The sequence below is a fragment of the Dromiciops gliroides genome, chromosome 1 (genome assembly GCF_019393635.1).
Source record: "Dromiciops gliroides isolate mDroGli1 chromosome 1, mDroGli1.pri, whole genome shotgun sequence".
Classification (NCBI taxonomy): domain Eukaryota; kingdom Metazoa; phylum Chordata; class Mammalia; order Microbiotheria; family Microbiotheriidae; genus Dromiciops; species Dromiciops gliroides.
In genome coordinates this window covers 69,708,953-69,778,981 of record NC_057861.1, presented here as the reverse complement: position 1 = coordinate 69,778,981, position 70,029 = coordinate 69,708,953, and the positions used below count along the sequence as shown (strand labels likewise).

At 47.2% G+C, this 70,029-nt stretch overlaps 2 protein-coding genes across 4 annotated transcripts; one reads left to right on the top strand and one right to left on the bottom strand.

Annotated features, from left to right (window-relative positions):
• Nucleotides 1-13,224: 13,224 nt before the first annotated feature.
• ADGRE5 (adhesion G protein-coupled receptor E5) lies at nucleotides 13,225-54,912 on the top strand. 3 transcript variants are annotated; one of them, XM_043976154.1, is made up of 20 exons: nucleotides 13,225-13,369; nucleotides 23,477-23,527; nucleotides 24,559-24,687; nucleotides 28,642-28,797; nucleotides 35,300-35,434; nucleotides 40,495-40,650; nucleotides 44,700-44,837; nucleotides 47,133-47,176; nucleotides 47,295-47,363; nucleotides 49,232-49,409; nucleotides 49,489-49,596; nucleotides 50,299-50,522; nucleotides 51,059-51,238; nucleotides 51,446-51,640; nucleotides 51,904-52,130; nucleotides 52,345-52,411; nucleotides 52,638-52,729; nucleotides 52,854-53,022; nucleotides 53,916-54,002; nucleotides 54,115-54,912. In XM_043976154.1, the coding sequence occupies exons 1-20, from the start codon at nucleotides 13,339-13,341 to the stop codon at nucleotides 54,145-54,147; spliced, it is 2,469 nt and encodes an 822-aa protein (XP_043832089.1). In that variant the 5' UTR covers nucleotides 13,225-13,338; the 3' UTR covers nucleotides 54,148-54,912. The 3 variants fall into 3 exon arrangements, with proteins under 3 accessions (XP_043832089.1, XP_043832090.1, XP_043832091.1); XM_043976155.1 differs by lacking the exon at nucleotides 35,300-35,434; XM_043976156.1 differs by lacking the exon at nucleotides 44,700-44,837.
• DDX39A (DExD-box helicase 39A) lies at nucleotides 54,882-66,152 on the bottom strand. The gene is made up of 11 exons (XM_043976157.1): nucleotides 66,018-66,152; nucleotides 62,972-63,185; nucleotides 62,290-62,417; nucleotides 60,400-60,492; nucleotides 59,552-59,735; nucleotides 57,886-58,004; nucleotides 56,899-57,030; nucleotides 56,665-56,774; nucleotides 55,763-55,907; nucleotides 55,258-55,405; nucleotides 54,882-55,050 (listed from the first exon to the last, which is right to left on the bottom strand). Exons 2-11 carry the CDS (start codon nucleotides 63,177-63,179, stop codon nucleotides 55,034-55,036), a joined length of 1,284 nt encoding a protein of 427 aa, XP_043832092.1. The 5' UTR covers nucleotides 63,180-63,185; nucleotides 66,018-66,152; the 3' UTR covers nucleotides 54,882-55,033.
• Nucleotides 66,153-70,029: the final 3,877 nt, after the last annotated feature.

The window sequence follows — 70,029 nt, the reverse complement described above, 5'->3', positions numbered from 1 at the left end:
AAAAAGGAGAAGTGAGTTGCCAAGTACTTGGGTTTGTTTGAGGGAGAGGGGCCCTCGTCTCCGTTTCCTGATTTTGACTTGGTTTCTTAGAACATCCTGAGGGTAACAAGTTATGTTACTCATACCCACAGCCCTATGGGGTGGGGGGGCAGGGCATGACAAGATAGGTGAATGGTGCTGTAATGGAAAAAGTACCATCCCTGGAGCCAGGAGACATCTATTTCAATCCTAACTCCACCTATGAACTAGTGGGCCTTAGGAGGCTTGTTTAAGTTTTCTAAGACTCTGTCAGTTCTACCAAAGACCACTCTGTGTGACCATGGACGCTTCTCTTAGGACCTCTGGGCCTCGGGCAGCCCTAACCCTCCCAGACTATGGGGGGTTCCCTTAAAGATGAAATCATAGGTCCTTGGCTTGTAGCATTTCTAAAAGGGCAAAGTAGACTGTTTTGTAAGGTTCTTGTTTGTTTGTTTGTTTTTTGTTTTTTAGTGAGGCAATTGGGGTTAAGTGACTTGCCCAGGGTCACACAGCTAGTAAGTGTTAAGTGTCTGAGGCCGGATTTGAACTCAGGTCCTCCTGACTCCAGGGCCTGTGCTCTGTCCACTGCGCCACCTAGCTGCCCCCTGTTTTGTAAGGTTCTTACTCACTAAGCAGCGCCAAGGGTGTCCAGGTTGTCGAGGGTGTTGGGGAAAAGTCAGGGAAGGTTTTCTGAAAGAGATGGTCTGGGACTTGGGCTTTAAAGGGGGCAGTAGGAGGATTTCATCAGGTGAAGGGACCAAGGGCACATTCCAGGCACAGAGTACAGCCTAAGCAAAGGCAGGGAGGTGGGAGAACACAAAGGAGTTTGCTAGATACAGAAATAGGCCGGTTCCCCTAGAGTGGAGAGTTTGGGGAGGAGAGCTCTTACTCCAAGTTAAGGCTGGCACATGCACTTACATAAGTGTGCATATACATTCTCATCTATACACACAGATCTTGGGGCATATGAATTTGTGCCCTGGCCAAACAAGAGGCAGCCATGTGCACACCCTCCTCCACCCCGCTTGGAGCCAAAGGGACAGGACAGAAAAATCCACTGTGATGATGGTTGACTCTGCCTGTCTCCTGGTTGCAGGCGAAGGGGATGGGCAGGCGCCAGTACTGGAAGCCTGACCATGTGAGATGTACTGTGGGGGTGTAGGGGGAGGGCGGTCCCACCCCCATACTCCTCATCCCCTGCCTCTGCCCTGGGGCCAGAGGCCTGAAATAGATTGACTTCTATATTTAGGCTGGCTTGCTCAGCATTGTGAGGGAGCTATAAATACCTCGGTGCACAGGGCTCCATGCCCCTCCCCTCTGCTGGGCTGCCTCAGCTTCCCACTTTTCTAACTCCCCCTCCCGCCTTAATTCCCCCCCTCCCCCAGTTTGGACCTGCCTTGAAGGGTTAATTGCCTTAGGAAGGAAGCCAGGTCCCAGCAAGTCCCAGCAGGTCGCGGGTGAGGCTTTTCTAGGGTGACAATGGGCTTTGGAGTCATAATGGGTGACCTCTGGTGGGTGCAAGCCTGGCCAAGGCAGGGGCTTTTCAGCCAACCCTTATGTGTTTCCTGTAGGGAAACCAGTGATTACCACAACTTTAGGCAGAGATTGTGTGTGTGTGTGTGTGTGTGTGTGTGTGTGTACTTATATGTTTGTCTATGTATCTATGTTGGTTACATATATTTCTCATTTTACCCAATATCTACCACCCCCTTTCTGAAGTCATAGGAAATCCAAGAATAATCTATGGCCCAGAAACAGGCTCTGCGATTCATACAGAAAAGTTTCAGTCTTAGGGACTTGTCAACAGCAAAATCTCTTTGGCTTCAGCCCCCAGACAGGGACTCCCCTGGGAACATCAGAATCTGCCTCATGATCAGGCCCCCATTAAAAAAAAAAAAAAAAGGAACCTCAGGTCTTGTGTAGGCCCTCAGGACAACATAACGTGGAATAGAGAAGAGACTTTATTGAGCCTAAACAATCAAGAAAAAACATAAAGACTCACATTCAAGCTTCTGAACAGTCAAGCCTCCCTCCCCTCCTTTTTAGGGGATGGGGGCAGGTCTTCCCCTGACAGAGCCCAGAGAAGGTGAAATAGAGAAGGGAGTGGGATTTCTCCCTGCTGGCAGCTCACTTGATGGGGGTCTCTCAGCACAGCCATTTCTAGGAAGGCTGCAGGATCCACCTTCAACACTTGGGAGTGGGAGTGAGTTCTACCCTTCCAGTTGGGAAGGTCACCCACAACAGGCCTCATCCCCCAGCTGGATTCACACTTTGTTCTCCAGCTACCCCAGATCCTTTCTCCCATTGCTGTGACTCTGATAGTTTTGGACTCCTCTCCTCAGCCTCCCTTGGGCTTAGCCTCCATTCCAAAGCCTGCAGGCCTTAGGCTCTGCTCTCCAACTTCTACTACCCCCAGTCTCCTCTCCCCAGCCTCCTCCAGTCTCAGCCTCTGTTCTCTTGGCTCTCTTCCCATCAGACTCTGTTCCTGAGCCTCTGCTGGCCCAGGTTCTTTCCTCGGTCTTTTTCTACTGCCCCTGAAATAGGTCCCTGAGCCTCAGGTGGCCTCTGATCAGCGAGTTGCTTGTCTGCACCCTGCTGCTCCTGCTGCTTCCTCTCTTGGTGGATGAAGTGATCCTGCTGGACAGGTCTGATGGACTCCAAGAGGACAACAGGTTCATTAGGCTCAGGAGGTGCCTCACCTATAGCCTCATTTCCAAGACCTGGTTCTCCCACTGGCACCCCTGGCTTGGAAGGGAGTCTTTCCAACAATGCCCATTTCTGGACTGGCTCCTGGGCTAGTTGGTCCCTCTCAGCCTCCTCTGGGCCCTCGGCAGCTGCCTTCTCCTAGATGGTAGCTGTTGCTTCCAATCTGGTGCAGCAGCCATGGTCTCAGTGAGGCAAGAGAACTGGAGGAGATGGGGCCATGAGAGTGTTGTCAAAGAGAAGAAAATGGGAGAGTCGGAGGATGCAAGCAATGGTGGGTCACAAGGAAGTGTGGTCCAGGGCTTGTGTGGGAAGCCAAGTAAGAACAGAGAAGAGATAACCCCCTGGGAGGAGGGAAAGATGGGAGACTAGGAAAGGGGAGACAACTGCTACAAGAGAATGAGGAGAAAGGGAGAAACTAGGGGAAAGACTGAGGAACTGAACATGAGAAATGGAGAGGGAGAGAAGAGCCTGAGAGATCTGGGGGAAAGGAAGCAAAGCCAAAATAGAATATGGAGGCAGGGTGGGGGGTGACAGAAGGCTTTAGATGAGAGAAAAGAGATGAGAGAAGATAGTTTGGAGAAGAACTGGGGAAGGTCCTATATGAGATTGCTTTCCTTCTTGGGGAGAGGGGAGGGAAGAGAGGGAGGGAGAAAAATTTAGAACTCAAAATCTTATAAAAATGAATGTTGAAAACTATCTTTACATGTAACTGGGGGGAAAATACTATTAGAACTGAAAAAAAAAGAGCTAGGGGAAGGAACCTTGTAGGGTGGCCAAAGGGAAGAAGAGATGGATGTTAGGAGAAATGGAAGAGAGGTAAGAGTTGTAACAAAGGGGCTCAGAAAGAAGTTCTCCTTACCTTTTCTTTTTTTGGTGAGACAATTGGGGTTAAGTGACTTGCCCGGGGTCACACAGCCAGTAAGTGTTAAGTGTCTAAGGCCTGATTTGAACTCAGGTCCTCCTGACTCCAGGGCTGGTGCTCTATCCACTGCGCCATCTAGCTGCCCCTCTCCTTACATTTTCAATGAGCTGTAGCTTCCCCAAGGGTTTCTGCAGACTTCCAGATGTATAATACTGTCTTCAGGCTGTGTTCTTCCCCTTAAAGAGCAAGACTTTAGGATTGCTAGAGACCAGGACCCCTCTCTGATGGTAGTTGCTGCCCCACCTTTCCTTGGAACTACACACTGCCTATAACTCACAGTGTACCAGTCAAGTGGAAGATCAGGTTTGTTCTCCTCTATCTCCTGTCAGCTCTACCTCTGACTTGATTCAGAAACTCCACCACTGAGCCTTACTTGAGAAACTTCTCCACTGGAGCTTGGTTCTCTTGAGCTGAGCAGGCTTCTCTCCAAGGAGCAAAAGTCCTCATACATATATATATATGACTTTCCTGGTCTCATCTGGCAACTCTTACTTTTTCTCTTGGTCAGTACTTAGCACATTGTCTGGCACATCATAGATACTTAAATGCTTCTTGACTTGAGTGTATCTTCAGCCTCCCTTTGGAATACAAAGACCAAGGGAATAGTCTAGATGTGTTAACTATTTGTGATGAATCAATATCAATGTGGTATCAGTGGATGGTGGGGATGGGTTAAAGGAGTGCCCTTGCTAGTCTGGCCTTGTCTAGTCAAGGAAACAATACTTGGTTAAGAGAGTGAATCTGTGTGTCAAAACAAAGGTGAAGAGTAGGGACCCAATATAATGCCTGGGCATAGCCTCTGGACACAAGTTCTGGGACGTCAGAGCTGGAAGGGATCCATATTTTACACATAGGTAAATTGAGGCTCAGAGAGAAGTGACATCCTCCAGGTCAGTAGGAGATCTGGGACTCCGAACCTCAGAATACAAGGCCACCATACCAAACTTCCTTTTCTCTCTTCCTGGCTTGGGACAGCTGTCAGGACTCACAATAGTGGGCGGCGATTCCTGCTAGAGCCTGTGATGGTGCTGGCCCTCCCAGCCTGGCCCCTTCCTCTTCCATTGTCTGTGGTTTGGGGGGTGGGGGTGTTCCTGTTCCAGGCTTCATGTGATGCTCTGTCTTGTTCAGAATGCCCCTTGGCTTTCCCCAGCTCTGGACAAGAGCATGGTAGTCCCATCTACTCTCCTCCCCCTTCCCATTCATCAGTTTCTATTTCAGTGACAACAGAAGGGGGTAGGTAGTGAATTATTATTATTATTACATTAATAGGTGGTGTATTATTATTATTACATTAATAATAATATTTTATATAGTGATTTAAGGTTTACAAAGTGCTTTACATATATATTATCTCATTTTATCCTGACAACAATCCTGGGAGACAGATGTTATTAGCATCTCTATTTTAAAGATGATGAAAATGAAGCAAAGGTAAAATGACTTGCCCAGGATCACACATCTATTAAGTGTCTGAGGACAGATTTTAACTCAGGGCTTTTTGACTCTGTCCATTTTTCTATCCACTGCAAAGGACAGAAAGGGTTTTAAAAGCTTATTCCTGCCATTCTGACCCACCTAGACAAGAATGTGCTGGTAACTGTTTAATAAGGACTCTTCAGAAAAAGAAAATGTAGATGTAATACACTGCCCCTACACTGGGACAGACAACTTAAGTGACTTAACCAGAGTCACACAGCTATTAAGTACTTAAGACCAGATATGAATGGATAAAGCACTGGCCCTGGAGTCAGGAGGACCTGAGTTCAAATCGGGCCTCAGACACTTGACACTTACTAGCTGTGTGACCCTGGGCAAGTCACTTAACCCTCATTGCCCCACAAAACAAAAACAAAACAAAACAAAACAAAAAGACCAGATATGAACTCAGCTCTTTATGATTCCAAGCCCAGCACTCTACCCACTGCTCCATCCAACTACTAAGCTCATTCTGAGCTCCTTTAGCTCCTTAGCTCTTTTTTGTTACAAAGCCTGTTCTAGCTTTGGCCTCCAACTAGAACTTGGGTGCTCATCCTGTGACCCTGTCCTGTGGTGAGCCTTGGCCTTATCTCACCAGGTCTTTAGCAACCACATAACTGCCTAGCCAGCTATCTCTCCAGTCAGGCCAACCACTGCAGATTCTGAGCTGTCTTCCCTTTCCCAACTCCAACTCTAAGAAAAGTAATCAAATCAACACTTTTGTTGGTGCTGTTTAGTCATGTCCAACTCTTCCATGACCCCATTTCTGTGGCAAAGGTACTGGAGTGATTTGCCATTTCCTTCTCCAGCTCATTTTACCAATGAAGAAACTGAGGGAAACAGGGTTAAGTGACTTTCCCAGAGTCACACAGCTAGAGGCTGAGGCCAGATGTGAACTCAGGTCTTCCTGACTCCAGATCAGGTGTTCTATCCACTGAGCCACTTGCTCTCAAATCAACACCACCATTCCTGGAAACCATGTCAATCATTTTTCCCTGCCTCCAATCACCATTCCCTCTTAGGACACCAGAACACACCTCCCTAATTACCACTCTTATGTCTATTGTCTTTTCCAATTAGAATGTGAGCTGGTTGAGGGAAGGGATTGTCTGCTAGCTTGCAATTGTATCCCCAGCCCAGAGCTCAGTGCCTGGAATAGAAGGGCTAATTATCTTTTCTTTCATCCATCCATCCACCCATCCATCCACCCATCCATGCATCCATCCATGCATCCATGCATCCATCCATCTATCCATCCATGCATGCATCCAGCCATCCAGCCATCCAGCCATCCATCCAGCCATCTATCCAGCCAGCCATCCAGCCATCTATCCACTCAGCCATCCATCCATCCATCCATCCATCCATTCTTCCCATTGGTCTGACCACTCCTCAGTCTCCTTTTTTGAACCTACCTCCTTCCCTCTTGGAGTGAGTGTTAGAGAAATCTCACAGTGCAGTAGAGAGAGCTCCAATCTTGGAGCCCAGAAAGCCCAGCTTGGAAAGTTCTCCTCTATTGCTTAGGAGCTGCAGGACCTGGAAAAGAAACAACCTCTAAGAGCCTCCTTGTCTTCCTTTGTAAAAAGCACATGAAAATAGCCTTTGAGGGAGGGGCTTCCCAGGGCTGCTGGGAAGCTACAATGAGGTAATGGAGGTAACTGGGTTTGTAGACTCTAACAAGAGCTGTTTTCCAGTCCCCCACCCCCTTTGGCTCAAGCCCTCTCTACCTTCTCTCCTCTCATATCCTTTTCCTTTTCTCATGGGTCCACTTATCTCTACCAACTGACTGCTAGAAATGTTTATCTTGATGTCCTCTCGGTATCTCAAACTTCCTGTGTCCAAAATTGAACTCGTAATCTCTCTTAACAAGACCTGCTCCTCCTCCAAACTTCCCAGTTTCTGTTGAGAGGAATTATTATTCTCCCAGTCACCCGAATTCACAAGGTCAGAGTCATCCTGAACACTTCACTTTCTCTCACTCCTCACTTTCATAGTGGTCAAATCTTCTTGATTCTACCTCTGTAACATCTCTGGAATCTGTTCCCTTCTCTCCATTCACCTGACCACTACCCTATTTCAATACCCTTATTGTCTTAACTATTATAAGTAAACATCTTTTTTTTGGGGGGGGGAGGGCAATGAGGGTTAAGTGACTTGCCCAAGGTCACGCGGCTAATAAGTGTCAAGTGCCTGAGGTCGGATTTGAACTCAGGTCCTCCTGAATCCAGGGCTGGTGCTTTATCCACTGCGCCACCTAGCTGCCCCTGTAGCAAACTTCTGATTGGTCTTTCTGCCCCCTGTCAAAACCCTCTCCAATCTCTGCTCTGCACAGTTGCCAAATGTAAAGCACAGGTCACCCTCTTGCTCAAAAATCTTCCAGTGGCTCCCTCTCACTTCTAGGTTACAAGACACTTTGACCTTCCATTTCCCCTACATACCTCTCATTCCCCAAACTACCTTGCCAGCCAGGTTTCACACACTCCGTGTTCCCCAGTTCTGATTGGCTACCCTCCAGATTCAGTATTCCATCTCCCACCTGCAGATGTTTGCACGTCTGTCCCTTGTGCCTAGTAATGTGCTCTTTCCTGCTCTGTCCTGCCTCTCAGGAGTCTACCTTTGGGGCTCAGTTCAGTTACCACCTCTTCCATGAAGCCTTCCCTGATCTCCCCACTCACTAGTCAGGCTCTTTCCATTCTCATAGGGAGACAGTAATTACCTTGTACTTATCTGAGTATGCTTTGTTTTCCCTGAGTAGATAATAAACTCCCTGAGGGAAAGGACTGTTTTTGTTTTCATCCCCAGAACCAAGCATGGCATCTAGTACCTAGTGGGTGCTTATTTAATGTTTATTGAGAGTTGCCTCACTAAGCAAGCCCCTGAAATCCCCTCTTCTTGGTGTGAGAATTCCCTGCAGAACTGAAATTCTTGAAGTGGGGAAATTAAAACTCTGCGGATTGAGAGCTGGGGGTTGGGGTGGGGGTGGAATACTGAACCTGACCTCTTGGCTTCTTTGACCTGATTTAATACCGAGGCAGGAGACCTGGGGACTTCTGATAGTCTTAGAGGTGAGTTCAGAGAAGCCAAGTCATTTGCCCCATCATCATGGAGTCTGGGATTCCCAGCTCTGACACTAGCTGTGTGGCCTTGGGAGAGTTGCTTGATCTCTCTGGGCCTATGTCTTCATCCATAAAATGGAAATTATGATCCTCCCCCTCCATATCCAGTTGGATTGTTGAATGGATAGATACTCCTCTGTAAACCTTGAGGCCCTATAAAAAGGGTAGTGATGATGATTTTAATTCTAGCCAGGGTTGAGTGGACCCTGATTTTGAGCCCCAGGGGGATTTCTGACCACCTTAGAAGCCTGTGAAGGCTTTTCCCATTTCACCACAGCCCTGTGAGGTTGATAAGTAGGGAAAGTTACTTCCATTGTAATTTCAGGTTAAGTGATATGCCCCAGCTCACACAGCTGGTAAATGTCACAGCTGGCACTGGAATCCAAGACTCTCAGCTTCCAGGCCTAGATATCTTCCCACTGCCTCGTGCTGTTGTCTGTACCAACCCTGTCCTTCCCTTCCCTTCCAGAGGGGACAGGGAGCTGAGCAGTGGTATTCTGAGCATCTTAAGAAGGGGGAGAAAAATCCAAACAAATGTTTGAGCCCCCTCATCTCCTCCCTTCCTCCTAATTCCCCTTGTTTTCCTTCTTCCTTTTCATTTTTCACTTTCCCAGGCTTCAAGTGAAGGACAGTGTCATGCTTTGGCAGAAGAACAGGATTTTAATGGTGCCTCATGGTGGATAGATTTGGGGCTGGGGGATCTGGGTTCCAAGACCAGTTCAGCTGCTTCCTATCTTCATGACACTGGGCAAGTCACAACTCTTTTAGGCTTTAATTTTCTCACCTATACAATGAGGGGTTTGAACTATCTGATTTCTGAGGACCTTTCTAGCTCTCAATCTCATGGTCCTATGACACTTTCTTGTCTCTAAACCTTAATCTCCTTGTGTCAAGAGAATAGAGAATAACACTGTCCCTTTTGGACTATGGGCAGGAAGGAGTTAATGTCCAAAGGAAGCTTAGGGATCTCCTGAGTGAGGCTACTAGGAGGTGCCCTTGTCCCTGACCTCTGGATTCCCCTCTTCTTGGTGTCTGGATTCCCTGAAGATCTGGAATTCCTGAAGTAGAGTAGCAGACCTCAAGAGATGAGGGCTGGGTAGGGGAAATATTTCAGCCTGGTCCCTTTGTTTCCAATCCTAGCTCCCTCCCACTCAGCTGCCCTCAGCTTCACAGTCCTATCCCATAAATCACACTGGCTCCTACACACATCGAGATCTCATAAAATTTAGATCCAAAAGGGGCTGTAGAAGTCAAGTCCAGCCCTTTTATTTCACAAACGAAAAAACTGAGACACGCATCAATTGGGGAAGGGCTAAGCAAATTGTGGTGTATGAATATTGTGGACTATCACTGATCCATAAGAAAACATGAGGACAAAGAATCCCAGAGAAAACCAAGAAGACCTGAACTGATGCAAAGTGAAGTAAGCAGAACCAGGAAAACAAGTATACCCATTGATTAGTCTAATGTTAATGGAAACAACAATAACAACAAAAAATGACATTGAACACGGTATAATTATGACCAAGCTTGTATCTGAAAAAGATAGCTACGGGGGTGGCTAGGTGGCGCAGTGGATAAAGCACCAGCCCTGGATTCAGGAGTATCTGAGTTCAAATCCAGCCTCAGACACTTGACACTTACTAGCTGTGTGACCCTGGGCAAGTCACTTAACCCCCATTGCCCCGCCAAAAAAAAAAAAAAGATAGCTATGGGTAGTGGATAGAGCCTCATATATGGAGTCAAAAAGATCAGAGTTTTAATCCTGCCTCAAGATACTTAACTTTGTGACTCTGGGCAAGGCACTTAACTTCTTTCAACCTCAATTTACCCACTTGTAAACTTGGGTTAATAATAGTACCTTTCTTACAGGGTTATTTCCAGGATCAGATGAAATAATGTATGTAAAATTCTGCTCAAATGATAGCAATGAGGATGAAGATGGGGATGAGGATGAAGGAGAAGAAGAAGAAGAAGAAGAAGAAGAAGGAGGAAGAGGAGGAGGAGGAGGAGGAGAAGAAGAAGAAGAAGAAGAAGAAGAAGAAGAAGAAGAAGAAGAAGAAGTGAGTAAATGCACCTCCCTCCCTTCTTTGCAAAGGTGGGAGGGGGGCTGGAATATGGGTATAAAAACATGGGTGTATTGCAAGTACTGCCAATTTATTGATTAATTTTGCTGAATTGCTTTTCTTTTACTTTTTTAATCCTTTGTTTCAAAAGAGTTCACTGAGGAGGAGAGAAATGGAGGGATATATTAGAAATGCGAAGATTAGGTAAAAACAAAGGATGTCAATCAAAATTAAAAAGAAATGGAGGCGGGGCAGCTAGGTGGCACAGTGGATAGAGCACCGGCCCTGGATTCAGGAGGACTTGAATTCAAATCTGGCCTCAGACACTTAACACTTACTAGTTGTGTGACCCTGGGCAAGTCACTTAACCCCAATTGCCCTGAAGGGAAAAAAAAGGAAAGAAATAAAAAGAAAAGAAATGGAGGCATAGAGAGGTTAGATGACCACAGAGGTCATCTAGTCCAACCCTGACATTTTACAGAGGAGGGAACCTTGGCCAAAAGCAATTGAAATTGTTCAAGGTCACACAATTACTAAGTGTCAGAGTCACATTTGGTACCCAAATCCTCTGACTCCAAACCCCAGTGTTCTTTCCTCTTTCCTTTTTTATTATGAATCTAACAAATCCCAACCAACAAAAATATTTCAACGCACAATGTAAAACAGAAAGAAGGATCACCCATGAGACTGGGAACCTTATCATTGGTTTTTTGGGGTTTGTTTGTTTTGCTTTTTGGTGAGGCAGTTGGGGTTAAGTGACTTGCCCAGGGTCACACAACTAGTAAGTGTCAAGTGTCTGAGGCCGGATTTGAACTCAGGTCCTCCTGAATCCAAGACCAGTGCTTTATCCACTGCTCCACCTAGCTGCCCCTATCATTGGTTTTTAAACGTTTTATTCACTTCAACAGACAGCAAGGTTCCTTTGTAGGTAGATGGAGCACTGGGCAGGGAGTCAGGAAGAACTGAGTTCAAATTCAGCCTCAGAAATTTACTAGCTGTGTGACCCTGGGCAAGCCACTTAATCCTGTTTGCCTCAGTTCCTCATCTGTAAAAATGAATTGGAGAAGGAAATGGCAAACACTCCAGTATCTTGGCCAAGAAAACCTCAAATGGGGTCATGCAGGAGTTGGACACAATTGAAAAATGACTCAACAACAAACAACAATTTACTTCAACAAGGTAGCAACAAAATTGCTCTGTTAGCATGTAGCTCCTTTGGAACTTTTTGTTTCCTTCCCTGTATTTTTCCCCCCCGGCAATGTTTTGTTGCTCTTTAAAAAATAGCATTTAGGGGCAGCTAGGTGGTGCAGTGGATAGAGCACTGGCCCTGGAGTCAGGAGAACCTGAATTCAGATCCAACCTCAGACACTTAACACTTACTAGCTGTGTGACCCTGGGCAAGTCACTTAACTCCAATTGCCTCACCCCCGTCCCCCCCCCCCCAAAAGAAAAAAATGGCTTTTATTTTTTGTATCTCTGTCACTGCCTACTAATTCACTGTCATTGTCCCTGCCCCTGCCCCCCAAGGAGCCCTTGGAACAAATTAATCAAGTGCAATAAACCAAGGCATTGATCAGTTCTGAAAATGTATGTCTCATTTCATACCCAGTATTCCATTCCACACCATTGTTGATCATTAATTTCATACATATCAACATACACAGACTCTTTTCTCCTCTCCTGTCCTCTCCTGTCCTCTCCTCTCCTATCTCATTATAAATACCCCTTCCTGGATCTAAGAAACCCTGTCTTTGACTCTCTGCTAATGTCCTTCCTCTCTTTCTGGTTTAAATATTTCTGTAGGGGACTGGAGCTGTGATTTCATTGGAATAGGGGATTCCCATGTAAGGAAACTTCCTGTACCAATATTTTCTCTTGAAAAGAGTTGCCTAGAGTACTTGACCAGTCACAGAGTCAGGAGGTTTCTAGACCTGATTCTCTCCATCATCCTGGCTTCAAGGCCAGCTCTCTAACTACCATACCACACTGCCTCTGATTTATAGATTGTCAGGGGAAAGAATGGTTAGCTGTAAAACAGACACCCATTTATGGACATTCACTAAGGATTCATGTGAAAGTATCAGCCAACACACAAAGTACAGACTCTCTGGAAGCAGCTGGGTGTCTGCGTGTGTGTTTAATTGTTGGAGAAAAACACAAGTCTTCAATGTATATGTTATCTGTGTCTTTGTTTGTGTGTTTTCATGGGCATTCTTCCATGGGTGGGGGCTTGTGCTTGTCTCTGTTTGGGAGCATGTGTCCTGTGTTTATCTCTCTGTCTGTGGCAGTGTCCTGTTTATATGTGTGCTCTGTGCAGCATCTGCAAGTGTGTATCCCTGGGTCTGTGTTCTCATGTGTCTTTCTTTGTGTTACACGTGCCGCTGCTGTGTGTGTGTGTGCTCCTGTGTTGTGAATGTGTGTGTCCTATATTTCTCTCTCTGCTTGGGATTGTGCACACAGCCCCAGGTGTCTCTGGGGGTTGAGTATGTATCCCTGGGTGTGCTAGCCACTTGTAAGTGTAGGCAATCCCCTGAGTCTGTGAGTGTGTGTGTGTGTGTGTGTGTCCCTGAGTGTGTGTACCCCTTTGTATCTTTGTGCTATGTGGGCTGCACATCCTGGGCTTATCTCTCCGGTGGCATGTGATTGTGTTGTTTGTGTGTTCTTTGTATGTGCTATACAGTGTAAATCTGTGTGTGTGTCTACACCCTATTCGGTGCCATGTGGTGTTTCTGTGTCCAAAGGGTTATAAGTGTGTACCCTGGGCTGGGCTGGGCTGGGCTGGCTGAGGAGCTGGGTTCTGGGACTCTCATTCCCTCCTGAGGCTAGCCCCATTGGACGAGTTCAGGGGAGGGCCCTGCCTAGCCGCCGCCCCCACATAAAGGCTCAGCCATCGGGAGCCCTGCCACTCAGATCATTCACTCCGACTTCCAGTTGCTTTTGCTGTTGCTGCCGCTGTTGAGAACATCCAAGTCCTGCCTCTGGGAGCCAGCAAGAGAACACTCCCGCCCTGCCCCTCCCCGGCAGTGGCCCAGTCATGCCAACCCAGCTCCGAGGCCTCTTTCTGGGTGAGACGTCTGCTCCTAGCTGCCCTTGGGCAACACCAGGAGGGGAGGTGGGGGGACCGACAATCCAAGGCACATGCGGTGGTGCCCCCAGCAGTAGAGGCTTCTGGGTGGGGTTCCCTCATGTTCTGTCCTCTGTCCCATGGCTTACAGCCTTCTACCTTCTGACCTCTAGAACCCATTCTCTGCCCCCTACCCCCATCTGCCACTCCAGCCTCATTCCCAGTCTGCTACCTTCTCTCCTGCCTCTATCCCCCTAGATACCACTCTCTGTCCCCTCCTCCCTGTCTGCTGTCCTCCCTGTCTGCCTCTGTGTACCTGTCCCCCTCTCCCTCCATCTGCCACCCTCTGTTCTCCAACCTCTTTTAGTCTCTCCCAGCCTCCACCCGTTATCCTATAACCAGCCCTTGACCCCTTTGGCCTTTGCCCTCCCAAGCCCTATAGTACTGAAGGCAAGCAGGACCTGCTGACAGTCAGGTCAGAGGGAGAAACCAGGAGGAACAGGTGCTGGTAGGGCCACACCCTAGGGTGGGACCAGCCTGTGAGGTTCTTTTGGCCAGGCTGGTGAGGTGAGAATGTAGAGACTGGCAGTGCCTAGGACCTGCATCCAAGGGGATCGCCTCTGGCTTCTTCCCCTCTTGCACTGGGGGATTCTTGGGGGCAGGGGGGGGAGGAGGAGGAGGAAGAGGACAAGAGGTTTGTTCTTCTGATCCAAACAGCCCTGTGGCTGGAGGTATGTGATGAAAGCAAAAGAATAGTGGATTTGTGCTTAGAGATCCTAGATTCCAATCCTGACACTACTTACTAGTCATATGACTATAGGAAAGTTCTTTCCCTCTGTGGCCTCAGTTTCTTCCTCTATAAAATGAGGAAGACTGTGCCTAGAGGGTCTCTTTATGGCCCCTTTCAGTTCTAAGTCCCATCCATGGTCAGACTCCATCCCTGGAGGTAATGTGATAGAGGGAGCAGAGCTCTTGACAAAGTGAGAGAAAACGTGTCGAATTCTGGTTCTTCCATGTAGTCTCTGTGACTCTTGGCAAGTTATCACCTCTCTGAGCTTTGCTTTCCTAGTGTGTAAAATGAGAACAAGAATGCCAGTCCCGGGGCAGCTAGATGGCGAAGTGGATAGAGCACCAGCCCTGGATTCAGGAGTACCTGAGTTCAAATCCCACCTCAGACACTTAATACTTAACTAGCTGTGTGACCCTGGGCAAGTCACTTAACCCCAATTGCCTCACTAAAAAAAAAAAAAAAAGAATGCCAGTCCCGCTTATTTTGTGAAACTTGTGTTGAAGAAAATGCTTTGTCAAACACCATAGAAACAAGAGAGTTTAGACTGTTATTTGTGCAGCTCTCCCTGCCCGGGTCATTGGCCTTCACCACATTGTGGCTTCTTGACTTCCTCCTTCTCTCTATCTCCTGAACTCCACCCCACGAGAACTGTGATGTGGGTCAGGCCTGGTTCCCTAGGAACAGAGAAAACAAAGTGAGTGAAAGAACAGTAGTTTGGGTACAGATAGAGGTGGGTCCAACCACAGAGAACCACCTCCTCTCCCTCCCCACTGTCCTACCCCCCCCACCCGACACACACACACCTGTGGCACTTACATTCTGTTCTTAGTTTTGTATGTTAGATGAGAATTTGAGGAATTTGAGTCAGAGCCTCCAGGTTCAAATCCCTCTCTGGGTCTTGGTTTTTCAATCTTTATTTTGGGGGACTATGTGATCTCTAATAACCCTTCCACATCACACATTCTGTGAGGTAAGTAGGTAGGTAGTTCAGTGGATTGAGTGCTTGACCCAGGTTCAAGATAAGACCTGAGTACAGATCCAGAATAAGGTGCTTACTAGCTGTGTGACCCTGGGTAAGTCACTAAACCTCTATTTGCCTCCATTTCTCCATCTATAAAGTGGGAATAATGATAACACCTACCTCCCAGGGTTGTGGTTGTGAGGATCAAATGAAATAATATTTGTAAAGCCATTTGCAAACCTCAGAGTGCCACAGAAATGCTGACCATTGTGATCATTATGATCTTTCTGGGTCTGGGCCAGGAGGAAGAGCCAATGTGGTTGGCACACGTGACTGGAAGCTCAGGATGCTTTGTCCCTTAAATTCATAGACTACTAGAGTTTGAAGGGACCATCCAATAGGACCCAACTTCAACATTTTACAAATGGGGAAAGTGCTTTATGTGCATCATTGCTTTTATCCTCTTAACAGCCACATGAAGTAGATAGAACAGGTAGCATTAGCCCCACTTTACAGAGATGGAAACTGAAGCCTAGAGAGGATAAGTGATTTGCTGCTGGCATCAACTGGATCAGCTTCCTTCCTTCCACCCTCCCCCCTTTCTTCCTTCCTTTCTCCTTTCTTCCTTCTCCCTTCCTTCTCTCTCTCCCTTCCTTCCTCTTTCCTCTCTTCTCCCTCCTTCCCTTCTTCCTTCCTTCTTTCCTCCCTCCCTCCCCTTCCTTTCTTCTTCCCTCTGTCTTCTGTTCTTCCTTCCTTCTCTTTCCCTTTCCTCCTTCTTCCTTCCCTCCATTTTCCCTCCCTCCTTCCTCCTTCCTTCCTTCTCTCTCTCCTTTCTTCCTTTCTTACCTTCTTCCTTTTCTCCTTCCTTCATTCCTTCCCTCCCTCCCTTCTTTCTTTCTTTTATTCTTTCTTTCTTTTTTTTATTTTTAATTTTTTTTAGTAAGGCAATTGGGGTTAAGTGACTTGCCCAGGGTCACACAGCTAGTAAGTGTCAAGTGTCTGAGGCCGGATTTGAACTCAGGTACTCCTGACTCCAGGGCTGGTGTTCTATCCACTGTGCCACCTAGCTGCCCCCTTTCTTTCTTTCAGAGCCCAGAGAAAGTAAATGATTTGCTTTTAGCATTAACTGGAATAAATAGTTTCCTTCCTTCCTCCCATACTTCCATATTTCCTTCCTTCTTTCTTTCCTTCCTCCCTCCTCTTTCTTTCTCTTTCTTTCTTTCCTGTCTTTCTTTTCTTTCTTTCTTATCTCTATCTTGCCCAAGCTAGAAATACAGTACCTACTCACAGCTCAATCTCACTACTGATTGTCACAAATGCTTTAATTTTTCCTTTGTCTGACCTGGGGAGGTTCACCCCACCTTAGGCAGCCTGAGGGTCTGCCATATTTGTGCCAGACTTAGTGTGGATACCTAATCAACTTTGGGCCGACTATAGCTCACAACTTCTGAACTCAAGTTTCATACCAGCCTTAACCTCCTTCAGTAGCAGGGATTACAGGTATGCAGAAGAGATGAGTTCTGCAGTTCCTTCCAGCTCACAACTTCTGTGATGCTGGGATCAGAATCAGGTCACGCAGGTAGATAGGAACAGAGTTGGGGCTAGAATTCAGATCTCCCAACTCCTAGTTGTCTCTATCACACCATGCTGATTCCCTTTTAGAAGGTCTGAATTTGTAAAGTGCTTTGAGATCCTCAGAAGAAAAGATGTGTGTGAGAAAGAAAACAGAGAAGAAGGAGAGATAATGTGAGAAAGAGAGAGAGAGAGAGAGAGGAAGAGGGAGAGAGAGAGAGAATTAATATGAAGTGACATTTTTCTCTAATTTTTCCCATACATGGTACCCTGGCCCTGGAGGTTGAGGTGGGGATGGGGGCAGAACATTCAATGAGGCTTTCGTGGACCCAGACAGCCAGAGGTGGGGGTGGGGGAGGGAAGCAATAAGTTTCCCGCCTGCCAGAAGTAAAACTCTACCAGATGGGGTGGGTGGGGAGACTGGGAGCCAGGGATCGGCTCCTGTCCCAGCTTCTGTTTGTGGAGTTTCCAGCTTCTTTTCCAGATGGAGATGAGAGGGTCATTCAGATCTGAAGTGGGGATTAAGGGCATGGAATCTGGCACACATTAGCTTCTCTCCTTCCTTTCCCATCCACCCCCAAAATGGCCTCTGCAGTATCACTCCTCCTTCCTCCCCTCTCCCTCCCCCAAGTTCCCCCCCTGCCTCCTCTCTCACCCTCCCCACCAGACAGAGAAAGGGAGGGGCCCAGGTTGGGGCCCCCACCAGATGTGCCGGAACTGCAAAGTCTTGGGGGTGAGGACAGCGGACAACAGAAGGAGGGCTGGATGATTTCAACCATTTGGCCATCCCCAGGAGCCAGTCTAGAGAGAGGGAGCCCTGGGACTTGTCAGTACTGTATTGTGGGGGACGTCTGAGTGGGCTGGTAGTGTTGGGGGAGGAATCTAAAGACCCAAGCCCATCCCAAGCTCTTCTCCCCAGCTCCTCGCCTTTAGACAGATGGCTAGGAGACAGGGTCAGTCTTACCATGAAAGCCCAGTGGTCATAGAATAGCTTTAGTGTAGGAAGAGCCCACAGTGATCATTGAGGCCTATGGTCTCACCGTACAAAGAAGAAAACTGAAGCTCAGAGAAGGGAACCAATTCGCCCAAGGTCACACAGCTACTAAGTAGCAGGGCTGACATTCCAGCTCAGGTCCCCTGATTTTAAAGCCAGTGTTTTTCCCACCATGTCATAATGCCCTAGGTCTCTGCCTACCACCGACCCTGGAGACATCCAGCTCTGTTGTAGCCCTCCTGGCTCTGAAGATCCAGCCACAGAATTCCCCTTCGAGCCCTGAAACCCATTGGGGCTCAAGCTGAGAGCATCCAAGGATGACTCAGCTGTTCCATTCTGTCCAGGAAATGACTCAGTGCCCGCCCTCCCCTCTGCCATTTCTCCATGACCCCCTTCCCCCAATCCAGTCCCTCAGGCTGTCTCTCTCCCTACCCCCGTCTGACAGTTGGGGGCCCTTTCCAGACTATGGATTCATTCTGATCTTCACATCAGCCCTCTCTTGGCAGACTCACAGAACCTCAGAGCTCCAAGAGACCTCAGAGGGCCCCGGGTTCAGCCCCGCCTGGATTAGAATATCCCCTCTATAGAATCCACAGCTAGGGGTCATCTGAACCTTGCTAAAACATTGTCCCCAGTGGTGGGGAGCCCACAATCCCTACAGGAAGTCCCTTTGACTTTTGGGTGGGATATTTTCCCTAGAACAAAAGGTTTCATCTGTCTATTCACCCTATCCTCCTCTTCAGCTTCTAGCTAGTCATTGATGGAACTCAGGAACAAAATAACAGGAGATGGGCAACTAGGTGGTACAGTGGATAAAGGACTGGCCCTGGATTCAGGAGGACCTGAGTTCAAATCCAGCCTCAGACACTTGACACTTACTAGCTGTGTGACCCTGGGCAAGTCACTTAACCCTCATTCCCTTGCAAAAAAACAAACAAAACAAAATAACAGGAGACTCAAGAGTATAATAAAAGTCCATCATCTGGTCCAAATTCCCCATTTTACAAATGAGGAAACTGAAGCCCTTCTAACTTAAGTTAGATGATTTCCCCCAAGGTTACAAAGGTGAGGTTGTTCAGTCATGTCCCACTCTCCTTGACCCCATTTGGGGTTTTCTTGGCAGATATTGAAATGGTTTGACATTTACATCTTCTTACTTTTTGGGGGTGGGGCAATGAGGGTTAAGTGACTTGCCCAGGGCCACACAGCTAGTAAGTGTCAAGTGTCTGAGGTCAGATTTGAATTCAGGTCCTCCTGAATCCAGGGCCAGTGCTTTATCCACTGTGCCACATAGCTGTCCCACCATTTACTTCTCCAGCTCATTTTACAGATGAAAAAAACGAGGCAAACAGTGTTAAGTGACTTGCCCAGGGTCACAAAGCTAGTAAGTGTCTGAGTCTGAATTTGAATTCGGGTCCTCCTGACTCCAGAAAGGAGCCCTGTCCTCTGGGCCACTTAGCTGCCCCAGTGCAGGTACATAAGTAAGAAGCAGCAAAGTCAAGATTCAAACTCAGGTCCTTCTGCTCTAGGGATCTTTGACATGTACTTTTCTACTTCTTTCTTTCTCTATTTGTTTGCTTTTTTCCCCACTTAATAGTACTATTATAATAGAGGGGGTTTTTGTTTTTTGGGGTTTTTTGCAGGCAATGGGGGTTAAGTGACTTGCCCAGGGTCACACAGCTAGTAAGTGTCAAGTGTCTGAGGCTGGATTTGAACTCAGGTACTCCTGAATCCAGGGCCGGTGCTTTAACCACTGTGCCATCTAGCTGCCCCTACTTAATAGTATTATTAAAGATAGTTGCCAACATTCATTTTTGCATGATTTTGAGTTCCAAATTTTTCTCCCTCCCCTCCTCCCCAAGACGGCAAGCAATCTGATATAGGTTACATAGCATAAGCATGTTAAATACATTTCCACATTAGTCATGTTGTGAAAGAAAAACAGAACAAAAGGGAAAAACCATGAGAAAGAAAAAAACAAAACAAAAGTTGAAAATAGTATGCTTCAATCTTCATTTAGACTCCATAGTTCTTTCTTGAGATGTGGAGAGCATTTTCTATCATGAGTTCTTTGGAATTGTCTTGTATCATTGTATCGCTGAGAAAAGATAAGTCTATCACAATTAATCATCACACAATGTTGCTATAACTGTATATAATGTTTTCCTGGTTCTGCTCACTTCACTCAGCTTCAGTTCATATAAATCTTTCCAGGTTTTTCTGAAATCTGCCTGCTCATCCTTTCTTATATTTATAGCACAATAGTATTCCATTACATTTCTATAGTACAACTTGTTCAACCATTCCCCAACTGATGAGCATCCCCTCAATGTCCAATTCTTTGCCACCACAAAAAGAGCAGCTATAAATATTATTGTACATGTGGATCCTTTCCCCTTTTTACGATCTCTTTGGGATATAGTCATAGTAGCGGTATTGCTGGGTCAAAGGGTATGCACAGTTTTATATCCCTTTGGGCATAGTTGCAAATTGTTCTCCAGAATGGTTGGATAAGTTCACAATTCCACCAACAATTCGCAACACAATTAGTGTTCCAATTTCTTCACATATTCTCCAACATTTATCATTTTCCTTTTTTTGTCATATTAGTCAATCTGATAGGTGTGACATGATACGTTAGAGTAGTTTTAATTAGCATTTCTCTCATCAATAGTGATTGAGAACATTTTTTCATATGACTATAGATAGCTTTAATTTCTTTATCTGAAAACTGCCTATTCATATTCCTTGACAATGTCTCAATTGGGGAATGACTTGTATTGTTATAAATTTGATTCAGTTCTCTATATATTTGAGAAAGAGGCCTTTACCAGAAACACTGGCTGTAAAAATTGTTTCCCAGCTTTCTGCTTTCCTTCTAATCTTGGTTACATTGGTTTTGTTTGTAAAAAAAAACTTATAAATTGAATGTAATCAAAATGATCCATTTTGTATTTCATACTGTTCTCTATTTCTCGTTTGGTCATAAATTCTTCCCATCTCTATAGATCTGACAAGTAAAGTATACTTCCTCTCCTAATTTGCCTATGGTATCACCCTTTATATCTAAATGATTGCACTATTCTACTTCTAAGGGACATTTCCTGGGGTGGGAGGGAGAACATTCCTGGGACAAAGAGACCCTTCCCTCTCCCCGCAAGGAATAAGGATAGAAAGAGGGACTCAATCAACCCAATCAAGCCAAAATCATCTCCTTAATTAAAACAACATAGGGGGCAGCTAGGTGGCACAGTGGATAGAGCACCGGCCCTGGAGTCAGGAGTACCTGAGTTCAAATCCGGCCTCAGACACTTAACACTTACTAGCTGTGTGACCCTGGGCAAGTCACTTAACCCCAATTGCCTCACTAAAAACAAACAAACAAACAAACAAAAAACCCTAGAATCCTGGTCTTATGACTACTAGGAGAGTAGCCAGACACAGGAATGGACCCTACTTGGTCCTGGGTTCACATGACTTCCCATTACCTGCTTTCCTCCTCCTGGTAGTCAATTCCCTACCACCTGGCACCCTCTTCCCAATACACTGAACTTTCCTTGGGGAGAGATGCAGGATGTGATAAGAAGGAAAGCTGGATTTGGAGTTTCAAAACCCACTTTGAAGTGCTGGCTCTGTGCCTTACCACCAGTGTGACCTTCAACAAGTCACTTCACCCCGTGGCCTCAGCTTCCTGACTTATAAAATGAGGAGGCTGGAACAGAAGAGATTGAGCATCCTTTCCAACTCAGGATCCACAACACTGGCGCAGTGGTGATGGAGGGAACTCTGAGCTTCACTAGATTATAGGAATCAGAGGTAGAAAGGCTCTTAGAGGTCATCAAGTCCAACCCCCTAATGTTAGAAATGAGTAAACTGAGGCTCTAGAAATGGAAGAGATTTCCTCATGGGCCCAAGGTAAATGGAAGGAGTTAGACAGGAAGGAGGGGTCAGAAGGGCAGCATTTCTGGGGAGAAGTAGGAGGGGACGTAGAGGAAGAAGAGTGGGCAGGAGATGAGATACTCCAACTCCCTCTCCCTCTCCCTCTCCCCATACAACCAGTTCTTTCCTTCATCAACATTTTTCCTTAGCCTACATTCAGGGGTTCTTTTTGATCTTCAGTTTCATTTAGTCTACAGTGGGTTTTAGTTTCAACAACCACCCAGATAGTACCTTTTTGTTGGTGGTCCATTGGGGAAGCAGGTGGCCCAGTGGATAGAGCACTGGACCAGGAGTCAAGAACACCTGAGTTCAAATCTGGCCTCAGATACCAGTCTAGTTGTGTGACCCTGGGTAAGTCACTTAACCGTGTTTGCCTCAGTTTCCTCATCTGTACAATGAGCTGGTGAAGGAAATGGCAAAACACTCCAGTATCTCTACCAAGAAAACCCATAATAGGGTCATGTAGAGTCAGACACGACTCAACAACATCCACCACTGGACAAATGCACAGTCGTATGCCCCAGGCCACAGAGAGCACTGTGACAATATCAGCTCCTTGAGGAAAGGATGATATTGCTGTTGTTTCTATTTCCTCACTGAATAGCACAGGGCCTGGCACAGGGGGAGCACTTAATAAAGCACTGTTGAGATGGGCTCAGGCACCCACTTTTTGTGGGTCCGCATTTGGTGGAACCAGGGTGGGTCGGTCGTCCCCCAGGACTGCTTCAAGCAAGGAGGAGGTGGGGCAGACTTGGGCAGGTACATTTGCTGGGTCAGTGGAGCCGGGCCCCAGCTGGGGACCTTTGGGCAAGAGGAGCATAAAAGCAGTTTCTAGGAGGGTGGCAGGGAAACTCCTTCCTGGGACTTTACTTTGGGAGTTCTTTCCTGGGGCATTTGAAGATCTTTTCATGAAATAGATTGTTTGACCCCTTGAGCTCTGAGTGATCCATCTAACCAGAGGTGGAACCATGGTTTGTAGGCTACCCATTGCCCAGAAGGGGCAACTGAGTCCCAGAGAGGGGAAATTAATTGCCCTGGGTCACCTGGCCAATAAGCTTTGGAGACAGGTCTCAAACCCGCTCTCCTGATGCCCATTCCAGTGTCCTTCTTTTCCTGCTCTACTGTCCAGAATGCTTTCTCTCCTCTTCAATTTCTCCTTGTTTCAAACCCAGGCCTCCTAGCTGCCAGTCCAGGCATCTTTCCAATGGAATTCAGCTGCTGCTTTTTTTTTTTTTTTTTGGTGAGGCAATTGGGGTTAAGTAACTTGCCCAGGGTCACACAGCTAGTAAGTGTTAAGGTCTGAGGTCGGATTTGAACTCAGGTACTCCTGACTCCAGGGCCAGTGCTCTATCCACTGCACCACCTAGCTGCCCCCCAGCTGCTGCTTTTACAAATTAATTGTAAGCTCCTTGAGGGAAGGGACTGGCTTTTGCCTCTTTGTGTATTCCAGTGCCTAGCACAATGCCTGGCACATAGTAGGTGCTTAATAAATGTTTATTAATTGATTGATGAAACTCTTAAGCCTCCAAGGAAGGCTGTGTGCTGTCATGGAAAGAGCCCTGGCTTTGGAGTTAGAAGATCTGGGTTTGAATTCTGGCCCTGCCTGTATTAACTGTGTGACCTTGAGCAAGTATCCTCACACTCCCTGGCCTGCAGGGAAGTGACATGCCTGGGCCTTTATTTCTTTCTTTCCTTGCACTCAGGGCTTGGAATCCCTGCGTGATTAAGTCACTGTGAAACCTGGACCAAAAACATCATGGGATTTCCCAGGGCCTTAGTTTCCTCCTCTGTAAAACAAAGGGCTTGCATCAGATGGTCACTAAAGCCCCATGTTCCCCTCTCTCTATTTCAGGCCTCTGCGTTCTGGTCCTTTTGGAAACTGCTGCAGCCCAGACCCCCAAAGGTGAGTGTGCTTGGAGCCCACCCCATTCACAGCCAGGGACTGAGGGAAGCCTTGCTGGGATTGACAGCCCAAGCAGGGAAGGGAGAGGCCAGATCTGGAGAGTGGGGCATGGAGAAAATTTCCCTCTACAGCTCAACAAATCCCACTCAAGTCCTTTGAGCTGTGTCCCCCCTCCAATGCCTGCCATCCTGATTCGGGACTGAATCCCAGCTCTGGTCCTGGCTAGCTGTGGGGTCCTGAGCAAGCCAGGGCTTCAGTTTCCTCATCTATGAAATGGAGGTGATAATACTTGTGCCACGTACCTCACAGAGTTGTAAAGAAAGCAGTCGATAAGCTTTAAGGCATGATGTAAATGTGCTATCTTTTTTTTTTTTTTTAGTGAGGCAATTGGGGTTAAGTGACTTGCCCAGGGTCACACAGCTAGTAAGTGTTAAGTGTCTGAGGCCGGATTTGAACCCAGGTACTCCTGACTCCAGGGCCGGTGCTCTATCCACTGTGCCACCTAGCTGCCCCAATGTGCTATCTTTTAAAAAATTATTATTAGTGGCACAGTGAATAAAGCACTGGCCCTAGAGTCGGGAGGACGTGAGTTCAAATCCAGCCTCAGACACTTAACACTTACTAGCAGTGTGACCCTGGGCACGTCACTTAACCCCCATTGCCCATAAAAAAAAATATTATTAGCCTCACAACTTCTTCTTCTTCACCCCAGTTAAATGATGAGGAAAAAAGCTATTGTTTTTCTCCTTCCTTTTATCTGCCAAGTTCCCAGATTAGCCAGCTAGGTGAGTTCCTAAACCATGGACTCCCCAATCCTCCACCCACCCACAACCAGGTGTAGACATGAAGCTAACAGAATATAACAAGGGCTTTTCCCATTGGAGCATCAGTTGTCAGTTTCCCTCTCTGTGAAATGGGGATAATAATCTTTCTGCTCTATACCTTATAGAGATGTTGTGGCAAATACACTTTATAAACCTTAAAGCTTTATAGAAATCAGATTTGACTACCAGTTTTATTCCTCTGACCAGATCCTCCATGTCGTCGTCGGTGTCCCCAGCATGCCACTTGTATCAATGGGACCCACTGCACCTGCAAAAATGGATTTGCTTCTTCGACTGGGGAGAAATACTTCAGTGACCCTCTGGAGATCTGTGACGGTAAAGAGACCATACCCATATTAGTCCAAGAGTTGGGAACAAGAATAGGGAGGGAGCAGCTGAGTGAGGGGGAGTGAGGTGCAAGGAACCCTACCAAGTGGCTGCTTTCTGAAGAGAGGGGAAGTGGAGGGGGAATGAGATGAGGGGAGAAGGAAAGAGGGAAAGAGAAGCAGCAGCAGCAGCAGAAGGGAGGCCTGGTGGTGATGGGGTCAGGATGCTGGTGGACCTCAGCAGCAGCCAGGAACCCCTGAGACCTTAGGATCCCATACTGTCGTCCCACCAATTTGCTGCGGTCATCTCAGTGCCTCAGTTTCCCCATTCAGTAAATGGATGCTATGCTTAGTGACTGAAGAGATAACTCCAATGGGCCTGTTATAGCATCAATTTGGATATTCCCTCCAATAAAGCAGTTCACAACCCTTCCATACCCTCCCACCCTGGAAGACTATCTTGTCCAAATCCTGTCCTTCAATGTGACACACACAGACTTATGGTTCTCTCCAAGGTGCTCAAGGCCTTCCTCACTTTCTTCTGAAAAGGACCGGAGCATTCTGACTGTTCACCTGCCATCTTTTGACATTTACTAGCTATGTGATCTTGGACGAGTCATTTCACTTCTGTTTGTCTCCTTTTACTCAACTGTAAAATAAAGATCATAATAGCACCTACATCAAAGGGTTACTATAAGAATCAAATGAGGTAATAGTTGTAAAAAGAACCTGGTAGATAGTAGGTGCTATATAAATGCTTATTCCCTCCCCCCCACCACCATGCAACTCTCCATGTCTCTGTATCTGATTCCCCAGTATCTGATACACATTTGAAATTCTTCTGAGATTCTTATGTTCTTGTCTTATAACCACTAAACTGGTAGAATATCAGCCTATGAAAGATGGACTTTTCTTCAGGGGAAAAGATTGAGATCATTAAAGGAGATTTAATATTTCTTGAAGGAAATCTAGCCGACTCTCCTCCTCCTACTTAATTCTAGGCCCAACTCATTGTCCATTTGTAGTGTCTGTCTCAGATATACTTACTGATGGATGAGTTCCATAGGTTGTCCATGTAACTGTAGGTCATAATCTTGGCAACAGACATGTTTCATCCACTTGGTCTTTCCTATGTGGATGGTCAAGCCAAATTCTTTTGAGTGGTTATGGATTGGGGGAAAAAAGAATACCACAGAACCTGCCTTCAAGAGTTTACAGTCAGTGGATAGAGCACCGGCCCTGGAGTCAGGAGTACTTGAGTTCAAATCCAGCCTCAGACACTTAACACTTACTAGCTGTGTGACCCTGGGCAAGTCACTTAACCTCAATTGCCTCACTAAAAAAAAAAAAAAGTTTACAGTCAAGTAAAAAAGCTGTGACACAAATAAATAGAATACAACAAAGTAGACTGTGATAGGGTCCCTCCCCCTCAAAAGGCCACAAACTGTGTATGGATAAATTTGAACAGTGAGAGAAATTTCTTTGAACTAGTCAAGGGGGAAGGAATCAAGGAGGATTTCAGAAAAATGTAAGCTCTTTGGGGACAAGGTGACTGTTCTGGTTTTGTCCTCAGTGCCTGGCATACATTAGGTATTCAATTAGTGTTTGTTGAATTGAACTGAATAGAAGATGATCCTAATAGATGGGTGAGGAGGCAGTGTGCTCCAGGCAGGGGGCACAACCTGGGCAAATGCATAGAGGCAGGGGATGAGAACATAAGAAAGAGAAGCAGGGCTTCCCAACCATGGCTTATGGCAGAATGCTTTTCCTACTCTACAAAACATTTACTCTTATAAAATTTTAATATACATCCACTTATAGTCTTAGAAAGTTGCTTAGAGCACTGAAAAGTTAAGTGATCTTCCCAGGATCACACAGCCAACATGTGTCAAAGGGCAGAACTTGAACCTGGGTCTTCTGGATCCAAGGACAGCTCTCCGTCCACTACAATATCCTTGCTTCTCTCAGAGCACTAGCGAAACATTTAAAATCCAAATACAGTGAAGCCCAAAGAGCTTGTGATTTGAGGTAGCTAGTGGGCACAGTGGATAGAGCATTGGACCCTGAGTCAGAAAGACCTGAGTTCAATTTCAGTCTCAGATGTTGTGTGACCCTGGGCAAGTCACTTAACCTCTGCCTCCCTCAGTTTCATAAACTATAAAAGAGAGATAATAACAGCACCTGCTTCCTAAGTTGGTTGTGAGGATCAAGTGAGATAATATTTATAAAGCACTTTATAACACACTATATAAGCGCTAGCTATAATTATACTTACTAGCCATAGGCAGGTTGTAAGTAGTTCCTGCAAAAGGTCATGTTATCTTTGGGACATCAGGTGGTACAATGAAAAGAGCATTGGCTCTCAAGTCAGAGGAGGGAGAATCAAATCCCATCTTTGATACTTACTGGCTGTGTGAGCTGGGACAAGTCACCTCCCCACTTAGGAGTTCCCTGTAAAAGAAGATTAGGATGGTCCTGCTATTTCTAAACATGTGATCCCATATTCTGGATCTGCTTCAAACTCCTGTTACCTGATTTTAACTGGGCCTTCCCTGTTAGACAATAGTCCTTTGTTTCTTTCCTTCTTTCCTCCCTCTCTCTCTCTCCCTTCCTTCTTTCTTTCTTTCTTTCCTTCCTTCCTTCCTTCCTTTCTTCCTTCCTACCTTCCTTTCTCTGTCTCCCAATCTCACCAAGGTAGAAGTGCAGCAGCCACTCATGATCCCAATCCCACTACTGATTTATTGTCAGGGGAGTCTTGTCCTCTTCCATTTCCAGCCTGGCCCAGTTTCTCCATCCTGAGGCAACCTGGTCGCCCAACCCATCCAAGGAACTCACTATATTGGGGCCAGACTTGGTCTAGACACTCCACTGACTTTAACCCTCCTGCAGCTCAGAACTCCAGAGCTCAAGAGATCCCCCTCAGCCTCCCTCTCACAGAGCAGGGATTACAGGGCATCCTCCTGGCCTGATCCTTTTCTTTTCCCACAATTTAATGTCTGTAACACTTTTCTAAAGCTTCCAACCTTCTGATATGGCCATTCAAAACCTTGCCCTGTTTCCTTAAAACCCTCATGGCCATGACCCCTGCTTCCTTGGGACTCACCCAAGGACCTGGCTTCCTACTCCTACTTAACAAGGTCAAGGCTGCCCTTTCTAAGACCCCTCACCTCCAGATCCTCATACCTCACCTCCCAGACCCCTCCTCTTCTCCTTTTCCTCTGTTTCTGGGGAGGAGATGGCTCTTTTCCTTTCCAAGATGAGCCCTTTGCTTGGGCCTTCCATCTTATCCCCTCTCATCTCTCTCCAGCAGCTGGCCCTGGAGACCATGCCCTGACCCTCCCCCTCCAAATCATCAGCCTCTCCTTAGCCAATGGGCTCCTTCCCTGCTGCCCACAAACACCCAGATCTCCCCCATCCTTAGAAATCCCTCTCTTGACTTCTTCAAATCACCATCCTATATCTTTTTTTTCCTTTTACTGTCAGAGTCCTGAAAAGAGCTGTCTGTATGTCAGCAGGAATCTCCCAGATAGAATTCAGAGATGAGGTTGGACACTGTCCCTGATCCCAACCCCTTCCATTACCTTACTGGTCTTTTCTTTTTTTTGCTTCTTCTCTTCCATTTTCTTTTTTTTTTTCAACCAACAAGCATTTTTTTCCTCTTCCTCTCACCCTCCTTGGAAAAGAAAAAGAAAGGGGGCAGCTAGGTAGCACAATGGATAAAGCACCAACCCTGGATTCAGGAGGACCTGAGTTCAAATCCAGCCTCAGACACTTGACACTAGCTGTGTGACTCTGGGCAAGTCACTTACCTCTCATTGCCCCGCCAAAAAGAAAAGAAAAGAAAAAGAGAAAGAAAGTCTCTGTAACAAATTGCATTCTGTAGTCACATGAAACACAATTCCCACATTGGCAAAGTACAAATATGTATGTTTCATTTCTTTTGTCTTCTCTTCTTATGTTGCAGATATTAATGAATGTGTACCACCCACTGATGTCTCTTGTGGTCAGAATGCAGACTGTGTTAATACAGAAGGAAGTTACCACTGCACTTGCATCTCTGGATATGCACTTCCTTCTGGGGAGAAGACATTCCCAAATGCCACTATGAACAACTGTCAAGGTAAAAACCTCTCTGGCAACCTTTGGCTAGCTCAGAATCAATGGAGACTCTTTCTGCTGAGGCTGAGAGCAGAGAATTCCCTCCCTGCTTGGGCCACCTCTGCCCAGTGCCCTTTACCTCCTCATGTGGGCACCTCTGACCTTCCCCCTCCCCCTCTCTGACTCTGGCTCTCTCTGTTCAGTGCCCTTCAGCTGCTCACTACATGAGCCACCTCTAAACCCTGGGAACTCTGCCCTTTCCCCGCATTCTGTCCCTCCCAGCTCAGGTCCTCTCAGGAAACCTCATCCAAGGGCCTTGGAAAGACCTTGGCTCAGGCCTGGGAGGTTCAAATCTATTTCCAAGATATTACCCAGAAGAAGGAAGTGAGGCCACAGGGGTCTGACCTGCCTGGCAATGCTGCCTTGTGGAACCCAATATTTAGGAGACAGAGGGAGGAGGAGGGATATTCTGGAGGGACCTAGACAGTGATTTCACTCTACCCATGCCCTGCTCTTAGAAAGAGGTTAAAAAGAAAGAAACAAAGAGGTACCTGAGGCCCTGAGAGGCTGGGGGCCTAGGAGACTCATTGAGCCAGTGTGGGTCTGAGGGGAAACTTGAACCCAGATCTTCTTAACTCTAAGTCTGGCCTTCTCTCCATTCTGCCACATTCCTTCTCTTATCCAATACCCTTTACCTTCCCCCACCACCCCTATTACATGAGCTATTTCATTTATTTTCTTGTGTCCTTTCTTTCTCTCCCTCACCCCCATCTTCCCCATCCTAGGGAGGACTCCCTCTTGGCTCAGCCTGGCAGAGACCAAAAGGGCTGCTCCAGCTTGATGGGAGGAAGAATTATGAGAATTAAGAGCTCTATTTCCATAGCACTTCAGGTGTACAAAGCCCTCCCTTCCCTCTGATTTTACCTCCCATTTATACTGCATGTATCTTGTCTGTACAGAGTTGATGGCATGCTGTCTCCCTGTTAGACTGCGAGCATGTCTTCCAGTGCAGAGGATGAGTTTTTGCCTTTCTTTGTCCCCCCGGTGTGCCTAGCACAGGGCCTGGAACATAGGAAGTAGTGGATAAATGCTTGTGAACTGACTGACTGAGGGAGATAATACTATAGGCATTTTTGAGGTTCTAGGAGGTGCAGAGACCTGCCCCTGTTGGCCTCTCCCTCCCTCTGTGCCAGACCCAAGCCTCCATTCCCCAGCAGCTGCTGAGCAGACCAGCCCCCTCTCTCTGGTTTCCTTCTGCCATATTTCTCTTTCTCAGCAATACAGACATTTAGGGATAGAAGATGAACTTAGTCCATTTCTTGGAGGAAGAGTGCTGGAAGTTGACTCTGGGAAGGAGCAGTGAAGGGTTTTTGCAGGACTTTCCTCTGACAACAGCCTTTGGAGGAGACACCAAAGAAACTAGAAATTCAAGGTCTGATGAAAGTCCAGGCCTTGGCCGTTATCTAATCCAATTCCTGTCCTTGTATGGATCAGGAAAGTGATGAGCTTATAGTATTAACTGATGTTTGGGAGATCAGCCTAAGGACCAGGTGGCTTATTGGGGGCCTGCAGGAATCTCTGGGCTACATTTTGATGTAGCACCACAGGGAGATAGATGCTTGCAGGAGCCACTCCCCCAGGGAGGTGGGGCTGAGAAGATCATGGAGGGCCCTGACCTTCCTGTTCCCAGCATGCCACTCCCTGCCCCTCACACCAAGCCAGCAGCTGCCTTCTCTGAAAGATAGAACTTCATTCGTTCTCCTAGGTCTGGAGGTTCTGGGATCTCTTAGTTTGTTTGGATAATTAGACTCTGTCCAAGGCAAAGGGCATGGCCTCAACCAGTGGGGCAGAGACTGGGGAGAATAGCCAGATACAATATGGGGCCTCCCCCTCCCCAGATGGGGATCTAATAATGCCCATCTAAGACCACACAGAGCTGTGCCTCACACATCAAGAGGGCAGAACATCTGGGTCACTAGGGAGAAGGCTGTGGGAAAGAGAAGGCATTTATGAAGCATTCACTATGCACCCAGAAATTCACTAAATATTGGAGATGCAAATAAAAAGAGAGAAAGAAAAAAAAGAGACAGTCCCCTGCCCTCAAGAAACTTCTGTTTCACACATGAGAGGGAATAGAAATCTGGGCCTTAAGCCCCAAACCCAATGACCTGTAACTAGCTTTATGACCTTAGCTCACTTAACTTCCCTGGGCCTCAGTTTCATCATTTGGCTGTTGTGCTCATGACCTCTAGTTTCATTACCAACTCTTTTTGTTCAGTCATTTCAGTTGGGGCTGACTTTCTGTGACTCCATTTGGGTTTTTCTTGGCAGAAACACTGTAGTGATTTACCATTTTCTTCTCCAGCCCATTTTTCAGATGAGGACCTCATGCAAATAGGGTGAAGTGACTTGCCCAAGGTCACACAGCTACTAAGTGTCTGAGGCTGGATTTGAACCCTGGAAGATGAGACTTCCAGACTCCAGGCCCGGCACTCTCTCCCCTCAGTCACCTAGCTGCTCAGCTCTACAAACCTGTATTAAAAAGGAGGTCGGCTTCCTGGGTCAATTTCACCCAAAGAGGGGAACAGAAGGAACTTGGTGTCACTGAGATCATTGCTTCAGAAGGCCCAGGCCAAGGAGGGAAAGAGGGAAGTAACAAAAAGATCTGGAGGCTCCAAGGGCTTGGGGTGTTTCTGTCCAGCCCAGTTCTATCCTGTTAAAGCTAAAATTCTAGCTAGTCTGTCTAAAATATCTAATGAGTGGTCGCCAATAAATTATAAGCTTTAGCAAGAGTTAGACTTTTAAGCATTTATTAAGGAAAAGAAGAATTTGGTAAAGAGAGAGAGAAAGGCCTAGATTCCTATCTATTAAAGGGAGAGCACATTTCTAGCTCCGCTCTCCACCAGAGTCCAAAGGCCAGAGCGCGAGACTGAGCGCCAGTCTCTTCCTTCCTCCTCCCACTAGCCCGCGTCACTTCCTGACTCCTGGTCTTGCCCTCAAAGACCTTCCCTTCATGGGCAGAACTCCTCTACAGTAAGTATCCAGCAGGTGGCGTTATTCCAATCGTTACAGTCCCCCCTGTTGTTCCTCAAGAAACAAAATGTTTCCTTGACGGAACAGTAAAAACAATATGATAACTATTGCTAACTAATAATATGTGAACAACAATATAGAAAAGGAAGAGAGGAAAGTTTTGTCCAGAGGGGCGATTTTTTTTGTCCTCATGAACTGACGCTTTGACATTAGTCTTGCAAAGGGAGGGCCTCTGCAGAGAATACATGTTACAGATGGTGTATATTATAACAGAAAGAGAAAAAAAAAACAAAAACAAAAACAACAAATCAAAACTGTTCATTTAAAGTCTCTGAAAGTCTTTTCTTAGATGTCCTCTAGGTGTAGTCGTGGAATGGAAGTCTTTTCAGGGGTTGATGTGTGGATACTGGTAATCAGCCAGGAAATTTCCTACAAAATTGAGCTTAACACAACTTTAAAATAGCTTTGTCAATAATCAAATCAAACAATGAAAGTTCTCAAAAACATGTCTAAGGGAATTCAGAATCTTAGTTGTTACACATGAAACATATAATAAAACAAAAATTGAAACATTCTTTAAAATTATAATATTACTATAGTCCCCCCCTTATGGAGGGTAATTGAGAAGACAATTGCTGCGATATTAATTATTAAAAATAATTTTTTATCTTTGTTTCATCACTTTTTGCATCATCTGCCTAATTATCCTCATGCCATTATGAGAAATTAAAAAATCTAATATAATTGGTAACAGATGTCAAGGCCAAATTCAACACTGTATTTATCATGACACCTGAGATAATTATGGGGGTTACCATAAAAGAACAGAGAAATGATGGGATATGAGCATTCCCACACTTGAGCAGTATGTACTGCCCATACAGTATGCCAGGCTTAAAAGAGGTGGATGGAATATATGTCCATGCCACCGAACATATTGGAAGAAACTGAGTCAGACTTAATCAGATGCATGGGATTGAGATGTCCATGGCATCAGGCATATAGGAGGGAGCATAGAAGCCAGGTGTAGAAGTGAGATGGGTGGGATCAATACTTCCAGCCATCTGTACAATATTGTGGGGAAAAATAAAATAAAATATTAAACCAAGAGAATCCAACCTCAACATTTGTCAAAAGCCGTTCCCTTGGCCATACCTTGACTTCATGCATGTCTCCCCTCATGTGTATTCCTCTTGTGATTGGATGGCATCTTGGCCAACTGGCATCTGATAACTCAGAATAAAGGCAATTAATGTCTTAAATGATAAATTCCCATAATCCAAGTCTCATATGTATTTAAAAATTGAGGATAATAAATGATTGCAAAAAATGTGAATACATCTTGACTCAGAACACAATATATAATTATGCAACAATTTCAAATAATACCCCTTTTTTAAAAACTTAGTATACAATTACTTTTGTGAAAAATCTGAATATATTTAAATACAAGTTAAAGCATAACAGAATCTCAAAGAACTTTTTTTTTTTTGAAAAAAGAAAACTTTTACAAATGTTCCCCTCTTTTTTTTTTTTTTTTGAATATGCTTATCAAAAATAATACTTCTAGAATCAATTTACACTTGCCATGGCAAACAATTTGCTAGGGAAATGCTTTAAAGAGTTTGATCAAATAATCAGTTGAGAAAAAATAACAAAAACAAACAACTCAGAATATGGGAGCACAATACTCCTAGAATTAACATTGTATTATGAAATCAAAACCATGTTTCAAAATTAGATAGATGAATGAATAGAAGAAGATACATGTGGAACAATAAAAGACAATGAAATTCAAACTAGGGAAATCTAAATGAATATGAACTTAATATCAATAAGAGTATTATAAAATATAAACTGGACCACATGACTATAAAAAGCTTTTACAAATATTCTCTTTGTTTTAGAAACTAAGTATAAAACACAATCTCAAATGCATGAAAACCTCTACGAAAATAAACCTATACCATTAATTTCAAAATGTACATATAATAGCATAGAAATCCTATGTAACCTCTGAACTGATACTATTACTCTGAGTGAATTCAGAACACTTTTGATTCCGATATCTAAAATCCCCAATACTCATATCAATACCTTGCTGCTTACTTCTACATTTCTGTAAAATATATACCCTTCCATGGCAAAAGAATCGGAGTCTTGAACTATGGTGATGATTGTCATTCTTATTCGGCTTAAGTTTTTCTTCTTTAACCCCTCTATATTGTCTGTCAGCCTTTTCACCATACAAATGCTTTATAAGATTACTAATTAAAGACAAAAGCAGGTTAGCAAAATTATGAACAAAACGAGCATATCTGGAATTTAAAGGGTTTTCTAAAGTTGTCTCAGAAGCACAGCCAGGCTGGGGAAGGGGTGAGCCTGAAGCTGCAAATGCAGTTAGAGAAAGTTGAGCATGCGCATTAGATCTTTGGACTTCCCGGGCCAGGGAAGCAATGGGCTTGGCCATGGGAGGAGTAGAGGGTGGGGTTTGGAGAGGAGGGGAGGGACCAGAGCAATTAGAATCAGACTTGATTTTGAACTCAGGCCTGGATTCCTCTTCCCCCACTGGGCCTCCAGGTGCTAGGGGATTAAAAGCTTCTAGAGGGTGGGTCATTGCCTCCAGGCATGCAAAATTAAAGCAACAATTAGTGTTAGAACTGGGAAAAGCTGCAGGAATCTCTTCAGGTTTCTCTGAAAAAGCATGGTTGGGAGAGGGAGAGATATTTCCTTGTGTGAGTAAGTTGCTGGCTCTTTTAACAAAAATAAAAAGAAAAATAGAAAATCCACAAAAACAAAGCATTAACATGATCTTATCTCCCATTTGTCTGGTTAAACAGACTAAAATAAAAAATAGGGTAATTAGGGAGTTTAAAAGGTCCATTCGAAAAAATTTAAAGGAAAACACAGCCAGTGCGCCAGTACTTAGCAGTTAAAGGGAGAGGGAGGGGAAATTTCTTACCCAACCGGAAGATCAGAAGTGAGGTTCAGCTTTCCTCTTCGTGGTCGCCATCTGTTAAGGCTAAAATTCTAGCTAGTCTGTCTAAAATATCTAATGAGTGGTCGCCAATAAATTATAAGCTTTAGCAAGAGTTAGACTTTTAAGCATTTATTAAGGAAAAGAAGAATTTGGTAAAGAGAGAGAGAAAGGCCTAGATTCCTATCTATTAAAGGGAGAGCACATTTCTAGCTCCGCTCTCCACCAGAGTCCAAAGGCCAGAGCGCGAGACTGAGCGCCAGTCTCTTCCTTCCTCCTCCCACTAGCCCGCGTCACTTCCTGACTCCTGGTCTTGCCCTCAAAGACCTTCCCTTCATGGGCAGAACTCCTCTACAGTAAGTATCCAGCAGGTGGCGTTATTCCAATCGTTACAATCCTCTTCAGGAGGTAGACACTGACAAGAGATGCCAGAGTGTCTGGAAGTCCCCCCACCCCAACCTCTATTGTGTCCAAACAAGGGTTGTTCCTCATCCCCTTTCCCTTCCTCTTACAGATGTGGATGAATGTCAGCTCAATAGCTCACTCTGTGCACCCAATGGGGTCTGTAAAAATGAGCTTCAAAACTATACATGCATATGCAAGCCTGGCTTTGCCAAAAGCAGCAAGAACCAGTTGGAGGATTGCATAGGTAAGCCCCTGTGGGAGGCAGCCCAGGGACTGCCAGGGGATACACTGAGGCACTCACTGCGTTTATAAGAAGCCCCTTGGTTGGGGCAGCTAGGTGGTGCAGTGGATAGAGCACTGGCCCTGGAGTCAGGAGTACCTGAGTTCAAATCCGGCCTCAGACACTTAACACTTACTAGCTGTGTGACCCTGGGCAAGTCACTTAACCCCCATTGCCTTGCAAAAAGAAAAAAAAAAATCTGCTCATGACCCTGAAGGAAGAATGGAAGGCCGGGTTAAGAATAGGATCCTGGATCCAGCTCTGGAAGGGACCTCTAGGGCATCTAATACAACCCATATATTTGACGGAAGAGGAAACTGAAACCCACAATACATCATTTTCTTGTCCTTGGTTGTGTATATTTGTCACAAAGTGAGGATGTGGGGTGGGGTGCAGGGGAGGGGACGTGGCAGTAATGTTTTGTTTTTTAAACGAAAAGAACAAAAAATGTTAAAAACAAAACAAAACAAAAAACAAAGAGGCCGAATCCCAAAGAGTTTATGACTTAGCCAAGGGAAGGTTAGAGTGGAGTAAGTAGCTGCTGGAGGATGTCGCATGGTGACTGAGAGCCCGTGTGGAGGTGTGGCAGCAGCACTGACTCTGTGTTCAGGGGACTGGGGTTCAACTCCCATCTCTGGTGCTTAATACCTTGAGCAGGTGTCTACACCCTTCTGGGTCTCAGTGTCCTCACCTGTAACATCTGGGTACTGGATCACATGACCTCTGGGTCTCCTTCCAGCTCTAGGATTTTGTCATGAAAAGGAGCAGAAGGAAGGTGGGGGAGGGAAGGATCCTGCTTGGGCCAATCTCACCCAAAGAGGGGAACAGGAGGAAATAAGTTTCCCAGGCCAGGGAGTGATACAGAGGCTCCAAGGCTTGGCATCTTTCTCTCCAGCCCAATTCCCATCCTCCCCAGCAGTCAGACAGGGGCAAGAGATGCCAGGGTGTTGAGAAGCCCCACCCAGGTCTCTGTTGTGTCCAAAGAAGGGTTGCTAATCGCCCCCTCTCCCTTCCTTCTGGAGATAAAGATGAATGTCAGGACAAATTACTCTGTGAAGCAAACTGAATCTCTGAGAATATTGTTGGAAGCTATACGTGCACATGCAAACCAGGCTTTACCAACCAGTCTGAGTGCATAGCATAGGTATCTATGCCTCTAGGGAACAGGAGGACCCACAACCCTGTGGGACGGCTGGGGGGATGGACTAAGGCACTAAATGAGTCTATGAGAAGCCCCCTGAATGAGCCAACTGAGGATTAGGACCAAGACAAGAAGTACCTTGGATGGAGAAGGGTGATGCTTCGCCCAGAACTCAGAGCCCAGGAAACCAAGGCAGGGCCACCCAAGGGGAAACTTAGGCTGCTCTACAGAGCCTATGGCAGGCTTAGAACCAGGAACCTCTGAGCTAGAAGTCTGGAACCAGGTTCTCCATGGAACAGAACATGGGCCCTGAAGCCTTGGAGCCCCTGTGAAAACTGAGGCAGCCTAGTGTCCATCTGGTGGGATGAACAGCTACCTTCAGAATAGGACCCCTGAGGCTGATGCACTGGCACTGGCACTGCCTCCTTTGGGACAATGGACTTACCTGCTCTGAAGCTCAGGGTGCTCATCCATAGACCTGCCAGCCCACTTTCCAAAGGTGTGGTAAAGAAAGGCTTTGTGAGCCTTAAGGTGCCACAGAAATGGGGCTATTGTTATTGTCCTTCCTGTCAGGTTTCCCTTTGCCACAGGGAGTCCCCTCAATGCACCTTCCTCCATGATTCTTCTGTATCCTGACAGAGCCTTTGGACCAGTCCCCCTGACTCCCCTCGCCCTCTTCCTATCCCTGGACCATCTTTTCTATCATGCATTTCCCTCATGACAGTTTTCCTCCTCTTCTGTGGAGCTCCTCATTGGTTCTAGGATACAGGGGTTCTCATCACCATAAACCTCTCTATTACCCTCTGTGGGGATCTCCATGATGTTCTATGTCTCACAGTGACACTGGAACCCCAATGGAATGTTGGTGTTGAAAATATACACCTTTGGGGCAGCTAGGTGGCACAGTAGATAGAGCACCGGCCCTGGAGTCAGGAGTACCTGAGTTTAAATCCGGCCTCAGACACTTAACACTTACTAGCTGTGTGACCCTGGGCAAGTCACTTAACCCCAATTGCCTCACTAAAAAAAAAAAAAAAGAAAAAAAGAAAGAAAGAGAGCAAATATATACCTTTACTTTCTAGAAGGTAGGGTTCATTAGAGGAGATTGGCAATTTCTTAAACTCTAACCTGCTATCCTCCTCTGCTTAATATTGAACGTGATTCACTTTCTATATGCACTGTCTGTCCCAAATATACATAATGATGAACATGCTCTATAGGTCTTCCATCCATCTGCAGGTCATAATCTGGGCAGTAGACATTCTTCATCCACTTTGTATTTCCTGTGTGGATGGTCAGACCAAACTCTTTTGAGTGGTTATGGATTGAGGAGATTCAAAGAAAAAGGATACCACAGACACTGCCTTCAGGGAGTTTATAATGGACAAAAAAGGATATGACACAAATAAGTAGAATACAAAATAGACTGTAGGGGCAGCTAGGTGGCGCAGTGGATAAAGCACTGGCTCTGGATTCAGAAGGACCTGAGTTCAAATCCAGCCTGACACTTGACACTTACTAGCTGTGTGACCCTGGGCAAGTCACTTAATCCTTATTACCCCCCCCCCACAAAAAAATAGACTGTGGTAAGCACCATGCCCTACCCCAATCCAAAAAAAGAAGGCAGAAACTGTGTATGGGCAAATTTGAACAAGGAGAGAGATTCCTTTGAACTGGGGCAAAGGGAAGGGAATCAGGGAGGATTCCAGTAGAATTCAGGCTCTTTGGGGATGGGAGACTGCTCTGGTTTTGTCCTTGTATCCTCAGTGCCTGGCCTGCAGTAGGCAATCAATGAGTGTCTGTTGACTTGAACTGAGCAGAAGAGGATCCTAATAGGCAGGGGTGAGGAGGCAGTGTGCTCCAGGCACAGCATGGGCATGTGCATCGACAGGGGATGACAGAAAAAACAGGGTTTCCCTGCTCTGTAAAATTACTTCCTCTTATAAATATTAAATATACAGTCACATATTCTTAGAGAGTTGCTTAGAGCACTGAGAGGTTATGCAATTTTCCTTGGCTCACACAGCCATCGTGTGTCAGGGGCAGGACTTGAACCTGGGTCTTCTGGCTCCAATGGCCAGCTCTCTGTTCACTACACTCTCTCAGAACACTAATGAAACATTTAAAATCCAAGGAAAGTAAAGCTCAAAGAGCTTGTGTTTTGAAGTAGCTAATTGGTACAGTGGATAGAGTATTAGACCCAGAGTCAGAAAGACCTGAGTTCAAATCCAGCTTCAAATGCTGTGTGACCCTGGGCAAGTCACTTAACTTCTGGCTCCCTCAATTTCATAAACTGTAAAATGGGAATGATAAGAACACCTAACTCCCAGGTTGTTGTGAGGATCAAGTGAGACAATATTTATAAAGCACTTTATAAACCCTACTGCACTATATAAATGCTAGCTATAATTATAATTACTATCCATAGGAGGCCTGGTGGTACAATGGAAAGAGCATTGGCTCAGGAGTCAGAGGAGAGAAAATCAAATCTTTATATCAAATCTGAAGTTTTCTTTGATACTTACTGGTTGTGTGAACCTGAACAAGTCACTTCCCCACTATGGGCTTCCCTTTTTTATCTGTAAAAGGAGGAGATTAGGATGGTCCCTCAGACTCTAAACATGTGATCCCATATCCTGGATCAAATTCCTGTCCCTGCTAGAAAATAACTCTTATATTCCCTTTTTCTTTCTTCTTTTTTTTCTCTTCTCTTTCTTCCTTCCTTCCTTCCAACTATCCTTCCTCTCCTGGCTCCCTCAACTCCTTCCTTCCTCAGTCTCCCTATCTCACCAGGATGGAAGTGCAGCAGACACTCATGGTCCCAATCCCACTACTGATTGATTGTCAGGGGAGTCTTGTCCTCTTCCATTTCCAGCCTGGCCCAGCCTGAGGCAGCCTGGTCACCCTCCCCTCCCAGGAACTCACTATATTGGGGCCAGACTTGGTCTAGACACTCCACTGACTTTAACCCTCCTGCAGCTCAGATCTCCAGAGCTCAAGAGATCCTCCTCAGCCTCCCTCTCACAGAGCAGGGATTACAGGGCATCCTCTCGGCCTGATCCTTTTCCTTTTCCACAATTTAATGTCTGTAACACTTCTAAAGCTTCCAACCTTCTGATATGGCCATTCAAAACCTTGCCCTTTCTCCCTAAAATCCTCATGGCCATGTCCCCTGCTTCCTTGGGACTCACCCAAGGACCTGGCTTCCTACTCCTACTTGACAAGGTCAAGGCTGCCCTTTCTAAGACCCCTCACCTCCAGATCCTCATACCTCACCTCCCAGACCCCTCCTCTTCTCCTTTTCCTCTGTTTCTGGGGAGGAGATGGCTCTTTTCCTTTCCAAGGCCAGGTCCTTTGCTTGTGCCCTCCATCTTATCCCCTCTCATCTCTCTCCAGCAGCTGGCCCTGGAGACCATGCCCTGATCCTCCCCCTCCAAATCACCACCCTCTCCTTAGCCAATGGGCTCCTTCCCTGCTGCCCACAAACACCCAGATCTCCCCCATCCTTAGAAACCCCTCTCTTGACCTCCCCAAGTCACTATCCTATATCATTTCTCCCTTTTACTGTCAGTCCTGAAAAGAGCTGTCTGTACTTATAGGTCAGCAGGAATCTCCCAGATAGAATTCAGAGATGAGGCTGGACACTGTCCTTGAACCCACCCCCTTCCATTACCTTACTAGTATTTTCTTCTCTTTCCTTCTCCCTTTTCTTTTCTTTTTTCAATCAACAAGCATTTCTTTCCTCTTCCTCTCACCCTCCTTGGAAAAGAAAAAGAAAGCCCCTGTAACAAATCACATTCTGTAGTCACATAAAACAAATGCCCACATTGGTCAAATATAAAATATGTTTCATTTCTTTTTTTCTTCTCTTCTCATGTTGCAGATGTTAATGAATGTGTACCACCCAGTACTATCTCTTGTGGTCAGAATGCAGCCTGTGTTAATACCTATGGAGATTACCACTGCACCTGCATCCCTGGATACAAACTTCCTTCTGGGGAGAAGACATTCCCAAATGCCACTATGAACGACTGTCAAGGTAAAAAGCTCTCTGGCATTCTTTGGCTAGCTGGGGAATCAATGAAGACTCTGCTGAGGCTGAGAGCAGAGAAGAAGGAAGTGAGGCCACCGGGGTCTGATGTGCCTGGTAATGCTGCCTCATGGGACCCAGTATTTAGGAGACTGAGGGAGGAGGACGGATGTTCTAGATGGGCTAGACAGTGATTTCTCTCTACCTATGCCCTGCTCTCTGTACTCTTAGAGAGGGGCCTGAGGCCCTGAGAGGCTGGGGGCCTAGGAGACTCATTGAGCCAGTGTGTGTCTGAGGGGAAATGTGAACCCAAACCTTCTTACCTCAGAGCCTGGCCCTCTCTCCATTCTGCCACATTCCCTCTCTTATCCAATAGCCTTTACCTTCCTCCTGCCCCCATTACTTGAGCCATATCATTTATGCTCTTGTGCCCTTTCTTTCTGTCCCCCACCCCCATCTGCCCCATGCTGGGGAGGACGCCCTCTTGGCTCAGCCTGGCAGAGACCAACAGGGCTGCTCCAGCCTGATGGGAGGAGGGATTATCAGAATGAAGAGCTCTATTCCCATAGCACTTCAGGTGTACAAAGCCCTCCCTTCTCTTTGATTTTACCTCCCATGTACATAGCATGTATCTTGTCTGTACACAGGTGTTGGCATGCTGTCTCCCCCATTAGACTGTGAGCATGTCTCCCAGTGCAGAGACTTGAGTTTTTGCCTTTCTTTGTCCCCTCAGTGTGCCTAGCACAGGGCCTGAGAATTAGGAAATGCTGGATAAATGCTTATGGCCTGACCGAGGCAGGCTTGTTTTTTGTTTTTGTTTTTGTTTTTGTTTTGGGTGGGGGGCAATGGGGGTTAAGTGACTTGCCCAGGGTCACACAGCTAGTAAGTGTTAAGTGTCTGAGGCCGCATTTGAACTCAGGTCCTCCCTGAATCCAGAGCTTTATCCACTGCGCCACCTAGCTGCCCCCTATAGGTTTTTTTTTTATCCTCTGATGGAGAAAGTGAGGATCCAGGAGGCACAGAGGCCTGCCCCTGTTGGCCCCCTCCCTCTCTGTGGGCCAGGCCCCCACCCACACCCAAGCCTTCATTCTCCAGCAGCTGCTGAGCAGACCAGTCCCCTCTCTCTGGTTTCCATCTGCCATATTTCTCTTTCCCAGCAATATAGACATTTAGGGATGGGGCATGAATTTAGTTCATTTCTTGGAGGAAGTGTACTGGAAGTTGACTCTAAGAAGGAGCTGTGAAGGTTTTATGCAGGACTTTCCTCTGACAACAGCCATTGGAGGAGATACCAAACAAACTAGAAATTCATGCTCTAATTGCTGTCCCATCTCATTGCTTTTGTGTCTACAACATTCATCTTATTCCCCTTATCTTCTCTCATACAGCCACCACCCTACATCAGGCTCTCATTGCTTTTCACCTGGACTATTTCAATACCTTTGTATCTTGTCTCTCCCCATTCCAATCCATCCTCCATAGAGCTGGCAACATGATTTTCTTAAAGCATATGTCTGATTATGTCATTCCAATGGCTACCTGTAAACTCCAGCACTAAATATAAGGTCCATTGGCGTTTAAAACTGTTTACAACCTAGCCCCCTTCCACCTTGCCAGGCCTCCTATACATTATTCCCCTCTGTGACCTTTAAGATTCAGCCATAGTGGCTTCTTTGCTGTTCCTCAAAACCAGTGGTCCACCTCCTGTTTCCATGCTTTTGCCTAGGCTGTGCCTCCTCCCTGGAATACCTTTCTTCCTCACCTCTTTCTCTTGGGATCCTTGGCTTTCTTCAAGACTCAGCTCAAATACCACCTTCTCTAGGAGGTCTCTCCTGGTCCTATCAGATGCTAATCAGTGCTTTTCCCTCTAAGGTACCTTCGTGTAATTTATTTGTATCTAGTATATTCCTCTATTTCTATACATGTTGTCATCACTCATTAGACTGCAAGCTCCATGAGGGGAGAGACTGTTTTTGCTTATTCTTTGTACCCCCAGCATTTGCACAGTGCCTGGCACACAGTGATAATTTTTTTTTTTTTTTTGCAGGGCAATGAGGGTTAAGTGACTTGCCCGGGGTCACACAGCTAGTAAGTGTCAAGTGTCTGAGTCCAGATTTGAACTCGGGTCCTCCTGAATCCAGGGCTGGTGCTTTATCCACTGCACCACCTAGCTGCCCTACACACAGTGATAATTTAATGAATGTTTGTTGGCTGGCAAGGTGTGAGCAGCAAAACCACAAGGATATGAGGGATTTGAGAGCAAAGGACTGTAGGGTTGAACTGAGTCTGTAAAGGGTTGAGAAGAATACAGGCAGGGGCGGCTAGGTGGCGCAGTGGATAAAGCACCAGCCCTGGATTCAGGAGTACGTGAGTTCAAATCTGGCCTCAGACACTTGACACTTACTAGCTGTGTGACCCTGGGCAAGTCACTTAACCCCCATTGCCCCGCCAAAAAAAAAAAAAAAAAGAGAAGAGTACAGGCAGAACAGAGGTAATGGCCTAGGAAGGAAGAGGGATGGAAAGATTGGACCAGGTTATGATAAGGACTAAGAATGGGTTCCAGAGTAAGGCGAAAGGAGATATGCAATGACAGGATATTATAATCAGAGTTCTAAATCATGGAAGCCTAATACTAAGGAGACTCCCTCTCATTCTCTTCTAAATTCCCTACAATCTGGCTTCCAACCTCATCACTCAACTGAAACTGCTCTCTTCAAAGTTACTAATGATCTCCTGTCCAATCTCATGACCTTTTCTCAGTCCTCATCCTCCTTGATGTCTTCATAGCACTTGACACTACTGACCATTCTCCTCTCTGGATTTTTGGGACACTGTTTTATCTTGGTTTCTTCTACCTGTCTAACCACTCCTTCTCTATTTCCTAGACTAGATCATCATCCGATCAATCCACAGACATTTGTTAAGCCCCTACTGTGTGCCAGGCACTGTGCTAAGTGCCGAGGATACAAAAAGAGGCGACAGTTCCTGCCTTCAAGGAGCCTACAATCTAATGGGGAAGACAACATGCAAAAATATAACTAACTAAATATATATATATATATATATATATATATATATATATATATATATATAAAATTAACAGAAGGAAGGCACTAGAATTACATCCTAACTTTAGGTGCACGCCGAGGCTCCTTTTCGGGTCCTCTTCTCTCTCTATGCTCTTACTTTGTGACTTCGTCAGCACTCTTGGGTTCAGTTATCACCTTGATGCAGGTATGAATGTGTGGGGGTAGTAATGGTGCCATCAAAGATTTGTAACTGACTGGCGCATATAAGTAAGTGGTAAGATTTGAGTTGCCTGAGGAACTGGCAGGTTAGGGTCCTTGAGGGATCCTCAGCCTGTGTGAAATAGCCTAGAATGAGAGGAGGAATTTAAACAGACAGCCACGACTATGAGGGAGGGATGGGACTCATTGAGAAGGGACTATCTGGATCGGGTGAAAATTTGATTAGTTGGAAACTCATATGAGGAAAGGTTGCTGAAGGCGGAAGGCAGAGGGAGACTTTGGAAGCAGAAGGGGGGAGTAAGAAGTATTCTGAGGAAGCCAGAATGCAACTGCGGCACATTGGTGAGATAGTGGGAAGAACTCCTTTGGTGTCAGAGGACCTGGGCTCAAATCTCACCTCTGATGGTCAGTAGCTTGGAAATCTGGCCACAACCACTCTGGGCCTCAGTTTCCCCATCTGTAACATTTGGGTGTTACATTAGATGACCTCTACATTCCCTTGCAGTTCTATAATTCTATAATAAACGGGAGTCTGCCAGCTGGGCCAATTTCACCCCTGAGAGGAGAATAGAAGGAAACTCGTTTCCTCAGATCATTGTCTCGGAGGGCCCAGGCCAGGAAGTGATATAAACACTGAAGGGAGAGATTGGTAGGCTCCAAGGACTTGGGATGTTTCTGTCCAGCCCAGTTCCCATCCTTCCCAGCAGACAGACAGTGGCAGAAGATGCCAGCGTGTCCAGCAACCCCACCCAGGTCTCTTTTGTGTCTAAACCAAAGTTGCCCCTCACCCCCTTTCCCTTCCTCTTACAGACGTGGATGAATGTCAGCTCAACAGCTCACTCTGTGCACCCCATGGGGTCTGTATGGACACACCCCCTGGAAGCTATAGCTGTGAGTGCAAACTGGGCTTTGCCAAAAGCAGCAAGGACCAGTTCAAGAAGTGCATAGGTATGACCTTAGAGAGTGTGTGGACCCACAACGCTGTGGGAGGCAGCCCAGCGCCTCCCAGGGGATGAATTGAGGCACTGAGTGAATCTATGAGAAGCCCCCTGAGCACACCAGCCAAGGAAAAGGGCTGAGGCAGGGAGTGGTTTGTTTGGGGTGATGCTTCCCCCAGAAGTCCAAGCAAGATAGCTAGGGCAGAGCCACACAGGGGAACTCTGGGCTGCTGTCCTGAGCCTATGGCAGGGAGCCAGCCACAAAGACTAAACCAGGAACCTCAGAGCTGGGAGAGGAAGTTTGGGCTCAAGTACTGTAGGGAATAGAGTGTGGGCAACACCAACCAGATACCCTGGAGCCCCTGTGGGCACTGAGGTGGCTCCATGGCAGTTTGGTGGGAAGAGCAGTAACCTTGGGGATGCCTCACTCTGATCCAGCAGGAGTGATGGGTGCTCCCTGCTCTGTGCCCATAGACTTACGCTGAGCCTCAGGGTGCTCATCTAGAGAGAGAAGCTTGGGAAATCTTCAGTGGGAAGAGAAATCAGGGCCAGTATCATTTTTTTCTGGGCTGTCTTGAGCTAATCTTGTACCCCTTGACCTTGACTTTCAGACTTTTCCAGGCCCAGTTAGTGTAGCCCCAGAAGGCCCAAGGCACCAAAGAGGCCCCTTGTGGGTTGGTCAAGCCTAGCTCTCAAGGGCAGGAAGAGAATTGAAAATATACCTCAGAAGGGGCAGCTAGGTAGTGCAGTGGATAGAGCACTGGCCCTGGATTCAAGAGGACCTGAGTTCAAATCCAGTCTCAGACACTTGATACTAGCTGTGTGACCCTGGGCAAGTCACTTAACCCTCATTGAGCTGCAAAAAAACAAAACGAAACAAAAGAAAATATACTTCAAATCCCTTACTGGGGAGGAGGAAGGGCTGGTTTTCTCTCCTCCCTGCCCCCAGGCCCTAACACTAATCTGAGTCAGCCACTGACTTGGGCTTTCTTCCATAAAGGGAAGCATGGGGGGTGGGGGTGGGGGTGGAACTGGCTGCCATTAGGTAGGACCTTAAGGAGTGAGGGGAATAGGGATCCAGGAGACCCACATCTTTTTTTTTTTTTTTGGTGGGGCAATGAGGGTTAAGTGACTTGCTCAGGGTCACACAGCTAGCAAATATCAGGTGTCTGAGGCCAAATTTGAACTCAGGTCCTCCTGAATCCAGGGCTGGTGCTTTATCCACTGTGCCACCTAGGCACCCCTGAGACCCACATCTTAATACCAGTTCTGCAAGGGGACCACGTGCTAGATGGAAAGAGAACAGACCTGGGGACCAGGGAAACCAAGGCTCAGGTCCTGGCTCTGCCCCCTCCTAGCTAAGTGACCCTCCCAGCCCACATCCCTGCTCTGTCCTCTGTCAGGTGGGGAGCGGATTCTCCCAGGGAGTGAAGCCACTTCTTCCCCTCTTCATTTTCCTTGTCAGTGAAGGAGCAAAGGTGACTGGGGTGGGTTGCTCTGCCTCCACCTGAGCTGGGTGGGTATGGGTGAATTTTGAGAGGATCTGGGGCAAGTGGAAGGGAGCTACTGGAGGTGTGTTCATAGACAGGGCCTTTCCTTTAGGGCCTTTGTTTTCTACCATCTGTAAAATGAGGAAGTTGGACTTGAATGTGGGGGGTTTTAGCCTTTTTTGTGCTGGGCCCCTCTTTGGCAAGTCTGCTGAAGCCTTTGGAGCTTTCCTCAGAAGAAGGCTTTTAAGTAACTGAAGGAGATGCTCGATTTCAGTTAGACATGATTGGAAATGAAGTCTTTTTTTTCCCTGTTCAAGTTTCTGACTCCCTGAAGTCTAACCCTGGAGTGTTGGGAGTCACTGAGCCCAGATTAAGAATCCTGACATTTTAGGCCTGTCTTGCTCCCAACCCTATGCTCCCCATGTGTCTGGAAGCCTTCGGTTGGACAAGCTGAGAAAAAGATCACTAAAAGGGGATGGATATAAACAGTATCCAGTAGAATTCAGTGCTTTTGTTGATACTTTATTCTTGTTGTCAAGAGTCAGTCCTGAGCCGTGGCCAAGTCAGGGCTCTCCTTATGGGGACAGTCAGCTAGAGACTCTGACAGGGAGGCAGAGAACAGGTTCTGCATCTGCACTCGGGGCTCCTGTGTTCGATTCTCAGCTTTGCCACTTATTATTGCCCCCTCCTTCCTTTTTGGTCTGCAGTTTCCTCATCTGTAAAATGAAGTTGGGTGGAATCATCTTCCTTTAGCTGTAAATCCTATGCTCCCATGCTCACCCCACTAATGGTACTGTTTTCCTTGTCTCCCTCAGAGATCTCCTTCCCCTTCTGGACACCACCCCCTGGAGTCAGTCAGGTGAGTGGGTGTTAGGTAGGCACCTGAGTCCAAACCCCCATGACCACCTCCTCCTGCCCCACTATCCCAGCCAGGCTCTGGGATCCCTAATTCCCATCCTTGTTCTTCCTCTCTTCAGAACTTGATCGAAAAACTGAAGTTTATCACTGGCAAATTCAAATCTGCCTCTGCCAATGAATCCATCCAGGTAAGAAGACCCTGCATCCCAGAAGAAAGGAGGCACTGGTCCTGTCACTTTGTGATGCCATGACACGGGGCAGGGTCTATGTAACAGTGTTCACACACCAGGACACACAGACACGGGCCTCCCCCCAACATACACAGAGGTGTAGGGGATGGCAATGGGTTATAGTGGAAAGTGTACTGAATTAGGAGTCAGATCCCAGTTTGAATTCCACATCTGTTCCTTACTCTCTGGGTGCCTTGTATCAATCACTCAACAAATCCCTGGGAGCCTCTGTTTACTCAACTAGTTTAAAAAATGTGAGTTGGAATAACACCCCCTGCTGGGAGGAACTTTTTGTGAGCTCTGACCTGAGGACAAGCCACATGGCCTTGGTGTCAAGAAGTAACGTTTGCTCGTGGGTACTGTCGATCAAGGCTACCAGCCAATTAGCTTGGAGCTGTGTGTGTGTGGAGGGCCCTGTTTCCGTTTTCGAGGGAGTCTTCTGGGATGAAGAAGGGGCTAGGGGCTCTCTTTTTTGCCCGGGACCTTGGCTTGGCTGGAGCAGAGATGCTGGCTCCCTTAGATAGATAGATGAAGGAACCTTGGCCTCTTTCTCTCTCCTCACCAAATTCTTATGCTCTTTAATAAATACTTAAAAGTCTAAACTCTTGCTAAAGCTTATAATTTATGGCAACCACTCATTAGATTTTTAGACAGTCTAGCTAGAATTTTAGCCCATTACAGATAGCAACTTTACAAAAAAAAAACAACAAAGCAAAATAGAGCTAGGCCCAATGATACACATCTGTTGTTACTGCCTCTAGGGAGGCAGAAGGTGATGGAAGGCTTTTGTTCAAGAGTCCTGAGCCACAGAAGGCGTACGAGTGATTGGGTGTGCAACCTGGTCTGGCACCAATATGGTGCCGTCACCTGGGGAACCAGGCCACCTAAGGCTAAGCAAACCAGTCTAGGTTGGACAAATGGAGCAGGTTAAAAACTTCTGTGCTGATCAGCACTAATTGGATCAGCCCCATGAGTGACCACTGCATGTGCAGCCTGGGTGAGATAGGGGGATCCAATCATAGGGGACAGAGGAAGGAAGGGAAGGAAGGGATTTAGGGATGGAGTGGATGCATCTCTTTATTTATTTATTTTTATTTATTGGGGGGGGGGGACAGGGCAATGGGGGTTAAGTGACTTGCCCAAGGTCACACAGCTAGTAAGTGTTAAGTATCTGAGGCCGGATTTGAACTCAAGTCCTTCTGAATCCAAGGCCAGTGCTTTATCCACTACGCCACCTAGCTGCCCCCGGATGCATCTCTTAAGAGCCTTCTAGCTCTCAGGAGTTTGGTATAACAAAAACAACAGGGGCAGCTAGGTGGCACAGTGGATAAAACACTGAGCCAAAAAACAAAAAAAACCCAAAAAACAATAAAAAAGAACAGGAGATTAGGAGTCAGAAAACCTTGATTCAAACCCTAGCACTGCTATTTATTAGCTACTTTACCTTGGTTAAGTCACTCCCCTTTGCTGGGCCTCAGCGTCTTCATCTGTAAAATGAGGAACCTGAAGGAGATGATCCAATATTGGCACCGCCCAAGCGCACACACACACATCCCTAGCTGTCTTTGCTTGTTGCCCATCCATCCAGCAGTGGGTTCTGTAGGCAGAAAAAAATGGGAGGGGTGAGGAGGGAAAGAGGAGGTGTTGATTGTCCTTTTGGGGTCAATTTCATGGCTGCCAGGATCTGCCTGTGATGGGATGAACAGGAAAGCTGGAGGGGCAGCCTCTGGCAGTCCCAGTTTTAATTGGCTCTGCTGTTTTCTGGGGTGGTGAGGCTAACTAACGGCTCTATTCTCTTTTTGCCCTTCTCTCTTCCCCAAACCCAGGTGTTTGTGAAAGATGTAGAGAAACTTCTGAATGAATCCAGAGACCTGGAGCATCTGCCCTTAGAGGCTCGTCTTCAAGTGGCCACATACCTGCTCTCTAACGTTGAACAAATCCTTCGAGACCTTGCCCAGACCATGCCCCATGGGGCCCTGGTCTTCCATACTCAGGGGGGCACAGGTGAGCAGGCTCCACCTAGCTTCCCCACCTCTCTCCAGCTTCCCCCAGCCTCCGCACTGACTTCTTCCTCCTTCCTCAGAGCTGTCTGTAAACGTGAAGGAAAAACCAACAGGGAGCGTTGAGGTGGGCAGAAGCCATACGAAGATGAAGCTGGACTGGAATTTGGCTCGGAAACACGGTGACTCAGGTAACAGGGGGCGGAATAGAGGCACAAGGCAAGCTGGGAAAGTGGCAACCCCATAGACGATGGTCTGAGGCCAGTGAACTGGCAGGAATGGTGAGGACATCTAGGCTTAGGTGACCAGGTGCACATTCATTCATTCATTCAACAATGATTAAGCACTTACTGTGTACCCTGTTAGGAACCGGATGCTATACAAGGTCTAGATAATACAGTTTTTGCCTTCATGAGTTTATGGTCTAGTAGGAAGAGAAAACAGCAATCCAGAGGGCTCTGTTATACAATAGAAATATAAACGTAAATGCTGTGTGAAGTCTGAAGGGAAAGGTCCTTATGGGCCTGGAGGTATCCAGGAAGACTTCCTGGAGGAGGTGGCATAGGAATTGGATTGTAAAGAAGGGACAGGAGGTGGGGAAGGGGAGGAATAGTGTTGAGAAAAGGCACTGATGTGAGCCAGGTCTTGGCAAGCTCAGGACACCAGGAATCGTTCAGTCTGTTGGGAGCACAGCAATAGAAGAAAAGTAGGCAGCATCCTCTTGGTAGAAGCATAACAGAAGCAGGAGGGGAGGAAGAGGGAAGGGAAGTCTTTCTGGAAGAAGTGGCATTGGAGCTGGGCCTCAAAGGAATAGGGGACCAAGGCTGAGGAGGAAAGGGCTAAGTCAATGCCTGACTCTCTGCACACACACCTCCCCTCCCCCTCCCCCCCAGAAAATACTGTTGTGGGTCTGTTCTCCACTTGTGACATGAAGAAACTGCTGGCCAACGCCCCACTTGTCTTGGAGCCTGAAAAAAAGGCTGATCTGCAACAAGTGCATGAGGCCCAGGTTGGAGGGGGTGTTCCAGTTCTGCTCTCTGCTGTCAGCACGGCCTTCCTGAGCAACAAGGACACTGGAAACCTCAGCTCCCCAGTCACCTTTGCCTTCTCCCACGAAGTGAGTGCCCCTGGAGGTTGTGTGTGGGGGGGGGTGTTCGGGGGGGGGGGGGTAGAGGAAACCTACAGGTCCCATTTGTGTTGCTCTGGACACAAGAAGATCAATGGAGGATTATGGGAGCGTTTAACCTGGAGAAAAGCAGGCTCATGGCAGATGCTAATAGCTGTCTTTGAATTGAAGGAATTAATTTTAATCTGCTTGACCCCAGAAGGCAGTATGAGGAGTAATGTGGGAGTGGTTAGAGACAGGTCCTGACAATCAGAGCTGTCCAAAAGTGGACCCAGGGAGGTACTGGGCAGCCCCCCTCACTAGAGGTCTCCAGGCAGAAGCTGATACAGAGCCCCCTCACAGGTTAACTTCCACCTTAGGTACTCTACTTCTACCATTGCCAGGGATCTTCGGGCTTAACCTCAGTTTCTCTGATAGGAAGAAGCTTTCTCAGCCCCTAACCAACTGCTTGTAGCCAGAGTCCAGCTGCCAGACAGCAGCCACCTCTGCCCTGGGGTTCCATGGGGCTTTCTTTCTTGTGCCCACAGAATGTGTCCTCAGGGTCAAGGCAGGAAGTGATCTGTGCCTTCTGGCAACATAACGATAAGGGGAGCGGTCACTGGGCCACTACTGGCTGTAGGAAATTGGGAAGCAACGGCAACAGCACCACCTGCCACTGTACCCACCTCAGCAGCTTTGCCATCCTCATGGCCCACTATGATGTGGAGGTGAGAGGGGGCAGGGGGAGGGGGAGAGTCTGGAGGGAGTCACTAGAGGGGGGGGAGAAGAGGGCAGGGAGAGCAAGGATGGAATGGGGGAAAGGGGGTGGGGTCAGGGAGGGCCAAGAGAGAAGAGAAGGGCTTGGATAAGGATGGGGGTGAGCCTACCGGAGGGGCTGGGTCCCAGAAGCTTCCTGACCCTCTGCTTGGCCCCAGGACTGGACGCTGTCAGTGATCACCCAGGTGGGGCTGGGAGTGTCCTTGGTCTGCCTGCTCCTCTGCATCCTCACCTTCCTGCTGTGCCGGTCCATCCAAGGCTCCCGCACCACCATCCACCTGCACCTGTGCCTCTGTCTCTTCGTGGGCTCCACCGTCTTCCTGGCTGGCACCGCCAACCCTGGCCAAGTCGAGGTATGCACGCCCTCTGGGGCTTCTGGGCACTCAGAGGGTCAGGGGGGCGGCCGGGGCATGGAACTTGTCAGAGAGCTGGAAGGAACATGGGCGGCCGGGGGGGTCAAGCCCACGGAGATGCCCCTTATTAGCCGCGTGCCCTTGGCCAAGTGCCTTCCCCTCTCCGGGCCTCGGTCCCGTCCCCTGTGTCCTGGGCGTGTTAGCCTCGGCGGGCTGCGGGGGAGGGCGGCGGGAGCTGACCGAGCCGGCTCTCCCGGGCGCAGGTGGGGCTGCGCTGCCGCCTCGTGGCCGGCCTGCTGCACTACTGCTTCCTGGCCGCCTTCTGCTGGATGTGCCTCGAGGGTCTGGAGCTCTACTTCCTGGTGGTGCGCGTGTTCCCCGGGCCCGGCCTCCGCACGCGCTGGCTCTGCCTGCTCGGCTACGGGACGCCCGCCCTCATCGTGGCCATCTCGGCCGCAGTCAACAGCCGGGGCTACGGCCGCCCGCGATAGTGAGTGCGCGGCCCCTCGGGGCCCCCCCGGGAGACCGGGCAGCCCTTTCGGCCCTCCCCTCCCCCTTCTTCTGCCCCTCCCTCCATCTTTCCTCGCCTTTCCCCCTCCTCTTTCTCCCCCTTTTCTTCTTTCCCTCCCCGCCTTCCCCATGGGTGGGGGGAGGGAGACAGGCAGGTAGCTCACTAACGGTGCCCTCCCCTCTCCTCCCCGTAGCTGTTGGCTGAGCCGAGAAAATGGCTTCATCTGGAGCTTCCTAGGGCCCGTCACCCTCATCATTGCGGTAAGGCTCGTCTATCGCGCTTCTCCCCGGCCTTCAAACCCCTCTCCCCGGGGGGCCGGGCTTATGGCCCAGGACCGCTGAGCAGGGCGGCATCTTCCGCTTCCCTGAGGCTGCGCACAGACAGCGCCCTCCTGACCCCCCACCCCCAGCCCCAGTTCCAGCCTCTCCCCTGGCAGTGGTTGCTGCAGTGCCCAGGACACTGACCCAATCTGTCTCTCCTCCCCAGTTCAATGCCTTCATCTTTGTGATCACCGTCTGGAAACTCACCCAGAAGTTCTCAGAGATCAACCCTGACATGAAAAAATTAAAGAAAGCTAGGTATAAATGTGTGTGTGGAGGGGGTCTCGTGGGAGAAAGGAGGCCTGGGCTGCTGGGAGGAGGCTGGGCTTATCCAGGCCAAGGCATAGCCAGTCAGAGGCTTGTCTTGCTCTTTGCCCCGCAGGATTCTGACGTTCACAGCCATTGCTCAGCTCTGCATCCTGGGCTGTACCTGGATTTTTGGCCTGTTCCTGTTCGGCCCTCAGAGTCAAGTCCTGGCCTACATTTTCACCATCCTCAACTGCTTCCAGGGCTGCTTCCTCTTTCTGCTGCATTGTCTTCTCAACAAGAAGGTCAGGGCAGGCCCCTATGCTTAGGGCCTGGCACATGGGGTGAGGGGGAGCCCTGGAATGCTCTGATGTAATGGAAAGAACACTGGTCTTAGAATCAGTCACTCAACGAGCATTTGTTAAAGCACCTACTATGAGCTGGGCATTAAGCATCAGAGGTTCAAACAAACAAAGGCATGAGAGAATCCCTGTTTTTGAGGTGCTTGGTCTAGCGGAGGAGACGACTACAAGCTCCAACACAGGATAGATGGGAAATAATCAACAGGGTTGGAAAAGGTTCCTGAAAAGATGGGATTTTAGCTAAGAATATTACAGGTACTGGGGACAGCCAATAGAAATGCCAGTCTTGGGAGATGGGAGTCAGTGTCAGGGATCATAGAGTAAGGTATAAGAAGACTTAAAAGGCAGTGAGCGGGGCAGGGCATGAAGGGGTTTGAATATCAGGATTTTATATTTGATCCTGGAGGTAATAGGGAGCCACTGAAGTTTATTGAATGGGGAAGGTGACACGGGTCAGATCTGGGCTTTCGGAAGATCAATTAGACAGCTAAGTGGAGGATGGACCGGAGCAGGCCGACTCGGAGCAGGCAGACCAATCAAAAGATTATTTTGAGTCTAGGCATGAGGTGATAAAAGCTGGTATGAGGACGGTGGCAGTGCCAGAGGATTTAGCAGTGGGGGGGGGGGGAGGTATGGTGAAGAGGAATTGGGGATGATCTGCCTGGATCACAGGCTGAGATAACTGGGAAGATGGAGGGTTCAACTCCCACCCCTGGCACTTAAGTGCACCTGCCTTACAAAAGGGTTGAGGCCAAGAGTCCTGAAGCCCGTAGTCCTGGGCTTTAAAACCAAGACCATGGCTAAGATTTGTCCCACCTCACTCAATTCCCTCACAGGTTCGAGAGGAGTACCGGCGCTGGGCCTGCATAGTCACTAAGAGCAAATACAATGAATTTTCCACCTCTACAACCAGCCAGAGCCGGGTAAGGGCAGGAGGAAGGCTGGGGGTGAGGGGTGGGGAGCAGGCCAAAGAGTGGGACAGACACAAGGCCTGAGGAGGGCCCAAGACTGATGACGGTGCTTTCTCCCCCTCAGGCCCTCAGACCTTCGCTGGAATCTGGGATGTGAACAGCACCGAGGGGCCCTGTGGGGACACTGCAGCTTTTGCACATGCCGAAGGACAATTCTGCTGCCTATTCTATAACCCCTCTTGCCCAGTACTCCTAGGGAGTCCATCTTCCTTTCAAGGCAGGCCTCATTCAAGGAACATGAAGCTCTAGGGATGCAGAGCCAGCCCTCAAGAGAACCAAAATGTAGCTCTTGCTATTCTGAGGGAGGGTAAGGAAATCGCCTTGGCTTAGAAACATGCAACTTGTGATTCCTTCCCCACTACCACCAGCTCCCTGGGGAAGGGGCTCTCTGGGTTTGTTTCCTCCCCGCCCTAGCTTTGGCACCAAGGGCCAGGACCACAGAAGATAAGATGGAACTGGGACCCAATTTCCTTTTTCTCACATTATTAGGAAAGGAGTGTGATGACAGTGACTGAGGCAAACGGTACAAAGGGGCCTTGTCCCCATCCTTTATCTATTGATTGGGGGGGGGCCCCACAGACAACTCCGATGCCCAGGGGCCGGGGAAACCAAACCAAGCATGGTGTGGACTTTTTTTATTTGTTTATATTTATCTTTTTAAAAAAGCTTTCTAAAATTGACATTTCAGTTTAAACAGACTGAGTTAATACATGATAGTTACTGCCTCCTTTGTTCTCAATGAGCCCACAAAGATGATTACAAACCCTAATGTACTGTTCTCTGCCCCTCTAAAAAGAAAATTTTATTCCTAAAAAGGAAAAAGAGGTGAGATTTTTGTAATAAAAGTTTATTCTTACACAAATCTACAGATTTTAAAACACAGTAAAAATAGTTGTGATACCCGTTGTCACTTAGAAAAGAAAACATTAAAAGCAGCAAACGGAGGCAGGGGTAGCCCTGATTGTCCCGTCTGTGGCTCTTGGTTATCGGCTTTGTTCAACTGCAGGAAAATAGAAAAAAAATCTCTCTTAGTTTGAGACCTTTCCTGCCTTCTTCCAAGAGGCCCCAGCCTGGCACAATCTCCTCCTCCCCTCAGTTCCACTGAGCTGCTTGGGAAAGCCTGGTGATGATCTAAGCCCTGGCAAGAACTAGCACAGTGCAGGCCTCCTTCCCCTGGTCAGGCCTGGAGCCCTGGGCAGATACTCACTGTATGTGGAGATGTCAATTTCCTCAGGCAGTTCTGCCACATTCACTTCAAACCGGTCCTGCACATCATTAAGGATCTTGGCATCCCCCTCATCAGAGACAAAAGTGATAGCCAAGCCCTTGGTACCAAATCGGCCAGCCCTGGCGACCTGCAATAACCAGGAAATGATGACATCAGAACTAGAAGAGATCTCGAACATTTCCCACAGATCTCTCAGCTATTCTGGCAGAAATATGTTTAAATATACAGCAGTGGAATGCACCCTGGCATGTACGATCAATGTAACACTGGGCCGATTTAGACTTCGGTTTCATACCTTGACCCATGACTGGATTAGGTGAGCTTTTCCTGTTCTAACATTCTATAATCCTAAATGCAAGGGGACGGGTCTCCTAATTGCTATGCCAGCATCCCCCAAGCCCTTACTCTTAGGGGTAAGCATTGGCCAGCCTGCTGTAGGAGTACAGTGAACAAAGTCCCTTCAAAACCAAGTGCAAGCTCTTACCCGGTGCAAGTAGGTATCAGAGTCCTCAGGCATGTCATAATTAAAGACTATATTGACCCGCTCAATATCCATGCCTCGACCAAAGAGATTGGTGGCTACCAGGATCCGTCGCTGGAAATCCTTGAACTGTTGGTAGCGTGACAGCCTGGAAGTTGTTAAGGACAGAATAGAGCCATGAGTAAATTCATGCCTAGAAAGAGCTCTACCCAGATACAGTCTTTCCCTAAGACTTTTGTCAAATTACTGAGAGAAGCATAATTATTCTATCCTTGCTCTCCACACATATACCCTTTCTCTAGCATCCCTCAATGATCAGGAAAATGAATGGCAGAATAGAAAGAGACGTGATCTTGAACCTGGAGATCGCCAATCAAATCCCAGTTCTACTAGCTAAGAGCTATCTATGTGTCACAACTTTTGCGTTTGTTTCTCTAGCTGTAAAATGCATTTTACAGTGTAGGGAGAAACACGCTTTTTAAGTCAAGTAGGCAAGCACTTCTTGGGGGCAGCTAGGTGGCAGCACAGTGGATAGAGTACCAGCCCTGTATTCAGGAGGACCTGAATTCAAATCTGGCCTCAGACACCTGACACTTACTAGCTGTGTGACCCTGGGCAAGTCACTTAACCCACACTGCTCTGCCAAAAAAAACCCAAATACAATAAGCACTTAAGTGCTTCCTAGGTGACAGGCACTGTGTGAGGAGATAGTCCCTGCCTTTGAGGAGCTTACATTCTTAAATTAAAAAAAAAAAGGGGGGGGGGGGTGAGACAGGGCAATGAGGACTAAGTGACTTGCCCAGTCACACAGCTAAGTAAGTGTCAAGTGTCTGAGGCTGCATTTGAACTCAGCTCCTTCTGAATCCAGGGCCATGAAGTGAGTCTTCATGAGGGAGGGAACTCACCTTTCCTCCTGAGCCATCCCTCTGTGGATGGCAATGGCTGGGAAGTTCTGCTCTACCAGGAGCTGAGCCAAGGCTACACAGCGCTGCACCGACTTCACAAAGATCACAACCTAAGCAGGAGAGAGGCCTAGTCAGAAGCTCCTTTCCAAGTGCGCCTCCCAATGTCCAAGGTCAGGCAGCCTCCCACAGCCCCAAGGCTCCTAGCCCCAGCTCCACTTGGTCCAGGAGCATCACCTGGTTAAACTCCAGAACATCCAAGAGATCAAAGAGTTTTCGGTTTTTCTCACTGTCCTTAAGCTTCACATAGTACTGCTGCAGTCCATGCAGTGTCAGTTTTGTCTCATCATCCACAAAAACTTCCATTGGCTGTGGGGGAGAAGGATGGGGATTCTTAACCTTCTACACCAGTCTCCCTGGGGCGGGGGGACATCTCAGAGAACAGAGCAGGACAATGCTGCAGCAAAAAGAAAGCCCAGTGGTCCCACTCTGCTTTTTATCCTGCTCTGAAGGGTCAGGTTTGAATGTTAGTCTATGCCTAGCAAAGATGGGGCTGCATGGACTAGAGGCACAGGGACTTTTGACAGGGAATGGGGGACAGAAGAGAAAGGGAAGAAACTAAGATGGGGGAAGGTTGTGCCTGCCAAGCCATGCCCTGCTCTTGAAGGCATAGGGACCCACCCCCTTGGCAGAGAGGTCGGCCCCAGGCCTGGAGGGACGCACTGCTCCAGCCATGAAGAATTAGCATTAGCTCTGATCCCAGGGACCCTGTGACAAAGCAGGTCAGGTACTGAGTAACCTTTAGAGGCAGCCAGGTCCCCTCCCTGCACCCTCTCACCCAGGGAGGGGGGGCGAAGAACAGGGCTCACCTGTTCAGTGTTAAGGGTTCAGAGTCACAGAATCATTATGGAAACCATTTAGTCCAACCCCATCATCTTACAGATGAGCCAGAGGGGATGTGACTTGTTCATGGTCACACAGCGAGTAAATGCCAGGTTTAGAACCCAGATCTGACTCAGTCCACTGCTCTGTCTCCACTACACCACGTTGCCTCTTGCCTCTCTGTCGTCGGGGGAGGGCAGGCAGCTAAGCCACTCCTGGCTGCTCCAAAGCCCAGTCCAGCCTGTGGCAGACTCCCAGGTGAGGGGTGAAAAGCAGCCGGGGCTAAGAGGGGGATTTCTCCTCTGGTGAGCTGGGCTGGGGGCATGTTCTCTTCGCACTCACATCCTGCATGAACTTTCTGCAGACAGGTCTTATCTCCTTACTCAGCGTGGCACTGAACATCATGCACTGCTTCTCATGGGGTGTCAAGCGGAAGATCTCCTGCACATCCCGGCGCATGTCTGGAGGGAAGGGGGATGAGGAAAGAGAACCGAGAGGGCGTTAGGTCTCTGTTGGCCAAGGCCTCCCCACACAAACCAGAAACCACACTCACCCACACGTGGATCCCCAAGCCCCGCCCCAACCCCAGCAAACACAAGGTGTGGGCTGAGAGGGCACGTGACCTAGGAGGGGAAAAAAATGCCTCGGGACTGAGCCCCAAGTCTGTTGCCCTCTGGGCTGTGAGGTGACAGCAAGGAATGGTAGGGAAGAAATGGGTGTAAGGAGGAGTGGTACTTTGACTTACACACGCTGCCAGTGGGGAACCCAGCTGCGCCCGTGTACCTCGTGTCACAGCCTCGGGGTAGGGCCGCCTGAGGTAGAGACAGCTGCTGGGATTCTAGCTGTAGTTGGAACTTCAGACACACTTAAGACACATCCCCAATCTTGCACTGTCCCTCCTGACTCGGGGCCAAATGATAGCAGAGAGCTGTTGCTAAGCCTTGCCTTTGCCAAGAGTCTGGCCTGGGCTGTATTCAGAGCCAGTCATTTGGGAGATCTGCAGTTTCCCGGCTTTGCCCCTTGCTCCCACTGCTTTCCCTGATGCAAGGGACATGAGGAGAAAGCAGGTGGGAAGGATTATGGGTCCATCCCCGGGTCAAAGGAATCTAGGATTTAGAGGCAGAAGGGAGCTGCAGAGGTCGTCTAGCCCAACGCCCTCACTTTACAGATGAAAGTCAGGTCGAGAGGTCCCTGGACTTTAAAAAAGTCACTCAATTAATCGAGGGGAGCAGGATTTAGTCATATTGGGACCCCAAACCTCTGGGTCTGTCACAAAGGTCCCAGATAAAAGCCCTTCTCCCAGGGGCACATTAATGCTCTGGCTTCAGACACTTCCCCAGAGGGCACAATTAGGAACACTGGGAGGAAGCTGAGCTTAGACAAATTTGGGCTTGACATTAAAGGACTTTCTTAACAGTAAGAATTATCCAGATGTGAAATGGGCTGCATCACTGGACGGTGGAGTCCTCCACACCAGAAGCTTCCAAGGAGAGGTTAGATGCCCATGATGGTTTGCGGAAGAGATTTCTCAAAGAGTTGAACTAGATGGTTTCTGAGTTCCCTTCCAGCTCTTAAGATTTTCTTATTTTTCGGGTTGGGGGCCAGGGAGAAGAAAGTTGTTCTTTGGGAAATGAGGACCCTGGACTCTTCCCAAGTACTCTGTGAACCCCCATCTACCCTTCCTGTTCCCCAAGGCAGAGCTTGGCCTCAGTCTGACACAGCCAAATGGCTAAAAGCAGACAATGACTTAGGGGAAAATCAGGCTTGTCTCCGTGGCTTTGAGGGAAATGCCTGGAAATGGAATAGGACAGACCACTAAGAAATGTTCTTCTGAGTGACAAGGAAGGGCGAAGGTGCTAGGAGAGCACCAGGTAGGACCACCATTGCTCTAGTCCCATCTGCCTGACCAAGAACAGATATACAGCCCAGAGCACTCTTGGTGCCTTTAGACCCCGGGGTGCCAAGCTGCAGGGGACGGGGCCAGCAGAAACAGGAAATGGAGCCTCACCAAGCTGCTCCAGCATCTTGTCGCACTCATCCAGTACAAAGTGCTTCACGTTTTTCAGATTGAGACTCTTGTTGCGTACTAAGGCCAGGATACGGCCAGGCGTCCCCACCACTACATGCGGGCAGTTCTTCTTCAAAACGTCCTCATCCTTCTTGATTGAAAGGCCACCAAAGAACACAGAAACCTGCAAAGTAGAGGTTGGGAGGTTGGGAGTAGGAAGAGCCAGAGGAGCTAGCTGATAACATCACTGCATCACACAAGGCTCGCATACCCCATAGTTCCTAGAACAAGGAGGTCTTTGCCTCTTCCCAACACCAAGTCTGTTTTATGGCTGAGCACTTTACGTTGCCCCTTGCCTAGACAGGCACTTATCACTAAAACTAGGGGACCAACCTCTGCAAGAGGAACACGCTAAGAAGTTATCTTCACCTGTGAGAGAAGAGGAGTTGTCATGGTCCAGCAGATCAGCCTCAGGCCTGAAGCCCTGTCTAAGCCTCTGCTGGCCCATTAACTGATACACACTTAAAGAAACAACAGGACTGGGATTCCAACGCTGGGTCTCTGGAGACAGTGCATAATTCATTAGGCTTTTAAGGATAAATGATGGCAAACCTCAAAGGCAGTGTGGTGGCCAAGTTTTGTAAAGTTGCCCAAGCAACAGAGTTGAAGGCACCAGGGACTGAGGAGGCACCCAAAGACTCCAAAATGTAGAGGGAACAAATTCCTTCCCAGCAAATAGATACAATGTTCTTGTCTCATTAAACTTAAAAGTCACCCTAGAAGTAGCTGTAGTAGCAGCAGTAGCCTCCCTCAATCATCTCAGCACCCAGAAGAGAGAGAAGACTTACCTTGACATTGGGCATGTACTTGGAGAAGCGCTCATACTCCTTACTAATCTGGAAGGCCAACTCTCGAGTATGACACATGACAAGAACTGTTACCTGCAGAGACAAAGGGTCCTTACTCCAGTGTTATTAACATCGTCCTCAGGAAAGATAACATGGTAGGAGACATAAAATAAAAGCCCTATATGACAACCCTGGCCCTGTGTTATTTCTTGTACTCAATACACGAGACCACCACAAAAGTACCACTAGGCACGAAAGTATCACAAAAAAATGGGACTTACTGCCTTGTTCCAAGTATAGACTATATGCCTTAAAAAATAATATACATTTGATATATAGGCATACGTCAAAATATCATCTACTATTAGGAAGAAATGTGCTCCCCAACATTTGGAATGAGGCTATATATAATTACAGAGAAGGGCTCAAAGACCATTCTGACCAAATGAGTCAAGTCAAACAAATCGTATTAAGTTCCTGTGTATCAGCTATGGGGCTACAGAGAGTGACAAGAAGAGTGCCTGTCTTCACGGAGCTTACATTTTACTTAAGATATATGCAACATTCCAAAGATCTATAGATACAATAGTGTGAGGGAGCTGGAAAGGAAGCTGACACCTTAGGTGAGCCTTGAAGGAGAAATGCTTTCTGAGGTATGAGGACTGTTCTCTAGGCTGGGAGATGGCTTGCACAAGGGTCCCAAAGAGGGAGATGGAAGGCCATGCTCTGAGAAGAGGCTGCTCCAGTCTGGTTGGACAGATCACAGCATCTCAGGGACAATCAACCAACCAACAAGAACTTATGAAGACCACGCCACATGCAGGCCCATGGGATAGAAAGACAAAAGGGAAAGAGCCCCTTCCCTCTTAACAGGGGAAACAGCCTGTAGAGAAATCTAGATGCACCGAATTCATGGATTTGGGGAGGGAGGGCCCCAGAACACAGAAAAGACAGAGTTGTAAAAGAAATCAGGGAGCCTCTGAGAAACAGAGATAGGAAAGAACAATTGCTGAGGCCATTAAACAGGAAACCCCTCTACAGCTCACACAGCAAGTAATCATCCAGCCTTTTGGGTGAAGCCATCTCATGAGATGGACCCCATCAACCTCCTATTCCACACTTAGCCAGCTCAGAGTTGTAGAGGACCTAAAAGTCAATGGAGTCAGTACCAAGAGCACAAGAAGGCTGCCCATGCCTAAAAGGTGGCACAAAAGAGATCATTAAAGAAGCTTATGTTGAGACATGGCAGACAGCCCAAGCACTAGCCTGGGACCCACAAAATTTAAGAAGTAGAGAACCTTCAGCACACTGGCAGGACCCTCTATAGAAGGACTCAGGGAAGAACACTGGCAGGAATTACAGAGAATTTTGCAATCCTTACTACTGAAATGTGTATTTACACCAATGCATCTAGGTATGTAAGGGGTATATAAAAAAGTGGAACATTGACCTAGATCTCTGAGAGCAATAGCTACACCTTATCACCTCTCTCCTCAACAGGGCCTAACAAGGCTTAGAACAAAGCCTCAATAGACATTTGTTGAATTAAAATCAATTCCATAAGAACTTGAAGACCATCTTTAAGACCATTATCTTCCTGTCTCCAAGGAAGATAATGGAAATGAAAGGGGACGAAGTTCTCTCCATTCCTACTGAGGCTTCTTTTTTTTTTTTTTTAAAGTGAGGCAATTGGGGTTGAGTGACTTGCCCAGGGTCACACAGCTAGTAAATGTTAAGTGTCTGAGGGCGGATTTGAACTCAGGTACTCCTGACTCCAGGGCCAGTGCTCTATCCACTGTGCCACCTAGCTGCCCCCCTACTGAGGCTTCTTACTACTATAAAGGACAGGGAGACAGACAGATACTTCCCACCCCACCCCCCTCCAAATACCTGTCCGTCCACGGGCTCGATCTGCTGTAGGGTAGCCAGTACAAAGACTGCTGTCTTGCCCATTCCAGACTTGGCTTGACACAGGACATCCATTCCCAAGATGGCTTGGGGAATACATTCATGCTGGACTGAGAAAGAAACAGTGTTCCTCTAAGTAGGGGTATATGCTGTGAAGAATGGAATCATGAGTCCTAACTTCTAATCCCAGCTCTGCAAAGGACTCATTGTGTTACTTTAGGCAAATCATATAAGCAGTCTAGGCCACACCTTCCCTACCTATAAAGCAGAAACGATCATGCCTAGCCTGCCTACCTTACAGGGTAGGTGTGAGAATCAAATGGGATAATGGAAGCAGAAGTGTTACATAAAAATATGGAATTATTGTTAAGTGAGAAAATGAGTGACTTTCCTTACGTGCCCTCATTCTAGTAAACTGAGCTGGCCTGAAACAAGGAATCAGGAAGAAAACACCTGATCTGTGAGTACTTAATAGAGCCCTTCAGTTCTCTGACAAGTGACAGGCTAAAGGAAGACTAGAAAACAGAAAACAACTAAGTAGGTGCCTAAGCAGACATCACCAGTAATAGGGCAGGGATGGGGTGGGGTAGGGGTGATTCATAAATGTTACATATTTCTGTGAAAAGCTGGGATTATGAAGACAGAAGAGGGAGGAAAGGCCTACCTTCAGATGGATGCTCAAAGCCACAGTCCACAATAGCCCTCAGGAGCTCTGGCTTCAGAAGGAAATCCCTGAAGCCTGAGCTATGAATGGAGACGTAGGAGCCCTTCACATCCTTCTTGGCAGGGGTGGGCGTGCTTTCTGTCATGGGCTGGGGCTCCTCATCCTCTTCATAATCAAGCAGTTCATTTTCTACATCTTGTTCAGCCATTCTGCCCTGAGAAAAAAGATGTAGACAGAGAGTAAAGCTTCACTACAGAGAGGAAGAAGGGCCATACCTGCCTCTCTAACGACCACTGACAGAGAGAGGACAAGGGTCAACCAAGTGCTAAGTACAAAAAGACAAAGAAACAGATCATCCTCAATCCCTGGACACATCAAGAGTCCAAAAGTCACTCAGCACTGTCCATTCTAGAGATTCTAACTCCTCAGGGCAGCTAGGTGGTACAGTGGATAAAAGCACCGGCCTGGATTCAGGAAGACCTGAGTTCAAACCTGGCTTTAGACACTTGACACTTACTAGCTGTGTGACCCTGGGCAAGTCACTTAACCCCCACTGCCCCCCCAAAAATAGAGATTCTAACTCCTCAAATCAAAGGTGGAAACCAGAAAGCACTATGAATCCTGCCCTCATCATGGTCATTTCTCCCTGGCAAGCAAAAAATTTCTGCCTTATCTTATAACCAATAAATATTTGAGTATTTATGTTCAATACTTGTCTCCAGGGAGACACTAGGCAGGGAGGTGGGATAAGTACTCAGAGACCCAGCTCTGGAAAGCTCACCACCTAGTCAGGACTAGACCACACATTATATTGTGTACCATATGGCTATAAGGTACAAAATACAGCGAAGTACGAAGGCCAGGAGAACTGCTGCTGTAGAGCCCCAACTTAAAACTGCTCTTTCTCCTGCTGTGTGGGGCTCATACTATACCACTACTAGTTAGAATACTATGATGAGGGGCAGCTAGGTGGTACAGTGGATAAAGCACTGGCCCTGGATTCAGGAGTACCTGAGTTCAAATCCAGCCTCAGACACTTGACGCTAGCTGTGTGACCCTAGGCAAGTCACTTAACCCCCATTGCCTCACTAAAAAATTAAATAAAAAAAAAAAAAGAATACTATGATGAAAAGGCCTCTTGCCAAGCTATAGATCTATACCAGTAAATAGATGATAATACCTACTTCTATCACCCAAGCTTCTTAATTAATATATCTTGAAAATGAGAATCAAATTAAAAGACAGTACTTATTTTAATCCACATGTTAAAAATGTATTTATGACAAAGCCGTGTAGTTAAAAAAAAAAGTAACCAAATATTGTCACAGAAGTTGGGAACTTCAAATCCACACAAAGAGAGGAAGACAAAGACAGAACTTAAAGAGGTGTCTTCTTTCCTTGGACTCTAAAGCACTGTCTTTTTGCTTGATTAAAACAAAACAAAACCTCTGGCAATACTTTCCCACTCAGTATCCCCCCGAATCTACTCTTATCCACCAGCCTTTGGGACCCCCAAAATAAAGCTTAAAAAATGTTCTTTTAGTCATCAAGAACATTTACGATCTTATGTGTTCTTTCTCCTGAGACTGTCTCAAGCTACTTAAAAGTTTGTGTGCCTCAGAATACAAACTACAGGTTGCTGTAGTTTGTTAGTATCCTTAAGAAATCTACATCTGGAACTAGGTGCTCCGGTAAAGAATTAACAATTTAGGTGCACCTAATGGATATGTAACTTAAGCTTGTAATTATAACTTTAAATAAAAATAGGAAAAACTTAGAAAAGTCACTGATTACATAGGCCTTTCCACTCTCTTCTAACCTTTGTCCCATAAAGGCCTTGGAATTCATGGACCAACCAAGCATTTTTCTTACATTTTAATTTTTGTTCCACATTCTTTCCCTCCCTCAATCCTTCTCCCATTCCTAAGAGTTCTCTAAAAAAATATTTTTCTCATGTCCATTTATAATAGCCTCTGCACAAGTTTACTAGATTGAGCTTACTTCAGAAACGACTGTTAAAATCCATCTCTTCAAGTGAACTTGCCACTACCTAAAAAGATTTCCTTTAAATTGTCATCCGTCAAAATCCCTCCTGTAGTAGTGTGGAAGCAAAAGACCCCAAAAGTATGCCAGCAGGGCAAAAAAAGACAACAAAAAACCTGGCAAGTTATAGAAAGTTACTTATTAGGATCTCAAAGAGGTTTATTTATGTTGAGGGTGGCCATAAAGGAACGAGAGGAATTCACTAAGACCTTAGTGAGAAGAGGGACACCTGTTGCAGTGGTTAGAGACCCACATCAATGAAATCCTATATGCCTAAAGTAATTAGCTAGACATAAAGACCCGGAGTCAGACATTTTGATCAAAACCACGGAGAGCGGCCTGCACGCGAGAGGTTGGGAGAGAGGGATCGATCAGTCAAAGGACGGACATTTCCCGGTAGGGTCCACCAGAGTTCCTGCGCGAGGGGGATCCCCACCCAAGCACAAATATGAGGGGCTCCCCTCAATGCACGAGAACGGGGAGTTCTCCATAAAGCACAAGCATGGGGAAGGGGGTCCCCTGCATAGAGGTGTGGACGGCAGGCTCCTGACGACCCTCAAGACTAACGCGGCCCCGAGCCTTCTCCCTTGATCCCACCCCATCCCCGCTTGGGTCTTGAGGTGCAGCGACAGCTTTGGGGGCTGCCCTAGTGAGCGAAGGGCGCCCCCACGGCAGGACTCCCCAGGCCCCTTCCAGCTCTCCCGCCCCACGCTGGCCGCACGCCTTCCCTAGCCAAGCGCCCCAACGGTCGGCGGCCCCGGTGTCGGCGCGCGCGCGCCCCCAGCCCGGGTCGAGGTTCTGCCCCCGCCCCCGTCCGACCCGCGGCGGCGCGCGCAGAGCTTCCCTCTCCTTCCAGCCCCCCCCCACCCCCACCCCCGCCATCTCAGCCTCGCCTCGTGCCCGCCACCTCGGCTTCAGCTCCGAAGTCCTCTCCAGCCCCACCTCTCCAACGCGCCCCGGGCCTTGTCCCTTCATGGCCTGCGCTCCCTCCTCCGCCGCTTACCTCCAAGTTGAGCGCTTCCCTCCGGCTGACTACACACGCGCCCAAAGCGAAGAGTTAACTAAAGGGAGATCTCGCGCTCGAGCGGAAACCGCCTTCCCTTCTTCCTTCTCTTCCTCCTAAAGTTGGTGCACCACCTCCAAACTTCCCCGCAAACTTGCCGTGTTCACTGGGCTGTTGGCCTGTCACTCAGAAGGAAGTAAACTCTGATTGGCTGATTGGTCTTACCCGCGCAACCTACAGAGGGAGAGGGAACCATCCCTTTGTTTCATTGGGCAAAGTCTGCGTCAATCCCCGCGAAAGCAATTCTGAATGGTCCAATTAATTTCCAAGGGGCCGTCCCAAGCTGGGACCATGTGATCGGGGTTTGCAAAAACGTAGGTGATGCCATATTTAATAATGGCAAAGAATGTCTACTGAAGCCTGCCTGGAGCGTTGTGCATTGTGGGTAAAGAGCTGGAACTTTCGTAGATCGCCCCCCAGTGGAGCTCCACTGTCTTCCAAGTCTTTCAAGACGTTATACCCCAATTAGGCTCCATGGGTTCCGATCCCAGTTTATCCATAACTACTGTAACTACTACTAACAATTCTGGCACAGAGGCCAAACCCCATAAAAACTCCCAGACGCTCCCCAATCAACTTTTCCCCCCAATCAACTTTTAAAAATAAATTCAGTTAGTGAGGTAGGGGAAAGGAGCCCTCAGCACCCAAGGGCAGGAATAATTACTTAAAATAAAAAACTAACATCCTAGAAGAGCTCTTCCTGGACACTCTCTCTGGCCTCCCCTGGATTTTCCAGAATATCTGACCCTTTTCCAGAGTTTCATGGAGTCCTTCCCCCCTGCCCCTCCTCTTTCTTTCCACCCCTTCCTCTTGATACTCTTTCCTCCCTCAGCTTCCATGACACTGCTCACTCTCTCCGTTTCTCTGTCTCTCTCTCCGTCTCTCCTCTGCTCCTATCTCTAATTCCTTCTCAGTCTCCCTTGCTAGGATCTCATTCTTTAGTCCACAGAGTGTAGTCATCCCACCAGACTCTGTTCTGTGTCCTCTTCTCTTCGGTCTCTATATTCCCTTCCTTAGTGATCTCATTAGCCTACATAGCTTCAATTATCACCTCTATTTTAGACAACTCCCAAATCTATGTTTCTAACCCAGCCCTTAGCACAGTGCCTGGCTCATAATAGGCATTTCATAAATGCTACTTGACAGATTGACTAATCACTCTTCTGAAACCTAGTTCTTTACTAATCTCCACCTGAATGTTTCCTAAACATCTCAAACTTAACATGTCCAAAATGGAAATCATTCAAATTGCCAATAACTTCATCTGTCCTCCAAATCTATCCATTACTATGGAGAGTGCCATCCTTCCAGATATTCAAAACCTAGGAATCATCTTACTCTAATCCCAGATCCAACTTCCTGTATTCAATCAGTTGAAAAGTCTTATTGATTCTATCTCCATGACATCTGTCATATCCTTCCTTTACTCTCCACTTTCAATAGTTGAGGCCCTAATCACTTTTTTACCTGGAAAGGCCTCCTACTTGGCCTCCTTGCCTCCAGCCTCCCCTCAAGTCTAGCTGCCAAAATGATATTTATAAAACAAAGATCTGACCATGTCACTCCTTTACTTGAAAATCTTCCATGGTTCTTTGTTATCTGGAGGATAAAAAGCAAAAACCTCAGAATGACATTTAAGGCTCTGCACAATTCAGTTCCTACCTAGCTTTCCAGTCTTACATTATTTCTCTTCATGTACTTTCCTTTCCAGTCAAAGTAGCCTGCTATTTTCTTCCCGTCTCTATACAATATTCCATCCCCACCTTCCAAGCCTTTGTACTGGTGGACCTCCAAGTTTGGAAAGCAGTCCTTCCTCATAGCCACTTCTTAAACTCCTTACCTTCCTTCAAAATACAGCTCAATTGCTACCTTCTACATAAGACCTTTCCTGATATCCCCAGTTTTGAATTTTTTTTTTTAGTGAGGCAATTGGGGTTAAGTGACTTGCACAGGGTCACACAGCTAGTAAGTGTTAAGTGTCTGAGGTCCGATTTGAACTCAGGTACTCCTGATTCCAGGGCTGGTGCTCTATCCACTGTGCCACCTAGCTGCCCCAGTTTTGAATTCTTTCTCCCTGTTGAAACGAGTTTATATTATTTCACACAGACTTCGCACCTATTTATCTCTGTATATGCTTTCTCCTAGTGGAATATAAGCTTGTAGAGGCTAGGCTCCCATTCTTTTTTTTTTTTTTTTAAGTGAGGCAATTGGGGTTAAGTCACTTGCCCAGAGTCACACAGCTAGTAAGTGTTAAGTGTCTGAGGCCAGATTTGAACTCAGGTACTCCTGACTCCAGGGCCGGTGCTCTATCCACTGTGCCACCTAGCTGCCCCTCCCATTCTTTTTTGTTGTTGTTGTGTCTCCAGAGCCTATTGTAGAATGCATGTTTTGTTATATTATATCAAACCTTCAAGGAAAGGCTGAATGACTGCTTGTCAGGAATGATGGTAACAAGGTTTCTCTATGGGTATAGGTTATAGTAGATCAACAGTCAAACAACAGGCATTTATTAGGCACTTAGTATGTGCCAGACATCATGCAAAAAACTGGATGAGTTTGAAGGTTCCTTGTGGCTCCGAAATGTACATGGAGAAAGAAAAATGCTTCTGGCCTCTGGCTAGGGAGAACAGGAAAGTCTGTAGCAGAAGAGAACAGGGCCTTGAAGGATGAGAAAAACTTTGATGAGCAGAGATGGAGAGAGGGCACTTCAGGTGAGGGGAGCTGTGAACAGAGGCATGAGAGTGAGAAAGTGCATGGCATGTTCTGAACAATTATCCACCAGCTGGGTTAATGGAGAATGGATATAAAAAGAAACAGTAGGAGGTTTTGTAGTGAAGGTGAGATGACCCTTTTTCAGGTAGGGAAGAGGGAAGGAAAGGAAATGGATAAATATTTCTATGGCAACTACTATGTGCCTGGCACTGTGCTAAAAACTTTACTAATATTATCTCATGGGGCAGCTAGGTTGCACAATGGATAAAGCACCGGCCCTGGATTCAGGAGGACCTGAGTTCAAATCCGACCTCAGACATTTGACACTTACTAGCTGTGTGACCCTGGGCAAGTCACTTAACCCTCACTGCCCTGCAAAAAACAAACAAAACGCACAAAGTAATCAGAAAGGCTTCATGGAAGAACTTGAACTGTACCTAAAAAGAAGAGAGAGAATCCCCCTAATCCTATCCTAAAATGATTTTATAGGTAAGGAAATAGGCCCAAAAAGGGAAGATGCATAATCTAATTGAAAGATAACTGGACTTGGAGTCAGACTTCAGTTTGAGTGCCAGTTCCCATAATGCAACTATGGAGATCTGAATTCAAATTCCATATCTACCATTTCTATGTTCTGTGAAACCTTGGGCAAGTTACTTATTTTTCCCTAGTTCTTCATCTGAGAAACGCCACAGTTGGACTGACTGATATATAAGGTACCTTCAGTTTCTAAAGCTCTGTGATTCTGGGATTGGTGACTTCCCCAAGACATATCTTTAGCTAGTGACAAAAAGGCCAAGTAGAGCCTGGATCTTTCACCTTCCCCAAGCTACCTCCATTAGATCCAGTGGGCCTTTTTCAACAAAAGAGTTATAATGTTACCTACAAGCTTTTCACTACTCCTCAGAGAAACTGTTACTACTTGCAGCTATGGAAGTCCTGCCCTCACCAGACTGACAGCTCAGACGTGCCCATCTAACTCCCTATATAAGTATGTGGAGGGTAGAAATATCTAGAACTGCTAGATCAACCCTCCTGTAGAAAAGAGAGAGTTCCTAAATAATAAAGAGCAGATGTAACCCTTGGTTCAGAATCCCAACTTTTATCCTTAACCTTAGTTGTTATTTAGTCATTTCAGTCATGTCCAACTCTTCCTGGCCCCATTTGGAGTTTTCTGGGCAAAAATACTGGAGTGGCTTGCTATTCCCTTCTCCAGCTCATCTGACAGATGAGGAAACTG

What these genes read in the sequence shown, in the direction of transcription:
- DDX39A (XM_043976157.1), bottom strand. Translation starts at nt 63,179, where the DNA reads ATGGCTGAACAAGATGTAGAAAATGAACTGCTTGATTATGAAGAGGAT. An exon ending in AGTACATGCCCAATGTCAAG is followed by an intron (nt 59,736 to 60,399) that starts GTAAGTCTTCTC and finishes TCTACTTTGCAG; the next exon opens with GTTTCTGTGTTCTTTGGTGG. An exon ending in CAAGATGCTGGAGCAGCTTG is followed by an intron (nt 58,005 to 59,551) that starts GTGAGGCTCCAT and finishes CCTTCCCTCCAG; the next exon opens with ACATGCGCCGGGATGTGCAG.
- ADGRE5 (XM_043976154.1), top strand. Translation starts at nt 13,339, where the DNA reads ATGCCAACCCAGCTCCGAGGCCTCTTTCTGG. An exon ending in TGCAGCCCAGACCCCCAAAG is followed by an intron (nt 23,528 to 24,558) that starts GTGAGTGTGCTT and finishes TCCTCTGACCAG; the next exon opens with ATCCTCCATGTCGTCGTCGG. An exon ending in CCAACCCTGGCCAAGTCGAG is followed by an intron (nt 51,641 to 51,903) that starts GTATGCACGCCC and finishes TCCCGGGCGCAG; the next exon opens with GTGGGGCTGCGCTGCCGCCT.